The sequence below is a fragment of the Sarcophilus harrisii genome, chromosome 1 (genome assembly GCF_902635505.1).
Source record: "Sarcophilus harrisii chromosome 1, mSarHar1.11, whole genome shotgun sequence".
Classification (NCBI taxonomy): domain Eukaryota; kingdom Metazoa; phylum Chordata; class Mammalia; order Dasyuromorphia; family Dasyuridae; genus Sarcophilus; species Sarcophilus harrisii.
Window position 1 is genome coordinate 313,028,276 of NC_045426.1, and position 72,089 is coordinate 313,100,364.

The window sequence follows — 72,089 nt, forward strand, 5'->3', positions numbered from 1 at the left end:
AACCATCCTACTGAGGAATAGCTAAATAAAATTATGGAATATCAAAGTAATAGAACATTGCTGTGCATTAAGAAATAACAAAATAAGACAATTTTAGAGCTAATTGGAAAATTATTAAGAGAAAAACCTATAGAGAAAAACATTTTAGAGAAAAATTTTCTAAGAGTTTCAAACTCTGATATTAATGCAACAAGAAACCAAGAGCCCAGAAAATTGAAATAGTTATACATAATTTTAGGGCATGGCCAATGTGGCAATTTGTACTGCTGGACTATATATGTTTAAGAGTTTTATTTTTCTAAATTTGGGTTTATTTTGAGCTTGTTCAATTAATTTTGGGGAGGGTTAGAGTTGGAGAGGAGAAGATAAAAAATATTTTGTAATGCTGGAGAAACTGAGCAAGATAGAGATTAGAGAACAATTTAATAATTTATTTAATGGAGAGATTTACTGGGATCAAATGGATCCAAGGTTTGGTCCCAGGGCTGAATGAGACTATCATCTGAAAGAACACAGCAGTGAATGTTAGATACAAGATTCTTTAAAGGGTAACAAGACCTATGACATAATGGGGGAGGTATCTGGATGGGGATGACTCAATGGGGGAGAGGAACCTAGGATGGCATAATGGAGGGAGGTACTGAAGAGACTCCTGATATTCTAATGATGTCTAAAATGGATAAAGACATTTATCCCATCAAACATTAAGAGGGAATGGTTATAACCTGAGGTAGAGTAACTGAATAGGACAATTAGGGAAACTGGGTCAGGACATTAAAAGAGAACCGTGGCACAACAATTTAACGGACAATCACCATAATAAGTTTGCCAAAAATTACTATCAAGTATTAGAAAAGTCTCTGATGCCATAGATAACATAAAAATTCCCTTTCCTTAGAATTCTTAAAATTATTTACAGTAGGTAAATGGGGAAAAATTATTTTCCAAACAAAATATTACAAAACTAAAATTTATTAGTACTTCAAGTTTAACTTATCAACTAGATTGTCCATTTCAGTGCAAATGTGGAATCAAGAAAAATATTAACCAAATTATACAACTTTTAAAAACCCAGTATTTAATGAAACATTCAAAGTCAGCATACTCCCCAGAACCAAAAGTAAACTTCTGAATAAGCAAATTAAAATGAAACAACCTTAATTTTTTGGGTAGAAGTTATCAGGTGGAAAAATACTTGATTTGCTTCAAAATGATGACAGTTAGTTTCCTTTTGAATCACAATCCCAGAAGTATTGAAGGCATTCAAACATGTCCACGAATCCATTTGATTTCCTGTTGGTCTAAGTCACATGGAGCTATACACAAACACACTTCCATTTTTCTGTCCAGCTAGTAGACAAGAATCTGTACCTGACCATTTAACAAAAGACCAATTTCCATCAGAATTGGGCAAAAGCAGAGCTCTACAATGTCCTAGAAACAAGTCCCAAACAGCTATTGTTCCAGAAGTTAATACAGCTGCTGCTAAATTATCCTTCACGTCCCCATCCAGAAACCTAAAACCAAGTACAGAAAACAAAATATAACTTCTGCATTTAAATTATATCAACACAATTCAAAGATTATTTGACTCAATACTGATCTAGCATATTTTATCTATCTATTTCTAGATAAGTCTCCACTGAAAGATTAATGCAATGAAAGATGACAATTAGCCAAGACACTTGGACATATTCACACATTTGTATTACAATGTAGTTATCTTCTGATAATTTGCAAAGTGTGTTACCACCCCACTGGCTTTTAGTGGCCTCAATTTAACTAGAAGATCTCTAAGGAACACACCAAAGTAAGAAAAAGGCTGAATATGTAGTCAGAGAATCTTTCTGATAAAAATCTAAGATCTTTAAGACCTTGCATATGTCACTTTCATTAGATTGCAAGTTCCTTGAGGGCAGGGATTATCTTTTGTTACTTTTTGAATCTCTAGTGAAATAGCATAGTGACTGGCACATAATATAGGCTATAAATAAATATTTATCGATCAACTGATTTCAGTCCTCCTGGTCTCAGTGTCCATATCTGTAAAATAAAAGGATTGGATTGGATTTTCTCCAAGCTCCATTTGGGCTCTCAATCTATGATCTTAAAGTTTCTTCAATTTTTTCTCTAATTAAGATAATGCATAGGACAGAGAAATCTAGAACACATATATGTACTGAGTATTACAAGAAGAAATTTGACATAAAAGGGATTATATGTGATAAATAAGATTTAATATATTAATAAAGATAAGATGACTGCATTGCTTAATTTTCAGCTGTGGTTGTTAGAGAACTTTCATTCCAAAAAAGCTTTCAAAGAAGATCTAATTACCATAACAATAAAAAGTGACACATCACAAATAAGTGCTATCCAGTATTCCTCATATCAATGGTATGGTGTTAGTAGTTAAATATTTCCTAAAATAATTCCTAAAAAAATCTCAAGCTTCATCAGGAGAAAATGAACTGAGATTGAACCTAGAGCAATGATTTCAAAGCAAAGGTATCTATATAAACTATTACAAAAACTAAAAAACCTTTTAACAAAATTTCCTTAAATGGAGAGCTTTATTGCTGCTAAATAAAACACAAATATTTAGCTTTTGGTAGGAATATATATAAACTTCCAAGTAGGTAAAATTATAGTGGTGTTTTTTAAGTTTTCTTTATGGAAATATACAAAGTAGGAAGTAAAGAGATATGCATTAGCTCAAATGACAAATGATGAAGTTGACTTACATATAAAAAACAAATTGAACTTATATGAAATCCACCAAAAATACATGTGAATGGCATCAAAACACAGGAATCTTAAGAGCTTAATTTATAAACTTGCCATATTTCTACCTATTATTTTTATAACACTCTCATTGTGGACTGTGTTTAAAAAGAATTAAGATCAGTAATACAGATATCAGCCAGACTAGTGATTTAAAAAATTACTTGCCTTTTGACTGCTAGATGATAAGGTAAATAATAATTATGTGATAAAAAATATAAGTAATATAGCTATCAAATTAGAGGATAAAAAAACCTACTTGTTTTTTGACAACTCCTCATTTGTCAAATAAGGATAAAAATAGCATCTACCTTCTTGGGTTATTTTTGTGGAACAAAAAATCATTTTTAAACCATTCTGAAAACTTTAAAGAACTTATAAGAACTTATATAAAGAACTTATTATATATAAAGTTAGATAATATTATTATTGTTTTACCATTGCTTCTTCACATGTAGGAACTTAATGGTTACCATACCTCTTCCTCTGCTCCTAAACCTTTTGGAGATAATTTCTAAGAAATATGATACTTTATATTGTATCTCCTGTACACTTGCCTTCCAGTATGGCCTTGGGGAAGTGAGTAGGGCCTTACATCAACACTTAGAGCCGTTTTAGGATTAATCACAATCAACCGAAATATAGGATTTCCCATTGATTCAATTTCTTTGCCATGAGGATGACTTAAAACAACAAACAGGAGCCCCTAATTTAGAAGGAAAAATAGATTGTCAATGAAACCATCAAGAAATTTTTTATTTTTAAAAATAATTTGGTGGCAATGAAGTAAAATTAATGCTGAGTTGTTGCATAAAATGTTAATGATGAGAATATAGATACTAGTATCTAAGATTTAACTACTGATCTAGCATTTTTCAAGTAGTAATAGATAAATCCACTTTCAATCTGAACTAGTTGATAGTTGAGCTCAGGGTTTTCCTACATTTTTCAGTCAAAGATACAACATGGGAGAGAGGTATTGTCCCTCCCACTTGGTTATCCACTAAAACGTCCATACCAATCATCTGCTTTATACCATAGCAATCATTTCTCATCCCTTAGTTTAGCATGTTTACTGCTATTTTCACATTCCATTTTTTTTCATTAAAAATTGGCCAAGGGGAATAAATAAATTCAAGATGCTGAGACATGTTGATGAACATAATCTCCAACTCATAAGATTTCAAAAGTTTATTTTTAAATAAACTATTGGGAACTTAGAATGCATTTCTCATAAATACAACAGTGTTAATAGTAACTGGGTTCCCAGATCAGCTAACAAAAGTCATATTTTATCCATGAAGTAGCTGAACAACCTGGAACAAATGGTACTATATAAAATCTAACAAGAACTCCAAAGAGTGTTTTTTTTTTTTTTTTAATGTGATTATATTTCAACTATGGGTATCAGGAACACATCTACCTATAGCGTGGCAGTGGTAATATCCTATGGCTACTGAACCTGCAAGGAATGGCACTACTAATGACAGTGGCCTTAAAGAGCTTTTCATGTTGATGGGCCACTTGTAAATCAAGGATAGCTAACACATCAGATATAAAACATTCTTCTCTCTCATCTATATTAGAACTTTTCTATATGGGAAAAAAAACCCCAAACTTCAAAGAACTTTTTAAAAAAAAAAAAAAGAGTGGAGATATGTAAGAATTTGTAAGTAGTTACTCATATTTGTAAAAAAAAAATTCTTATCAGAATTGCACATGTTTAACATATATTGTATTACTTAATGTCTAAGAGAGGGAGTGAAAGGGAGGGAGAAAAAATTTTGGAACACAAAAAAATTTTGAATTTGTTAAGGGCGAATGTTGAAAACTATGCATATATTTTGAAAATAAAAAGCTTTTTAAAAAAATTAAAGAAAAATTCTCATCTAAAAAATACTCATTGTAAACTGGCACTTTTATTAGAGCAAATAAGATAATTTTAGTAGCCAACTAGGGAGCTAGTGATAATGTTATTGAGAATACTTTTCAGCATTATTTGTCACTCTTGCTAAGCCTATTAGCCCTTAAATACTCATAGTCATTGAATTTGTAGCTATAAAAATGTTATATACTCCAAAATTTCTTTTCATCCATGACATTTATGACATCAGAATAAGTTTACTTACCCTCCTTTGTAAAAATAAAGAAAATGGGAGAATGAACTTCTACTCCTATACAAATAAGACACTAAACTTTAAGAAAGATACATACCATATCAGAATAGGCTTTGTGACAGATTGAAGCTTGGTAGGCATTACCAATTTGCATCTTTTTCAGAAGTTGACCAGTTTTTAAGTTCCTAAATACCAATGAAATAAGAATTTTTATAACCCTTAAATAGGCAATTTAATATTAAAGAAAAAATGCCATTACTTTCATTTTAGGAAACTGAATTTCACATTATGCATTCTCTCACAAAATCCCCATGAAATAAATTATTGAAAAACTAAGGGACAGAGTCTTATTTATAGCCATAGAGTAAGTCAATTACAGGTCTACACATTAGCTCTCTAACTAGGCTAAACTGTCACACTAAAACTGGGATGGTACTTGCTATGTCATGGGATACCTACGTGACTCAGTGGATAGAATGCTGGGCCTGGAGTCAGGAAGATCTGAGTTCAATGCAGCCTTAGACACGTACTAGCTGTAGGACTCTTGGGCAAGTCACTTTGCTCTATTTGTCTCAGTTTCCTCATCTATAAAATGAGCTGGAAAAGGAAATGGTAAATCACTCTGGTATCTTTGCCAAGAAAATCCCAAATAGGGTCCCAAAGAATCAGACAAAACAAAAAAACTACTAAAGATTTGCTATGACATCAGGAACTGAAAGGAAAAACCTCATTAACAGGGATCTTTTCATGTTTCATTCTATTGGGTTCAGCAGATTAACACACAAGCAAGTTGTTAAAATTTTTCAGCTTTTTTGAGTATATAAAATATCCTGTGATCTCTAAATTTTCTAAAACATATACGATGGTCTGGGAAGTTCCCATAATAATGAATTTGAGGAAAAATCAAAAGGATTCATCTGGTGGGGAGGTGAGAGACTTTAGTAGGCCTTCAAAAGATACCTGTTAAGATAATAAGAATAACAATAAACTAACATTTAAATATCACTTTAAGGTTTGCATAATGCTTTACAAATATAATCTCATTTGATGCTCACAAAAACCCTGGTAAATGGGTGTTATTATTATTTCCATTTTACAGATGAGGAAACTGAAGCAGATAGGTCAAGTGACTTGCTCTTTGCCAGACAGTTGGTAAGTGTCTGAAACTGAATTTGAACTCAGGGCTTCCTGACAAAGTCCAGCATTCTATTTACGGCACCAGCTAGAAGAATGATATGGGGATAAAGAAAAGGGGAAGAAAAAAACCAATATAAAATGAGAAAGCAGAGAAAAAAAGAGAAAGTAAAAGTATAATAGAACCTCTACTTAACTTTAATGAGAGTTATGAAAACTAATATTGAATTTGATCACTTAGAGCAGAAACCAATTTGCCTAGGAATTCTCAGGGTTTCTTCAGAATGGTTCCACTGTTATTCTCTCTTACACTTCACAGAAAAAAAGTAAGCTCATTGAGGGCAGGGATTACTGTTTTATTTTTATATCTCAAGATATTATATCCCATATAATAAAATACCTTGTACATAGTAAGTGCTTTACAAAATGATTATTGAATTAAATTCTTTTGAAGGCTTCATTTTATAGAAATAGGGCATGAATAATTACAACACTAATTTCTCTATATTCAACTTTCAACTTCCTAGAAGGTAGGAACCTAAACTCTTTAGGCAAGAAAAGAAGCAGAGCTGTTATTCAACTGTGGCAAAATGAATTATCATCCAAATGAAAACACTAGCTCAGTGATTATCTCCTTTTACAGATATAACCAACCATAAGCTCTATACTAGTGCCTCCCAAATTTATTTTTATTTCTCCTCTCTTTTGAATAGCTTTTCTCAATTGCACAATGATTATTTCTACTAGATGTTTTTCTATCACCTCAGACTAAACATGGGAAATGTTTTCCCCTTCCTACCTCTAAACTAGCTCTTTCTCTTGAATTTCCTATTTCTTTCATTCTCTCAATTATTAATGGCCTAAATCAAAGTCATCTCTGATTTCTACCTAATATCTAACTAGTGGGACAACTCACATAGATTCTTCCTTAATATTCATTCATTGTCTCCCTTCCTACTCCCACTATAATCATCATAATGCAGATTTTTATAATCTTATTCTCAATCTATTGCATGAGCTTCCTAATTGTTCCTAACAAAACAGCTTTTCCTGCTGCCTACTAGTCTCTTCTCTACCCAATACATCCTACACACTGTTGCCAGATTTAGCCATCTAAAAGTTATGTTTTCCTTATGTCACTTCCCCTGTCTTCAGTGGTTCCTCATTTTTTCAAAGATATTGTCTAAATTCTTTAGGCTGGCATTAAACAACCTCTTTAATATAGGTCTAAATCTAATGATTTCAACTTCATATTCTCAGAGTCTAACACAGTACCTTGTAAACATGAGGCACTTAATAAATACTTTTGATATTAATGTAGATTCTTAAATTTAACAATCCTTCTACTCCCACGAAAGCACCTCTGCTTCTACTTTTGTTCACATATTCTGCCAACTTAGAATGCCATGTGTTCCTTCCTACCCAGTCTCTCTTCTGCTTATGTACATTTTATCCTTACTTTTACGCCTAATTCAAGTCTTCCACAGAGTTCCCTGACCATTAACCATAACAGCAACCTCTCCCTCTGGGTATCAATAACACTTTTTATTTGTACATACATACACATTCACTTATATATTTATACATATATACACATAATTATTCTTAGTATAAATAATAGGTACTAATAGGAGGGTGTGCATATATAAAATACAAGTAACAAAATAATAAGTACTAGATGTTGAAAAGGTAATCCAGTGGTACATGAACAGATACAGAAATAGTAATTTTCCTGGTATATTCTGAAGCAAGAAGGAAAGTTCAAATAAGAAAAATTCAAGGGGAAAGTATTTGATGATAAGGTTAGAGATGCAAGTCATGGCTAGATTGAGGGGAACTATGAATACCTAGCTGAGAGATGTCCATTTTATCTTCTTGACAACCTAGAACCATTGAAAACATTATTGCTAAATTTCAAAAAACTCAGACCAAAAAGAAAGTTTTGCAAGAAACAAGGAAAAATCAATTCAATTATATTGGAGCTACAATTAGAATTGTAGACTTATCAACAGCTACAATAAAAGACTTGGAATCATATGTACTGAGAATCAAAGGAACTAGGCTTGTGGCTAAAAAAAAAAATCATATTCAGCAAAATTATCCATAATATTGAATGAACAAAAAAATGGATATTCAAGGAACTTGAGATTTTCAGGACTTTATCTCAACCAAACCCAAACCTAATAAAAAAAAAAAAAAATAAGAGCCCATATCAAAGATTAATAATTTCAAGGAACTTAATATGGACAAATTGTTCATGTTATTTACATGGAAATTTAAGATTGATGCCAGTAATTGGGTAGCTCAAAAGAAAGATTGGGACAGAGTTGAGTATCAATATAACTCTAAGAAGCAAAACTGCCTAGGAAAAGGTAAAAATAGTAATTATATTCTACAAATGAGGTACAGAGGAAGAACATGTAAAGGCATTACAGTGGAAAGGAAGGTTCATAGTTCTGAAAACCTACTCACATTGGGAATGGGTTATAGGCAATACTACATATATACCATAAAGGGTATAGCACTCTTCAAAATCTATAAAGAAAGATGGGAGGAAGGAAGGAAGAATGTGTATGGGATGGGTGCTAGGCCCCCTTTCCCAAATTAACTAATCAGAGTCATCTTCAGGTACAAAGAGAAAGTATTAATTTAGGCCTTGCAGGGAGAGGCCCAGATATATACTGGGAGTCATCCCAAGCTCCCACCATGTGCTCATGGAACCTGACCAGCTTCCGGCTTGTCAGGGTTTAAATAGCAAAAGATCCAAGACTTTTCACTGGATAAACTAAAAGGACATAACCATCTTTGATCAATGGTCACCAATGTTATCTGTTCACTGTCACTTGTCACTTCCCGTAATGTCCTGAGGATCCTACCTCTAGAGGACATATGACTGCCTGCAACCCAAGGTCCAAGACCTGATCTTCTGGCTCTGGGAATAGGGATCATATGACAGTCTCAAACTGAGAAAACGTCATCCAATCAGCCCCATTCAAATGGAAAAGGATAAAATAGGGTATAGAAGGATGTATATACTTTCTATACAGTATATAGAGTGGGACAAGGTAGCAGTAGCAGTGGGACAAGGTGTGTAGATTAATGGGAAAGGGATAAAGGGAGATTTGGAGAGCATAAAATAGATATGGTAAAGATAAAGAAGGGTGTTTAGATTAATCAGAGTGGGATAAGGTGTGTAGACTAATGGGAATGGGATAAAAAGAGAAGGAAAGGGTGAGGGGAAAAGATAAGGGAGGGATCCATAGGTAGGGGGAGGTTAATAGAAAAGTAAATTAAGGAGTGGAATTAAAGTATATAGAAATACTACAACAAGGATCAGGAGTAAAATTTACTAGAATAAAAAAGTAGGGCTATTGATCTTGGGACAAAATCAAATTTAAAGATTCAATCAAGAGAGACATTTACATTATGTTAGCCACATTATTATTATTTTAAATGCATGTTTACATATGGATAAATGCACATGCAAATCTATGTCAGAGTATGCATGTGGGTCTATGTATGTGTGTATATAGATATATGTGTATGTATGTGTGTATGTGAATATGAATTGTGTATTTACATATATGCGTGCATGCCTATATATATAAAAATAAAGATATTTGTGCTTAAGCACATAATTTCATCTCATCTTCTCAAAAACTTAAAAAACCTTAATTCTTGCTACTATACATACTTGAAAAGAATGAAATTGTATTTCCTCACAAATATTTTATTGTAATGATTACGTTTGGCCTCAGAAAAAGTTTTTAAACATCAATTTCCTTCTTTCATTCCAAAAATAACTACAGGTATGAAATATTGCATCATCCTAGTTTATGTGTTGCTTGAATTTGCTGAATTTCTTTTTTTCATTCTATCCTTTTAAATCTTTGTTATAAGGGATGACTCAGTGTGGTGGAGAGCTATATTAAAAAATAAATAAAATGTAGCATAAAGAAAAAGCATGAATTAAAACAAAGGAAAAAATATGGCTGTTAGATTATTTTTCTTCTGAATTGGAAATAAAAAGCAATCTATTTATACATATATACTTTATAATTCAGAATGACCTTTTCCATTCTAGGCAGGAATTAATGATGTTTTATTGCACAGTAACTTCAAAATTTACTACAAAAGGAAAACTTACCAGATAACAATATTGCTCATCAGGGTGGTGCCAAGCAAAGCATCTTGCATTCCTTGAACTTCAGCAAAAGCCAAGATGGTTTCTTCTGGAGACATCAAAGTTTGTTTTTCTTTACTTCTGGATTTTAATGAATATTAAGAATTGGAACCTCATAATGAAGATTTTTCTAGGCAGGACGCATTATTAAACTCTACCCCGAAACTAATCTAGTAGCCAGAAAGAGGTTGCATCATAAAATTTCATAACAAAAAAACACAAATAAAAAAGTTCTTATTGCCATATTTTTAAAAGTATAAGCAACTTAAAAAAAAGAACATAGTCTTTCTATATACCAAATGTGGCACAGACACTTAGTATTCATTATTTCAAAGATTATTTGACAAAAAAACAGAAATTTAATTCTATTCTTTTCTAAGCAGAATATTTCTATTTCTTTTCTTGCTTATTTCTTTTTAGCCAAATCAGATAAAACAGAAAATAGAAAACTGAATAAAGGTAACTCTTCAATACCATTCAAGAAAAAATAAGGACAACCATAATTTCCTAATTCCTAAGCAAATTTTTTTCCCTTGTTGCCCTACTAGAAGGATATGTGTTCTGCTAACAGAACTACCTTGTGCCAGAGTTCTTGCTCTAGCTATCTCTCTCTATGTTTCTATTCTACTATTTTTATCTGTTATGGCTCCTTCTCCTAATGTATCTGAATTGTTTCTGGAAAAATTCCCCAAAACGTTCACCTGGTCCTTTGCTCATTCCAGTTATGCCCATAAGACAGGGAAACCACCCCTTTTGTCACCCAATTTGTACTTTAAGACTGTGACCAAATTAGCTCCTTATCTTAAAAAATAAAAAGGATGTATTTGTGTAACTAATGCTTCTTTTACCTTCCAGATCCTGAAAAGGTCATGAGGTCTACTTGGTGATCATGAAGGGTCCCATTGCTACAGACTAGTCTTTTGTGTCTAAGTCCAAGCACTGCTTTTATATTTCCAGATTTTACAAGTGACTGCTTTAAGCATTCATCCTCAGCAGAAGAAAATAATAATCTAAACAAAATCAGAATGGAAGAAAACATAGGGAATAAAATGGGGCATAGATTAAAATACAGAAAGGAATTTTTTTTTGAGGTATAGAAATGGTACATCTTTACAATGTCATACTTTAAAAAGAAATCATTTTTGATTTAGCCTTATATGGTATTTTAAGACTTAGAAAACACCATTCTCATAAGAAACATTATTAATCTCCCCCATTTTCCCATTTTCTGGACAAAGAAACTAAGCTTCAGAAAAATCAAAGTCAAATAGCTAATATGAATCAGAGGTGAAATATAAATATAGACCTCCTTTGACTACACATTCATTACTCTTTCCACTAAAGCAGGATGCATTCAAGAATGCCATTTTACTACCTATGAGTTTGTAGATCTTACTCTTTTAATATAAATCAAAATTCTTTCAAAATCCTTATCCTGTGAATAAGTAGGTATTTAAAGATTAGTACAGAATAGTAGGCACTCAATGTGCTGGTTTACTGTTTCAATAATAAAGAAAAAAAAACATAGCTTTAAATTTACAGACCTGATTTCTCTAATTTCTAGATGTCCCAAAGCAACACACACAAGATTACAAGCATCCCAAAGTGGAATAATTTGTAGTACTGGAATCTAAAACAACAAAAGAACCATTTCTTGACTTTATTTTCTTTATTTCATTTTAAATAGCAAACTAACACACTGCTTCCAAACCCTCCCCCAAAACTATATATCTACAAATATATCTTAGTATATGAATAACATTCTGGGAAAGGGATCAGTATTAATAAAAACTTGGTAAAGAGCAAAAAGTTTTTGTTGATCCAATAATAAAAATTAATATAACCGTCAGAAAGTAGAATCATGTTTTGGAAAGCAGAAGTAAAAGCAAATAGAGTAAGTCAAATTAGAAATCTGACAAAATTCTAGGGCTTGTATAAAACTAGAGATATAGATAAGATTCTTTCGTGCTTTCCAATATTTGCTTTGTGAATAAGTAGTACCTCTTAATCCTTATACCTATGCTTATGGTCAATTCCACTTACAAATATCTCTGAGTCCTACCTCTGTGAAGTGCCATGTGTGAACTTTTCTCCACTGCCAGTTATCCAGAAATTTCCAGAGAGAAACTGTAAATTCACAGGCAGTTATGATACATGATTCCTTACAGCCAGTTACTTCCCACCACACAGTACTCACATCCACAGAACAGGAATTTGAAGGATTCTGTCACAAAGGAGGAAAAGTTAATGTGAAGAAATAATAACAAGACTGCATACTTCAATCATTCTTTAACGTTTATGAAGTATTATCTTTATAGCAATCCTTCGATTGTATAAGTATTATAATCTCCATTTTATAGGTCATAAAAATGAATTGAAGTGACTTCAAAAGGTCACATAAAATTAAATATCTAAGTTTTGACTCACAGTCAAGTCTCTAGATTCCAAAAGTAATGGCTCCCTGTAATATCAAATTTGCTTTATATACATTTTACTAATTACTTATCAAGAAAGGCATCCAAGCTAAGGCTGGATGATCAACTGTCTGGGATGTCTGTATGAATGGAGGTCTTAGGGGAGGGATAAACAGATGACCTAAGAGAACCTGAGATGTAAATAACTCTACCATGGCACCCTAAATAAAGTAGAGGGTTAAAGTTCTATTACAGCCAAAGGAAAATTAAGATTCATGGGTCTTGTCAACAGAAGAACAAATGCCTCAAGTGCTGAATATGATTTGGTCCTAATTATTTTTGTACCCACTGAGCACCCAATAGTGTAGATGCTCCAAATTTACTGACTTGAACACAAACATTTAAGTCCTAGTTTCCCCTACAAAATTGACACCCATTTTTATGCTACAAATGACTTCAAAAAAATACTCATTTTAGATTTGAAGTACATGAAATATAGAAAGACACTTGCATTGTGTATCTGCATTGTATCTGCAAAGATTTACCTACTTTAACTATTGTTTTCATGTCTACAAGGATAATAAACTTGAGGTTAAGTATTAGCAGGCAAAAATACATTGTTCTGTATACTAATCAAGAGTACAATGAAATCTTATGCAGTAAAGGAGTAAAGGTACATTGTATAAAGTAAATCACTTTGGATTTGGAGCCTTGGGACCTGGATTGCAACTTCAGCTCTTCCACATAAGACTGAATCTACAACCTAAGACAAGTCACTTAATTCCTCTCGTTCTCAGTTATAATTCAGCTATTAAAATAAAGCAGCTGGACTCTAAACTGAAATTAAGAGTTTACCTAATAGTATATTCCTGGATTATTCCCTTTTTCCAATCATTATTCTTGGCCAATGGCATCCTGATAAAGATAATTATTTTATTTTATTTTAAAAGCTTACACCTATAAATTGGGGAGTCTTAATCACATTTAAAAAAAAACTACCAGATTGATGACAGCCTCATCTGGCTTACTGTATCAGAGATACCCCAGCTAGGTCTTCACGTTTCCCATTCCCTGTAAACAACAAGCTACTCCTTCAGTTCTGAAAGAAGCCACTCTACAAAGCCAGTAATTTTCAAGTCTAAGGTGGTCCCTCTAAGCCACCACTCTTTTCACTATTGTCTTTCCTAACTAAAATATTAACTCCTTGGGGGCAAGAACTATCTTTGCTTTTGCATTTGTATCAGCAGCACAAAGCAGAGTGTTTCCCACAAGATAAGTGCATAATATGATTTTTTTATTCATTTAATTCATCCTTAAACCTCCTTTCTAAAACTTCTTAAAAGGAAGTTGGTAGTAAATCCTTTTATAAAAAGATCTTTTAATAATGTAAATAACACTCCCTAATTTATAGGTGTGGACTTTAAAAAAAAAAACCAATTTACCTTAATCAGAGCACATCAAAAATACCATTACATAGCATGAAGATAAGGGGAAGAGGGAGGGAAAGATAGAGAGAAAAAGGAGAGTTTGAAAAAAGGAGGGCTTCATTGTTGGTGGAGTTGTGAACGAATCCAACCATTTTGGAGAGTAGTTTGGAACTACGCTCAAAAAGTTATCAAACTGTGCATACCCTTTGATCCAGCAGTGTTACTACTGGGATTATATCCCAAAGAGATTATAAAGAAGGGAAAGGGACCAGTATGTGCACGAATGTTTGTGGCAGCCCTTTTTGAAGTAGCTAGAAACTGGAAACTGAATGGATGTCCATCAGTTGGAGAATGGCTGAATAAATTGTGATATATGAATATTATGGAATATTACTGTTCTGTAAGAAATGACCAACAGGATGATTTCAGAAAGGGCTGGAGAGACTTACACGAACTGATGCTGAGTGAAATGAGCAGGACCAGGAGATCATTATATACTTCAACAACAATACTATATGATGACCAGTTCTGATGGACCTGGCCATCCTCAGCAATGAGATCAACCAAATCATTTCCAATGGAGCAGTAATGAACTGAACCAGCTATGCCCAGAGAAAGAACTCTGGGAGATGACTAAAAACCATTACATTGAATTCCCAATCCCTATATTTATGCCCACCTGCATTTTTGATTTCCTTCACAAGCTAATTGTACAATATTTCAGAGTCTGATTCTTTTTGTACAGCAAAATAACGTTTTGGTCATGTATACTTATTGTGTATCTAATTTATATTTTAATGTACTTAACATCTACTGGTCATTCTGCCATCTGGGGGAGGGGGTGGGGGCTAAGAGGTGAAAAATTGGAACAAGAGGTTTGGCTTGTTAATGCTGTAAAGTTACCCATGCATATATCCTGTAAATAAAAGGCTATTAAATAAAAAAAAAAAAGACAAAGAAAAAAAAAAAAGAAAAAAGGAGGGCTTCTTTAGGAATTAGCTACCATGTAAATCCTAATTTGTTTTCAGGTATCAGAATTTATAGCTACACTTTCTTTGTTCAATTAAACCCTGTAACCCAATGACATTAAACATTAGCTGCTTTGCCATATGAAATTGTAGTAAAAATCCAGCCTAGGAAAGTATAAAGTACACTGTTTAAAACACTACCTTGTTTATAGTTTCTCCTCTTTATAAGAAAGTTTAAAGAGTAATTTCCCTTCACTCAGATACAAAACCTGTTCAATTTAAAATATTTATACAAGCTACTCTTGGAATCTCCATAAAAAGATTTAAAATATCCATATTCCTTACAAGAAAATCTTTTTAACAGAAAAAAAAGGGGGAGGGTTGACTGACTGAACTGATTTTACTTCAGTTTCAATTGTAATTTGAATTAAAAAAAATATTTATATACTTTCTTAAATGGAAGGCAGTAGCATATCAATTTTTTTTTGTTTTCATAATTCATCTAATTTATCAGAAATTATGGAGACAATGATGTACAAAAGATAGTGTTCTGACCTTTAACTTTGATACCAGCTGTAGGTTGCCCAGTTCCAAAGTATCATGCCAAATTTCAACAGGATCTCCTCTTACCTTAGTCTGTAGGAAGAGAAAACAGCATATTAACTTAAAATTTTTTACTGATATCTACATTAATGTTCTATATATTTTTTTCTAAAATAAGCAATAAGCCCCAGTAATATTTTCATTAGAAAAGCAAGACCTTTTTATATAACTTTCCAATTTTTAAGGATAAATTATATTAGTCATATCAAAAGAACACATTAAAAACATTTTCTAAATGGTTTCATCGAAATTTAGGGTCAATTTGAGGAGAAATTATTACTTAATAGATATTACTTAATAGATTCATTCCTACAAAGTATGTTTGACAAGTGGGCAATATATAGAGCTAAATAAAATTCATTTGCTATAAACAAAAGATTTAGAATATCAAAGTGATGGGAACTCTAAACCAGCTTGTGAATTCTAAACCAGTTTGTTCTCAGGAACTGCTAAAATAAGCCCATCCCATTCCTATAATTAATCATATAATCAGGTCAATTTTCCTAGACTATTCTGTTTGCATAGAATGTGAAACAGTAAAGGATTGTTCATCCATCTATCCATCTTGTCTTTAATCTTAGAAATTGTCTAGATCAATTTATCTTCAGATAATCAAACGCTTCTTGTTTTTCCTCCTTTATTCCCTAGATCCTCCTACCCTCCCTATCTCCCTTTCCCCAGAGACTTTGTTTGTCCCCACCAAAAACAAGTTACTTAATCACCTTTGTCTTCCTTAGTCTTGACTGAACTATTGTGGGTAAATAAGTAGCAAATCTTTGTAACCTGTGAAGGATGTCTATATCATGGTTGTTCCATGCTGCTAACCATTATACTCCCCCAAATCTATTTCACATGATCATTTCTGATACCTTTAGTTTCATTTCATATGGTACTTTTATACTCATATGGCATCTCTCAGAAACAAAGAAAATCACCCTAATATTTCTTGGGTCTACTTCTTGACTTGTAGCTGAGGTCCCCAAAATCCCAGTTTCAGAAAATACTCATGATCCCTTTGTGCACTGGATAGCGAGTGATTGGACCTGGTTGAGGGACACTCTAACCGAGAAATCTATTTCATATGATCTCTTGGGGTGCTTTTTATTTTCATTTCAAAGAGAAGTAATGAAAAGTAGGAATGAAGGAATAGCCATTTACAGACTTGAGATTATATTATAAAGCAGTAATCATCATTTGGTACTGGTTAAAACATAGAAAAAAAATCAGTGAAACAGGATAAGCAAGATTTAGAAACAATCAAACGCAGTAATTCAATATTAGACAAATTTAAGAATATAAACTTTGGAAAGAATTACCTATTTGACAAGAACTAAGTTTAGACCCACATCTCATACCAAGGAGGGTATGAATTTATACTGGGGCTCATGATTTAACTAGACTCCTGTTTTGGACCCCTTTCACAAGTCTGAGTAAGGTTCATGACTTTAAAAGGCTTAAGAACCCAAATGACACAGATATATATGTACATATGCATATTTCAATAGTCAAGTACTTTTCACAACTATAGCAAAGGAGAGAATTCCTAATGAAAAGAGACCTAGAGACCGGAAAAAATAAGATAACTTTCTTAACATGGAATTGAAAATTTTTTCCTCAAACAAAGATAATGCACTAAGAGATGAAGTTGATTAGAAAAGAATGTTTCCTTTTCTTATCTCAGATATCCAAGAATTAAGAGTCATTACCTAATGAATAAGTGATTAAAGGACATGAACAAATAATTTTTCAAAGACAAATTACAAACTATTAGCAACATGAATGCTTAAAATCATTGATAATAGGAAATCCAAATCAAAATAATTCTTGAGAGTTCAACCCAAGCTCAGAAAAATGACAGAGATGATGAAAGATGGAAAAGCATTTTGGAAAGCAATTGGCAATTGTTATGAAGGTGGCTAAAATGTCCACATCTTTTAATCCAGAGATCCCAGTTCTAGAGATATATGCTAAAGAGATATAAGCCCAAAAGTTAAACAAAAATAGCAATACTTTTGGAAACAAAATACTCATCAACTGGGAAATGATTATATACAATGTGGTACATGAATATGGCAAAATATTTCTGTGCCATAAAAAATTACAAGAATTAAAGAAATCAATCAATAAACATTTATTAAGCACCTATTATATGCCAAAGAGAGCCCATAGAGGAATCAATGCAAAGTAAATAGAAGCATGAAAACAACATATATAATGACAATGGAAATGGAAAGAACATTAAAACTGAGCACTGTGTAATTTATATGACCAAGCTTGAACCTGAAGAAAGTTAGGAAAATGTCTGTCACTCTCTTCACTGTAGAAGTGAGTGTGGAATATGACACAGATAGACATACCATTGCTCAGTTTTGTTAAGCCACCTTTTTTCCTTTCTTTTTTGATGTTAGTTATTTGATATAAGAGACAGCATATACTTAAAAATAAACATAACAATGAAAGGCATCAATCCTTTTTTTTTTTTCCATTTAAGAAGTGAAATCATACCTGGAAAGTGCTTCCCAATAATAGTCTTTCTTTGAAAGTGATTGAATCAACAGATGGAAGAGTTTCTTGAGAACCACAGTCACTATCAAATTTCTTTTCACAAGATACTATTTGGTCAGGCTGTTTTTTTATTTCCCTATCTAATGCATGTATGTTAGCATCCAATTTCAACGTATTAGGTGAATTATTACACTGATTATCTCCTGTAAGACTGTCTGGTTCTTTCAAGTAAATATGTTTAGATGTACAAAAAGTAGGTGCAGTAATTTCTGTAGCCATACTTCCACTGTGAACTTGGGAGCCAAAGACTGGAGTAGGACCTAGGATAGGGAAAACAGGAGAACACATATCTGCTTCAAGCTGGTTATTTGTGGCAGGCAGGTTAGTACTAGAAGGTGTGAAAAGTAACATATTTGGAGGAATACTCTTTGGTTTTTTTGGATGTGAGTTTCTTGTTACAGTAATATCATTCGCTAAATTCTCCTTTTCTGTAACTTGTTTTTTAGGCACCAGTGGCTCCAAAGAAATACAGTTTTCTTCATTACACTTTTTTCCATCTCCTGATTCAAAGGGTTCCACTTCTTTTGCTGAGTAAGACTTTAATTTCTCAAGTTTAAGAAAACCAAACTCCTCATCAGGCAAATCAAAGTCAGTGATGCTGTTGCTTCCTGCGGACAACTTCTCAAAACTAAGTATCTCATTCTTAAGATGAAATGAAAGATCAAAACTGGTATCATCCAAAATCAAGGAGTCATTACCAATAGAAGAATGAAGATTCTTATTTTGAATATAATCTAGTTTCCCTAACAAAAAAAAAAAAAAAAAAAAAGAAAAAGAAAAAAGAAAAAATTAAAATCTGAGAGGAAAAACAGGTTTTTGATTGGCTTTCATAGCAATTTAAATAACCAATGCTTTGGAATAAGATTCAAATAAGTCATTAGAGCATTTTTTTAACAATACTTGTAATGTTATAATACTGAAAATAAGGTTTCTGCCTTAAAAAAAAAAACTATTAAAAAGCAGGGACACCGTCTAGCTACTAATCAACTTTTACTTCAACTTCAACAGGATACTTTCTGTTGTTAATTCCCTGAATCTATATTACTTTTAACATGCATTGTATTACTCTTAAAGCTGCATTAAGGAATTCAACATACCTTGAGACAAAAGTATCCCTTGATCTAGAATTTGACTGGAAATATTAATGGGACCATGGAAGGGAAAGAAGAGTATAAAAACATGAGGACTCTTCTGTGCATGTGTTTGGGTCCCAGGAGAATACAGTCAGTTGCCCAAACCACTTTTTTTGCACCAGTCTTAATGAATCTGATTTCCTATACTAACAGAAATGAAAGCTTATTACTTTGTGATGGGAGGCAGAACAATACAAGAAAGAACATTAAATTTAGAAGTCAGAAGATTAATGTCCTACTTCTGATACTATGTAACCTCAGTTGACTCACAAGCTCTTTGGATCTCAGTTTTCTCATCCATAAAACTGAAATACTTACATTACTTATCTCATGAGATTGCTGTAAAGAAAAACTTTGTAAATCTAAAAATGCTTTAGAGACATACTTATTAAACACTGCCCCTGTTCCTAATTTTTATGTCTAGAAAAATCACTTTTGGCAAAGCACTTTATTCAGAGGCAGCTACATAAGTTCAGAGGTTTTTCTTTACTGTATAACTACTCTTAATAATCATAGTTAGCATTGATGTATCATTTAAAATTTTACAAAATTTTCTACATGTTTTCTCAATTGATCCTCACAACAATGCTAAGAGGTAGGTGTTATTGTTAACCCCATTTTACAAATTAGAAAACTCAAGCACAAAATAGTTAAGTGGCCCAGTTTGACATAACTAGTATGTATCTGAGACAGGATCTGAAACTAGGAATTCCTGCCTGACTCTGAGCCATGAAGTTGGGCTGAAGGCTGAAATTCTGAGATTTGGTTCTCAAAGAGAAACGGTATGGTTTGGTTCCTAACTCATTTCTACCATGAGTTACAGCTTCCTCCCAGTGAATTAGATAACATTTGGATGGACTTTAACATGCAATGCGTTTTGTGGTACAGAACACACATCTGATTTAGGAATAAAGAACTGAACATGTAATACCTTTTGTTGTTGATGTAGGTGCTTTTCTGTCAACATTAACAAGGGTACACCTTGATTTTCCTGTGACTTTTTTTTGATCCTGAGCATGTTCTTTTTTCTTTGGAATCTCTTTGCACAAAGCAACATCTTTCTTGGGAGTTTTAATACTCAGCTTATCAGCAACTTGCAGTTCAGAGTCTGGATCATCTACTTTTTTGTAAAAGAATCTTTTCCCTCTCTGTCTTCTACTTGATCGTCTTTTACAAGTGTTCAGAGCAAAATCATTGTCTTTATTAGGCAAAGCACTAGGGCTGCCTTCAGGAGTTGATGAGAAAGACTTTTGTAAAGGACTACTTGAACTCCCTTGGTCAGATAATGGAAATTCACTTTGCTCTTGGGAGGACAGATCCAAGTTTTTCATAACCGGTTTACGTTTATGCTTAAATCCTTTTCTTTTTACACCTAATTGATTCTGAATTACAGCTTCCAGGTTTATCGTCCTCTGACAATTTGACATTTGTCGTGTTGTCCTAACATAATATTCCACAGGAAAAGGAAGACCATCAAACACTGTACAAGAATTTAAAGGATTTTCTGAAGGACCAGGAGAGATCATTTCTATGGAAGGACTCACATTCTCACTGAGGACCTCTTTCTTTTGAAGATTTTCATCTCTATTATTAAGTAAGTTACTGAAAGATTCAAAAGGCTTCAAGCTATGATTCTGTTCATCGATATGTGTGTTTTTACATAATGAATAATTAAGCTCATCTGCAGAAAATGACTTGTCATCCGATGGCAAGATGAGAATGTTTGACATCTTATCCACATTGATATCATCATTTACCATTTGGTCACCTGGAGAGATAACATATTCTTGTCTTCCTTCCTCTAATTTTTTAGGTGAAATATGAGTAAGGTTCATTGAACACTGAGTAGCCAGTTTATAGTTATCACAGATTTTTTCAGAAGAAACACACCCAAGCTGCTGAATGTTACTGTCATCCAAAGGATTATGTAAAGAAAGAGCAGCTATCCGAGGAAGATCTTTCAAAATTCCACTGGCATCATTTTCAAGTTCAGTAGCTGGAGCAACAAGACATTCACTGATTTCTGTGGTTGATCTTGGAGAATTCTGCATTTCATTTTCACCACATGAAAACTGATTTCTTATGTGAAACACAGGCAACTCAGGATTTTCTATAGCAAATCTTTGTTTTTGCTGTCTTTGTCCAGAATTTATAAGTGAATTAGAGACAAAGAAAGATTCACTTCCTTTTGATACCAGTATCTTTTTTCGGTTCTTCATTCTATTCAGTGGTTGTTTATTTTGCTTTTTCTCATTATCTGGTTCAGTGATGTTATTAAAAAAATTCTTCTGGCAGTTATCACCTACATGTTCAGGACATACTCCTGATGAGTCATTACCAGTGCTCAATAACTCAGACTCAAAGTCAAGTGTGACTGCTGTTTTCTCCTTGATTTCTGCATCAAGACAGGCATCGATTTGTAGTGTATCTGTTTCTAATTTATCATCAGGAGAGAATTTATCTTCTGGCTCTGGGGAGACAAAAATAGTTTATGACTAGGATGTTAGGCACTAAACTATAATTTGTCTGAAAATGAAACATTTCATAAAGGAGATATTCCATTAATGTGAGGAAAAAAATCAGTAGGCCAAGAAAAAAAGAGATCTGAATTTAAGTCCTGTTTGCTTTACTTACCAACTGAATAGCCATGAACAAATAAGAATTCTTAGAGGTATAATTTTCTATCTATAAAACTGGGCCAATAATACCTGTCCTACTTACCTCAAAAGAAGTTGTAGGAATTTTTTAAAAAAATAGTATATAATAAAAAAAATGCAAAATACTATATGAATATAAATTGTTACACTTCACTAAAAGTTGTTACTCTTCTAGTACTAAGTTCTGAATGTTTAGTGCATTGTGATGGGTTGTAGGAAGAAACAAAAATAAAATAAGATACATTTCCCAAACTTAAAGAGAGGTTACGATACTGCACTATATTAAAACTGTGAACAGCTTGCTAGTTACCATAATCTTAAAGCTAATTTACATACAGAATTAATTTCATTGAGAAAAGGATGTTTCCCGCTATATGTATATGATCCAGAATTACCTACTTCTCCAAATTCTTTTCCTTTGTTTCCTAATTTTTTTTTCACCCCATCTTAACCAAGATTTATATTTAAAGGCTGAGAGATAAAAAGACTAAGCAAAAAAAAAGTAAATATAAAAAAAATTCTTTCTGATTTGTAAGATAATATTCAAATTAGTTCAACAGGTATAAATGAACAAAATGAATTGGCTGATTTTTTACCTGAGTTTGCTTGTTTTGAGGTTTCCTGTTTAAGCATACAACTCTGTTCAATCTTTGAAGAATTTTTTGCCTTCTCAGCTCTTTGAGCCCGCTATACAAAACAAAAAGTCCGGGAGCAATTTCAATAAAATTAAGTTTCCTCAAAGCTTTTTCCACTAAAGTGATAATAATCAGTATGATAATAATACTGTCATTTGTGAAGGGAACATTTGCTTTTCAGGGAAAAAAATGTCCTACCTGCAATCGAGCCAATGTCTTGCTGTACTCTCTTTTTAAGAATGCCAGCTTTTCCTTCAACTGGGGAGAGAAAGGCAGCAATCTAGAATTACTCATTTCCAAAAGAAACACCAAAGGGATAGCGGTCCGCCTACCTAGACTTAGATAAGGGGCTGGCGCAGATGGGAAGTGTCAGCGCTTTTGCACGGAGCACAGGGGAAGCATGCAATTTGATTTTTGAGTTTCTGAATTTCTCTGAAAACATTCCCTGGATTTTTTTTCTTTCCTAACCTCGTTTGGTTTCTCTCCTCTTTCAGAGGGACCAGGAGAGAGAACCGATACTTCAGTGCAACAAGAACGGTGGTTATTTGGGGCTTGTCATCACCAGCGCTTAGCATCCCGTGAACAATAGGTGCTCAATAAATGCTTATTGAATTGAAGAGTAAGTACTGGGCGCGTGCTGAACACTTAAAAAACCACACAGTGCTAGATCTCCAGGGGCTTACATTCCGCGGGGGAGGGGGAAGGGGGGGGGGGCAGAATTGGGGCACGGAGCGCTCAGATTTTCAATCAGGAAAACCTGAGTTCGAACGCAGCGTCGGACAGGAAGTAGCAACGCTGCGTGACCCCCCCCCCATCCCCACCCCCCTCTGCGCCGCTTCTCTCATCCGTAAAACGAGGGGAGCTTCTTCCGGGGTCCAGAGATAGCAGGTGTAAAGCCTTCCGCAAACTTTAAAGCGCTAAGGAAATGTGGTGGTTGTCGGAAGTAAACACGAGGTCGGGGGCGGGAGAGGGAGAAGGGGAGATCTTCCAAAGATTCACTTTCCGCAGCGGGGAAACTGAGCAAAGCCCTCCCCGACCTGGCCCCTTACCCTCCCCCCTCTCCCGAGACGCCCCGAGGCCCCGTCCCACCCGCACGCTCCGGAGGGGCACCTTCTCTTTCTCCTCACAGCTGAGCACTTTCGCCACCGAGTCCTCCATGGCTGCAGCCGCCGAAGGAGGAGGGGAGGCAGCCCTTGCTACCCGCTCCGGCCCCGCCGAGGCCGCCAAGTGCCCCCAGCTCAGCTGCGAGCGCCAGCCCCTTCCATCTCCCGCCAGCTCAACTCCAGGCGTCGGGAGTCGCGGCCCGAAATGCCGATCGGATCCAGATAGAGGAAGACAGACCAATCGACCGAGGGGGCGGAGCGAACGGAGATAAGGAAGGGGGGAGGGGGGGGAGAGAGATGGGCGTTTCCCCTTTCTATACAGGAAATGACGATAGAGACCGGAAACAGAGGAAGGGAGACTTGAGCTGGGGAGCCGGAGATTGCAGAGATGGAGCTGAGCGAGCTACTCTACAATAAGTCCGAGTACATCGAGACGGTGCGCTGGGCGACGCCGGGCCCCGGGGAGGGGGGCGGAGGCTAGAGGGGGCTGATGGTCCTGGAAAACTCCCCGCTGCTGGCTGGGCCGCCGCGCCCATTCCCGGGAAGCCCCAGCCGCTCCCTCGCGTCCTGCCTCCCCAGCACTCCTAGGCCACCTGTCACCCGCTGGGGCGCAGGCCCCGGGCCTCCCGCCACCTTCTTACTTGCTCTGTTCTCACTGCCTGCTCTTTGCCTTCTTCCCTCTGAAAGAGAAATCATCCCGGGCCCTCAAAACCGGAGGGAGTCCTTGTACAGATGAGGAAACTGAGGCCCAGAGAGGGAGCATGATTTCCAAACGCAGACCACGCCGAGAAAGCAGAGAGTTCAAAAGAGAAGCCAAACTCCCTGATGTCTTGAGACGCTTTCTGTACTTATTTGGTTTGGTGCCTCCTGGATCCAAATCGTGTGCTGCTAACATTTTACGCATACATCCGACTTGCATAGGCTTTGCATGGAAAGGTCTACCGCAGGAACCCCTTTTCCGTGCCCTCTACATGGCATTGACCATGCACCTCATTCAGGTCCCCTCGTGGTCCAGGGTCTGCATTAAGTGATGGCATTTATGGAGAGAGTAAACATCTTAGAAGCTACCGAACAATTACCTTCTATAGCTGCAATATTCTAATTCCTATCCTCTCTTTCCTCCCCAAACTTACTCAGCTGTCATTTATTTTTTTTTATTAAATAACTTTTTATTGACAGAACCCATGCCAGGGTAATTTTTTACAACATTATCCCTTGCACTCACTTCTGTTCCAATTTTTCCCCTCCCTCCCTCCACCCTCTCCTCAAGATGGCAAGCAGTCCTATACATGTTAAATAGATTACAGTAGATCTTGGATACAATGTATGTGTGCAGAACCGAACAGTTTTCTTATTGCTCAGGGAGAATTGGATTCAGAAGGTATAAATAACCTGGGAAGAAGAACAAAAATGCAGCTGTCATTTAAAATCCAAAATGCAAATGGCTAAAAGGACCTGAACCTAATTTTCCTCCAAAATGTAGTCTAATTTACCTTTAAGGAACTGTCTTATAGAAACCCATGATTAGCACTTAAGTGCTACAAAGGAAAAGGGAAGAGTGGTAGAGAGAGAAAGGAGCTGGGAAGGAAATCTTGTACTCCCAGTCTTATTTTGTAACTTGGTATGAAAAGTTTTAGAAAATCTCATAAGTACTATATTTCATCTTATTCAAGATGATTATATGGACAAATTGTTCATGTTATTTACATGGAAATTTAAGATTGATGCCAGTAAGTGGGTAGCTCAAAAGAAAGATTGGGACAGAGTTGAGTATGAATATAACTCTAAGAAGCAAAACTGCCTAGGAAAAGGTAGTTTCAAGATCTTATTCATCTCATTCATCTTATTCATCTTATTACCTCAACATTGGACTAAAGAAATGATCATTGAAAGCAACAGATCTATTAGGATCTTTAAAATAAAACATAAAGGGACTTTAAAATATCAGTGTTGAATAGACTACTTAATTTTTCCTTTTCCTTTTGAAAATGGTGCACTTGTTGAAAAACTGGTTTTTAAATAAAATATCAGCACTGTTTTAGAGTGGAGTTAGTGTAATTCTAAATCTTTTTGTGTGATGCATACTTTTCGAAGTCTGGTGCATTTTACCTATCTTTGTAATGGAAGGAAATGCTGAATTTCAGTTATAGATTAGTTTTACTATTCAAGTTCATTGCCTCCCCCGCCTCAAATCCATACATGATCAGTCTGTGGAGAACCCCTTTGTGTAACAGAAGGAACACTGAATCAGGAATCAGAATACCATATTTAGTTCAAATGACAACCTGTCATTTGTATAAACTTTGGCAAATTACTTCACCTCCATCAGTTTGTTTTGACTTTGAACTAACGTTTCTTTAAGTTCAAACATGCTGTGATTCTTTGAAGCTAGAAGGCCTTTGTGTAGGGTTCACAGAAATAAAGAAGACCTGAAAGTTTACTGAAAATTTCCTTGAAATTTACTTAGCTGGTAGACTCCAGAATTCTAATCATTCTGTTCCTCATTCCTGGGCTCTTATCTTTCTGAAGCTCACATCCAGGATACCACCTTCAGTTTTAAGTTGAGTGAATCCCATTTCCTACTTGGGAAGGTGAAGTGAGGACATTTTCACATAGGAGACAAGTAAACTGTGTTCTCCGTGAGACCTAAAGCTGTTCTTTATTTTTCTATGTATCCCAGTTCTTAGCTAGTACTTAATAAAGATTAATTGATTAAGAGTGTTGTGAGCCTCAATCCCTGTGTTGGAATTCTGAATACTTTCCTCATAGAAATAATGTTGAGTGTGTTGGTTAGGTTTTGTAATACTAGAGTAGCATGAAACTGGTACTAATATTTTAGGTTAAATGGGCTTTTCAAGATTGCCCAAGAACCTAATCACCACTTATTTCTATGAGAAAATACATCTCAGTTTCTGAGCTCTTGATTGCCATTGCCAATATGCATTGTGTGTTCATTAGAGCATTTTTGGACTAATTCACTTTTGTTCTGAACCTCAGCCCTTTATTTCCTGGTCTTGATCAAATTCTTCCTCCAATACAACCCCTCTCTCAGTAAAAGTTTAGTTCACAGAACCCAATGATCTCACCTAAATTCTCTGTTGCTTTTCCTCAGGCATCTGGAAACAAAGTTAGTCGCCAATCAGTTTTGTGTGGAAGCCAAAATATTGTCCTAAATGGAAAGGTAAGGAACAAGATCCAACTGCATTCCTTTTCAGAGCAACTAAATAGTATGTTTTCAGCAGATGCTACCCTTTCATTAAGATGACTATCCACGTGTACTATTTCTCTCTCCATATTTTCCAGTTTTTAAGAATCCTTTTGTTTCAGAACTTTGGTTTAATAGTTCTGGTTTCCTGTACTTTTATGTTTCCTGATGGGTATATGGGTTTTTTTAATTGTTTTATTTTTTTTTTCTGGTTATATATGTATATTAAATTTTTTTAAATATACATTTTTTAATGAATCATGTTGGGAGAGAAAAATCAAAACAAAAGGAAAAAACCATGAGAAAAAAAAAAAGAAGTGAACATAGTATGTGTTGATTTACATTCAAACAACATAGTTCTTTTTCTGGAGCCAGATGGCATTTTCTTCTGTTTCTCCCCCACCCCTAGACAATTGGGGTTAAGTGACTTGCCCAGGATCACACAGCCAGGAGGTGTTAAGTATCTGAGGTCAGATTTGAACTCAGGTCCTCCTGACTTCAGGGTTGGTGCTTTATCCACTGTACTACCTAGCTGCCCCACAGATGGCATTTTCTATCCAAAGTTTATTGAGATTGCCTTGGATCACTGAAGCACTGAGAAGAACCCAAGTCTTTCATAGTGGATCATCTCACAATCTTGCTGTTGCTGTGTACAATGTATTCCTGGTTCTGCTTGTTTCACTCAGCATCAGTTCATGTAAATCTTTCCAGGCCTTTTTAAAATCAGCTTGTTCATCATTTTTTTATAGAACAATAATATTTCATTACTTTCATATACCATACCTTCTTCAGTCATTCCCCAATTGATGGGCATCTACTCATTTTCCAATTCTTTGCTACCGCAAAAAGTGCTGCTATAAATATTCTTGCACATGTGGGTCCTTTTCCTGATTGGTATATAAGTAATAGTAAGGTAGTCTTAATATTATTTTCTCTTTTATGCATAGTTTTTTCCCCAAATTCATTCCCAGTTTTAATATACTACTAATTATCTTGGTTCTGTTACTCACTGTGCTGTGTGTTACCATTCTGTAAGATTAGCTATTAGTGTTTCAGTCACTGTGTATGTTTTTAATTTCTTATAGTTTGTCTATCTCTTATCAAGTTTTTATATTTTCTTACTTTTGAGGATGTGATCTAGTTATCAAATGAAGAACTTGTGTTTTTCTTCAATACATTGAAACTCTTGATAGTTTAATTCAGAAAAAAAGAAAAGTTTTTTTTTTTTTAAAGTTACAAGAAGGGATTTTAAAGGTATAGTCAGTCACTGGTTGTACTTATGACCACAGTTTGTTTTTTTAGGCTATTGAAAGTGGGTACCCCATAAAGCTTGTAGGACAGAGTTTTAGAAAATTGCAAGGAGTTACATTATTATTTTACAATTGAAAATAAATATATGGGGGCCTCTAGGTGGCACAGTGGATGGAGCACCAGCCCTGAAGTCAGGAGGATCTGAGTACACAATTGTGATCTCAGACACTTAACATTTCCTAGCTGTGTGACTCTGGGCAAGTCACTTAACCCCAATTGCCACAACAAAAATAAATAAATGAATGAATGAATGAATATATGGAATTTCTTGCCCCTACAGATCAAATGAACCAAAAATATATTTTAAGAAAAGATATATTTAATATCAAGGGAATAAATGGAAAAAAGCTGGAAAGGAAGATGGCCTAGATACATCAGCCTTAAAATTATATTATAAAGCAGCAGTCATCAAAATCATTTGGTATTGACTAAGAATTGGAATGGTGGATCACAGCAGTGCTACTACTGGGCTTATATTCCAAAGAGATACTAAAGAATATGTGCCAAAATGTTTGTTACAGCCCTGTTTGTAGTGGCCAGAAACCGGAAAATAAATGGATGCCCATCAATTGGAGAATGGTTGGGTAAATTATGGTATATGAATGTTATGGAATGTTATTGTTCTGTAAGAAATGACCAGCAGGATGAATACAGAGAGGCTTGGAGAGATTTACATGAACTAATGCTAAATGAAATGAGCAGAACCAGGAGATCATTATATACTTCAACAAAGATATTGTATGAGGATGTATTCTGATGGAAGTGGATTTCTTCGACAAAAGAGACTCAGTTTCAATTGATCAATGATGGACAGAAGCAGCTACACCCAAAGAAAGAACACTGAGAAATGAATGAAAACTGTTTGCATTTTTGTTTTTCTTCCCAGGTTATTTTTTACCTTCTGAATCCATTTCTTCCTATGCAACAAGAGAACTGTTCGGTTCTGTACACATATATTGTATCTAGGATATACTGTGACATATTTAACATGTATAGCTCTGCTTGCCATCTGGGGGAGGGGGTGGAAGGAGGGAAGGGGAAAAATCAGAACAGAAGTAAGTGCAAGGGATAATGTTGTAAAAAATTACCCAGGCATGGGTTCTGTCAATAAAAAGTTATAATTATTAAAAAAAAAAAAAAAAAAAGAAAAAAAGAATGGTAGATCAGTGGATTAGGTACACAAGATACAGTAGTCAATGACTATAGCAATTACTGTTTGATAAACCCAAAGACTCTAGCATCTGGGATAAGAACACACTAATTTACAAAAATTACTGGAAAAATTAGAAAATAGTGTGGCAGAAATTAATTATAGACCAACATCTCACACCACAAACTAAGGTAAGATCAAAATGGGTACCTAATTTAGATATGAAAGCTGATACTATGAACAAATTAGGAGAGCAAGGAATAATTTACCCATCAGATCTTTGAAAAAGGAAGGAATTTATGACCAAACAAGAACTAGAGAACATTGTGAAATGGAAAATGAATAATTTTGATTACATTAAATTAAAAGGGTTTTGCCCAAACAAAATTAGTACAGCCAAAATTAGAGGAGAAGCAGAAAAGTTGGAAACGTTTTTTACAGCAGTATTTCTGATAAAAGCCTCATTTCTAAAATGTGTAGAGAATGGAGTTCAATTTATAAGACTTCAACATTCCCCATTTGATAAATGGTCAAAGGATATGAATAGACAATTTTCAGATGAAGAAATTGAAGCCTTCTATTGTCATATGATTGGCCAAGATAACAAGAAAAGATAATGATAAATGTTAGAGGGGATGTGGGGAAATTGGGATATTAAAGTTTGTTGGTGGAGTTATGAACTGATCTAGCCATTCTGGAAAGCAGTTTTGGAACTGTGCCCAAAGGGCTATAAAACGCATTGATCTAACAATGTCAGTATTGGAACTATAACCTAAAGAGATCATAAAAAAGGGAAAAGGACCTCTTGTGCAAAAATGTTTATAGCAGCTCTTTTTGTGGTGGCAAGGAATTAGAATTGGAATGCATGCCCAATAGTTGGAGAATAGCTAAAGTTATGGTGTATGAAAGTAATGGAATATTATTATTCAATAATTCAGTTATCAATTATCAACAGGCTGATTTCAGAAAAGCCTGGAAAGACTTACATGAACTGATGCTGAATAAAGTGAGCAGAACCAGAACATTGTACACATTAATAGCAAGATTATATGATAATTAACAATGATAGACTTAGCTTTTCTCAGCCACACAGTTCTCAGCCAAGACAGTTCCAATAGATTTGCAATAGAAAATGTCATCCACTCCAAAGAGAGAACCATGGAGATTGAATGCAGATTGAAACATACTATTTGCGCCTTTTTTTGGTTTACTTTTTCTTTTTCATGTTTTTTTCCCTTTTGGTCTGATTTTTCTTACACGGCATGACAAATATGGAAATATGTACTGTACATTTATACATTAACAATAGTATTGTAAAGATAGTCAGCTATGAAAGATTTACTAACACTGATCAACTTAAGGACCCAGTAATACTCCAAAGTATTTATGATGAAAAGTAAACTTCTCGATATAGAATTGATGGGCACAGAGTGCATAATGAACATTTTTTTCTTTTTCTAGTTCCCATCATTCCCTAGAACATGGCAAATGAGAAAATTGCTTTGCTTGACTTTATATTTGTGATAGATTTTGGATTTCTTGTCTTCTCAATGGCTGGGAGGAGGAAGGAATTTGGAACCGAAAATAAAACAAAATTGAATGAAAAAAATATATATTTGTTCAGCACAGGGGCTATGCAATAAGGTAGCAGATGTAATAACATCTGCTAACAGGTCTCAGTATTTAAATTGTTCAATAAACATTTCCTTTTTTTGATAAATATATGCAAAATGGCTATTAAAAGGAAAGTTGAGGTTGTTTTAGATATGTCCTTATAAAGCCTCTTGAAGTTAATGTTATGAAGGCTATTTACTTTGTTGTTTAGAAGCACTTACTATTTCATGAGAATGAATTGTCATTCCCTCTCACAAATAATCTCTTGATGTTACTGTGAAGGAGAGATGGTCAGTCGATATACCATTATTCTCAATGAGTTTAATCAGTTTAGCATTTATTATATTCTTTAATAGCAATTTTCCTAGATTCTTTTTTTTACTAACATATCCCATGGAGATACTCTGAAGGAAGCAGATATCCTGATACTTGTTACTTAAGTGAAATAAGTATTTTTTCTTCTTTCCTAGACAATCATAATGAATGACTGTATTATTCGAGGAGATCTGGCAAATGTAAGGATTGGGCGCCATTGTGTTGTGAAAAGCCGTAGTGTCATAAGGCCACCATTTAAGAAATTCAGCAAAGGGTAGGTATTTCATTACCTCCTCTCTTTTTTCATGAAATTGGGATCAACTCAAAAGACTTAATTCTTGCCACCACTAATGTTTTCATTTAGCTCTCATTCTTGGAATAGATGATTCTGCTAGTATTCAAGCATTTAGATATGACTTAAGAGAACAAAGTGTAATAAGCAGGTCTTGCCATGTTTTAGATTTCAACAAACCTTTAGACAACCTTCAATCTATAGTGCATGATATGCTTTCTGGTTTTCTAAGTTCCAAAGTCAACATGCCATTCCGATTTCAAATGAAATCAGACATCATCTGTCCACTGTTCTTTTTTCCCTAGTATTGCATAAAGGGACCTTAAAGTATTTTTCCAAATAAAAGATGTTGACTTCATTATTGTTTGGAAGCATTTTCCATCTTCTACATGAAATCAATTGATCAACCAAAAAACTTTTTAAAAGTTCCTGGCACTGTACTAAGGACTGAGGATACAATCCTTACCTTTTTTCTCACTTTAGTATAATATCTCCTCAACTCATTTCTTTGAAGTAAAATATGATTTTCAGTTAGGCAAGTAGAGAATGGGAGGAGAAAATGACTGTGTCACCAAGGAACCTTGGCTTTAAATCCTACCTCTGACATCTTATGTTTGTGTCATACTGGACACAAGTACTTTCTCCCCCAAGTCCCTACTTAACCATTTGTCAGTTATTCTTACCTCCAAAGAAAAGAGAAAATAGAAGTTCAATGACTCAACCTATTGTTGCTCTAAGCAACTCTTCATTATCCTGAGTTTCAGAGAAAGTACTGACCTGCACTGATAAAGAGAGTTTCCTTATCTAAGAGTTCTTTATACCAATAAAAATATAGCTCTGTCTTAAAGTGAGCCCTGAAAATACGTATAACTGGCACAGTTCAAAACAAGGAGTATGTCTGTTACTTGTCCCTACTAATGATGAAGAAGAAAGAGAAATACATAGCATATATCTATACCCAAAACCTTATTTCCAGAGGTACCCTAGTGATAGTTAAGTATTAGCATTGGCTGGAGCAGAAAAAAAGGGTAGACTGCCTACATTTATTTCAGGCGGGCTCCAGATGGATTCATATTGCTAATCACCTGAATTTTACCTTGTGAGGAATAGAATTAAAGAGTTCCAGTATTCCATTTTTCCATTTACCTATTGATATTTCTTGTCCTCTTTATCACTTCTGTGTTTGTATGACTTTTTCTATCTTATAATATTTTGGATTGCTTCGCACATAATCACTGAGAATTAACAATGATAGACTTAGCTTTTCTCAGCCACACAGTTCTCAGCCAAGACAGTTCCAATAGATTTGGAATAGAAAATGTCATCCACTCCAAAGAGAGAACCATGGAGATTGAATGCAGATTGAAACATACTGCCCACTACTTCCTGCTACTCAGCAGTTCAATAGAAGGAAGTAGTAAGGGAGCTCATATACTCCTTCATACCTTTAGAGAAAGGGTATATGAAGCATATGGTTCTAGATATTCTACCTCCACCATCCCTTTCCCCAAGAAAATGAAGTGTTAAGCCCCCAAGTTCTGACGAATTTCTTCTAGTATTAAAAAATACAAGAGAGATATTCTATGAAATGGATAGGATCAACAATTGGGCTTGCTATAGACCCTTATCTTGGGAATTGTTAGTCTAGGTGTGGGTGCCCATTTTTATTTCAGATAGGATATTGTCAGGAGCTTTTTTCATGACTTTCTAGTTTTGACTTTATGCTTTGGAGATCTGAGTTAAATGTCCCAAGGATATGTCATTTGTATCTCAGGATGATTTAGAATTTTGTTCAGTCATTTTCAGTCATTCCTGACTCTTTGTGACCTCTGTTTGGGATTTCCATGGCAAAGATACTAGAGTGGTTTGTGATTTCCTTCTCCAACTCATTTGACAGATGAGGAAACTGAGGCAACCAGGGTTAACTGATTTGCTCAAGGTTACTTAATAAGTATTTGAGACCAGCTATGAACTGGAAGTAGTTTGAAGAAGAGTCTTCAAACTACTGGCCTGGCTATCTACTGAGCCATGTAACTAGAGACTTAGAGTAGTGTCTTGGAAAAGAATTGACTTCTTCCAGAAAGATTTTTTGGGGTTCAGTTTTGTACTGCTTTTCCTGTAGGGCAAGTGACATGAAAAATTCCTACTTTTCCTTTAAAACTAGAATCTAGGTAAAATAACCCAACAAGTAACTGGAATAATTTAAAGAAGTCTGTCACTATGATATCAATGAAAACAAAACTTAAAAAAAATACATTGTGATTGCCATTGTAATAAAACTTAAAATCTTTATTGATATGTGAAAAACAACTTTCTGTGCTATTCAGAATTGTTATTTTCACAATTTTGAAATGTATTTTCCTGTTATCTTTCATGAAACACTTCATTTTTCCAAATGTCAAACATTAATATCAAAAAATATGTTCAGTAGAACCAATGGAATCTATTGGAAAATAGTATTTCACTTACCTCTGTATCTCCATACTTGCTGAACTTTTTCCCCGAAGTTTAAGAAGGAAACTGTATGTTCTCCATCATTCCTAAACCTAGAAAGAATTTTTTTTTGGGGGGTTGCTAATAGTAGCTGTCAGTTCTTTTGGGCAGTACTCTCTAGAAAACAGTTTTTGACCTTTACTTCCCATAGCCCTACCTAGTGCAAAAGCATGGAAAAGATTTCATAAAGTATGAAGTCCAAAAGTAGAACTAATACAATCATCCACCACCAGATGTCAGTATAAGCATGAAAATGAGCTCTTTCTGAAGCCTAATTATGTCTTTCTAGTAGCTATGATTAATTTTCCTCTAATTTCTCTCCGTTTCCAAATAAAAATCATTTTTCATATGTTTTTTGTTTTTAACCAATAGCTTTCAGTTATTGATATTTTGCTGCTTAATATCTATAGAGCATCCACTCTGGTTTGAGTATTGATTTTTTTGGATTACTTAAGAAGCCACTTAATATGTGGACAATCAAAACTGAATAGGCTAATTTGGAAAAATATCATTGTGTCTGAAGTTGTAGCCCAGGAAATGCTCAATTTAGAAATGACCTATGCCAGTCACTTCTCTTTGTAATAGTTGTTAACTGAGTTAGTATTCTTGTGAAAACTTTTCCGGTTAATTCTTTCTATAGTTGCTGCCTATAATTACATAAAGGAAGCCTCAGATAAACTTAAGGCATCAATGACTCTTGAGAAGTCATTTAACCTAAATCTTCTTCAGTTTCCTCATCTATAAACTATAATAGGACCTACTTCTTTGGATTGTTGTGAAGATAAAATTAGATAATTGTCAAGTGCTTTGCAAAGCATAAAGTAGTTTGTAAATGTTATTGTTGTTAGACAAAAACCTAAATGATGCAACATAAACTTAGGAAATACAATACAAATGACTAGAAGCTGGGAAGGAGCCAGCAAGGCATCTTAGAACATTGATATTTTTATCATTAGAGTTAATAGCTGATGAATATTTAATAAGTTAAACATTAGATCATTTTATTGAAATTTTTATCGACTTCAGATCACATAGTAAGTGGGTTTTGTTGTTCTCAGATGTAGATTCTAGAACTTGTTGATTTGCTAATGGAATGGAAATCATTCCATTTTCAAAGTTGTATTAGCAATAAAAAGACATATGAAAAAAAGAAATTAGCAAGATATTTTTTCTTCTGAGTCCTGAGCTATTTTAGGTTCCGTGATTAATTTTTTACTCCATTCAGTTCAATAAGTACTAGAATTTGTCCTGATCTTTGAATGTTTGGGTTGGGTGCCTAATCAGTATTCTCATCAAACAATGTTAATTATCCACTTTTGTTAAAGCTATAATGCCAAGCTGTTCTCATTTCCTCCCATCTTTTCTTTCTGCATTGCTTTCTTTTCCTTTTGGTGCCACTCAAATTTTGAAATGCCCAGTGCTTTTAATGCTATTCTGATGTTTTATCAGAAGGAAAATGATAATAAAATAAATATAATTATTTAAATAAAATGACAATATAATAAATGATAAATTAATTCACATTAGTGTTACTGACTAGAGCAAAGCTTTTTAAACTGTGAATTATGTAAATCAATGTGATGGTTGTAAAATTATGATTTATTATCAGTAAGTGCTTGATTTGTATACCTATTTTATATACCATGAATCTAGGGTCAAGTAAAATTTCTTGGGCAAAAAGAGCTCTCAAGTGGAAAAAGTTTAAGAGGCCCTGTTCTAGAGAATTTTGGAGCTGCCTAGGAAAGGACTTAAATCCAAAGAATAAAACTAACAATGAAATTTCACTCACAGTAAGATTTAAATTGTGAGAAGAGGGAATGTTTTTGTTTTTAGCAAAATATCTTCCTGATATTCACAAGTCAAGCCAAGTAGGCAGTCACTTACATGTTCCCTAAACCTGTTCTTCCTTCCAACTTCCCTATTTATGTTTAATTTTACCATCTTCTCATTCCCCCAAGATAAACATCTACAAGTTATTATCTTTGACATTTTGCTCACCTTGCACTTCATTCAGTCAAGTTCTGTCAAATCTGCTTCTATGAGCCTTAGAAGCTGCTCCTTTGTCTCAGTTTCTACTTTTTTTTTCACTATAGTCTAAGCCCACATTTACTCTCTTCTCCAATTTCTTCTTTCTCTCCTAACTTCTAAGTAAAATTCTGATCTTATCTTTTATCAAATACAGCTTTAATTCTGTAACCTGGCATTTAAGACTCTCAACCTTCCCAGACTTATTTACTACTGCTTCTCTTTATACATTTTATGCTTCAGCCAAATCTGCTGTTCCCAAACAAATCCTGCTCTTTCTATATCCTTACCTTAATTCTAGCAGTTTCTTTTATCCAGAGAGCCCTTCCTCTTTGCCTCTACCTATTAGTCCTACTTGTACCTCAAATACTACTTCCCTATGAAGCTTTCCTTCATCACCCTTTAGAAGAAAAGTCTCTTTTAACTCCTTTAGCATTTGGGTTTTGTACTTCTCTATGGCACTTAACATATTCTACCTTATATCATAGTTATTTATTTATTTATTACAATTTATTTTATCAATAGCTTTTCATTTACAAGTTATATGCATGGGTAATTTTACAGCATTGACAATTGTCAAATCTTTTGTTGCAATTTTTCCCCTCCTTCCCCCCACCCCCTCCCCTAGATGGCAGGATGACCAATACATGTTAAATATATCATAGTTATTTATGCATCAGTCTTTTAGGTCTTTGAGAGCAGAGACCTTTTATCTATCTTTCTGTCCTAGCATAGTGCTTTATATGTAGCAAGTATTCAATAACAGTTTAATGAACGAATGAAGACAATAGTACTGGTCTCTACTATACAGAGTATAGCATCTTTTTGGAGCTCAGCATGCTTATTCACTATGGGCTATCTGGAAACTACTTAGTTTTCTTCTTTCACCAACCTCAAAGCCCTCACCTTTACTTATTGCCATTGTAGTTCTGGCCATTATATCATGTTCTTAACATAGCTCTCTGTGATCAACACTTGGGGAGTTTTCCCTTTGCCATGTAGACTCCTTTCCTCCATGAAACCTTGCTTATATTTTTCTTTGGGTCATTTATCATCCCTTTTAACCTGGAAGTATAAAAATATTCCCTAAGTCCCTTTATCTTCCCTCGTAGGAGAGAAATCAGCCTACACTTTGACCATAGGTAACAGTCACAGCTAAATTTTTAATGTCACTATCTTGATAGAAATACTCAGCCTTGTTTTTCAGATCCTTGTGAATGCTTACTCCTCACTTCCTAAGCACTTCTTTAAGACTTTCACAACTTTTCATCACCTTTTAACAGCTTGTTATTTGCATCCAACTTTCTTTTCTTTCCCTCTACAATTTACCTGGCAGTCAAACTGCATTTCCTTTCCCTTTTCTTCCTAATCTTTTATTTGTTGAACCAGCTTGTTTTACTTATCACTTTATTTTATGCACCTTATTGTAGCAATTATCTTTTCTTACCCTTTCTCCTTGAATTCTTCTTTTCTAGTTCTTTCTTTTCAATTCCTTTTCTCCTTGAGATTGAATCTCAATTGAATATTTTCAAAATCAATGTCCTAACTCATTCTAGAATTTTGCCAAAAATATATATTAGATTCACTGGTTGAAAGCTTAGAGAATTTACTTTATTTTTCTTTTCAAAAAGGGTGAAAATACTTGCCAGCTATGTGATACTAATAATTTCTCAAAGGCCTCTAACAATTCAGCTATTGCATCTGTACTTTTTCCTTGCCTTGGGATGTTTGAGGTGGCAGTGACATATAAGTGGATATGTCCTTCAATTAGAAATTTGGAATTAAATCTTGGAAATGAAATCATATATAACATTTTCTTCAGCCATTCTCCAATTGATAAACACCCATTTTGTTTCTGTTGGTTTGCTACAACAGAAAGTGCTGTTATAAATGTCTTTGTACATTTGAGTTCCCTATATCTTTGACCTCTTTAGTAGATATGCTGATTAATTGGTATCATTGAATCAGAGAATACATATAGATAAATGATGTTTTTAGGTATAGTTCCAAAATGTTTTCCAGAATGATTATATCACTTCACAGCTTTACCAACAGAACATTCACGTGCTGACATTCCACAGTCCTTCCAACAATCATCATTTTTTTTTCTCATCTTTGCCAGTCCTATGTGTGTAAAGCAAAACCTCAAACTTTTTTTCATTTGTATTTCTATCATTAGTAACGTGAAATTTTTTTGTTATGATTGGTATTGCCTTAGATTTCTTCTTTTAAAAACAGAAGATTCATATCTTTTGGTCATTTATTATTTGGGGGAATGGCTCTTGTTCGTATGTATTTGTATCAGTTCTCCACATGTCTTGGATATCAGACATTTATCGGAGAAAATGCATTTTTTTCCTTCAAATAACTGTTTTTAGGAGGGAGTTTCCATTCTGGGAGTTCCTCCAACCAATGAAATGACATGGTAGACCTCTAAAAAATATTAACAGACTTCCTGGGGACTCAGCTGAAACTAGCCAGTTAGACAACAAAGCTCTTTTTTCTCCCCCTATCACTTCCCCTTCCCTTCCCTGTGTTTTGTTAAATCTGTTTTATTATTACAAAGATCTCAAAATAAAAGGAGTCTTTTCCTGGGCTTTGCTGTCAACTTTAAGGTTCTGATCACAGAATTCTTTTTTTGTCAGAAATAGTCATTTTGTTTATTTGTCCTCTATTCTCAAAAAGGACCCTGACATCCTGAAAGTGATGTATGACTTGGAACAAATTGGATTTAAGTGAGGGAGGTCGGTGCAAAGTCATTGGCCTCATTCTTTCCTTTAGAGCCATCTGGGTCCAGTGGCAAGATATAGATCAGGATGCCTGGAGATGGCCCTTTGCAATGGAAGACCTTGGTGTTTTTAAGATAAGACCTGTCCCAGATCTCAGTTTGACTGAGGCAATGCCCATTCACTGGTTAAGGTGAAATAAGAAATGAAGCAGAGAATGGCCTCTTTCCCTACCCCGGGGGAAAAATCAATCTGGAAGGGGAAGATCCTCTGGGTTTCTGGCCAAAACAGAAACAATTGATATTTACGCTTAGTCTGAGCCATCAGAAATAACCTTTAGCTAAAGTGGTGAAGTGGAGTAAATGATCTGTGGTTATGTAAACTTAGATTCAAAGTACAATAAATTAAAGTTTGTTTTCTCATCTTTCTTTTCATTTTCCAGAGTTGCATTTTTTCCTCTACACATTGGTGACCATGTCTTTATTGAAGAGGATTGTGTGGTCAATGCAGCCCAGATTGGTTCCTATGTCCACATAGGCAAGAACTGTGTAATTGTAAGCATTGTGACATTAGATTGCCTAAATATTCATTCTTCTGTGCCCTCAACTTCCAATTTTCCAGTCTCCTTTTTTCTTTTTTATTTCTTCTTTTATTTTTAATTTTTAGTATCCCAATTACCTAACATTTAAGCTAGTTTTGTTACTAGGGATTTAGTTATAGGATCTCCGGAGTATAAATTCTCACTTGAATTAGATTACTCAAAGGCTTCACAGATTAGGACCTTCATTCATATTGGGATTTGCAGTCTTCTTAACGGCAAATGAGAACTACATTAACATTTAATGGGAAGATTCTCCAGTTCTAAACTTCTCCCTTATTCTAGAGGATTAATTCTTAATTTAGGGTTTGTGGTTGCTGAAAGGGTCTTAAATTGGATGGGGGAAATATTACATCTTTATTTTTACTTACTTCTAACTAAAACATAGCATTTCCCATAACTATTTAAAAATAATATTTTCATATGGAGATATGTTTCAAAGAATTGCACATATTTAACCTATTTCAGATTGCTTACTGTCTTGGGAAAAGGGGAGGTAAGGGAGGGAGGGAGAAAAATTTGGAACGCAAAGTCTCAGAAAAACGAATGTCGAAAACTAATTTTACATATATTTGGACTACTTGCCATCTAGGGGAGGGCATGGGGGAAAGGAGGGAAAATTGGAACACAAGATTTTGCAAGGGCTAATGTTGAAGAATTGTCCATGCATATGTTTTGAAAAATAAAAAGCTTTAATTAAAAAAATAAAGCAATAACATGCATTGGAATATAAAATACCATTGAAAATTTAAAAACATATATTGTTTTGAGAAAGGGTGTTTGGATTTCACCAGACTGCCAAAAAAGTTTGTGGCTTGTAAATAAAAAGCTATAATAAAAATAAAAAATTTAAAAAAAAAAAAAAGAAGTTTGTGGCAACAAAAAATTTAAAAACCTGAAGTAATAAAAACTTCAAGACTCCTATAACTGTTCTTTCCAGGGCTACCCAGTAAATTCAAAAGCATAGTTTGTTCTGTTGACTTTTATTTGTGTGACTTTTAGTACCATCATTTGAATAAACAAATGTGAGGCAGTCATTGATAATCATTGCCATTGATTACTTGCTAAGTATTTCAAAATTCTCAGATGACCTCTGCAGTAAGATTTTCCTGATTCCTGGTATTTTGCTTAAGAACCTAGAGAGAATTCAGCATATTTAAGGTCTGTGCCCATTAAGTTGGAGGCAAGTGGAAATGGTATGTTTTAGAAAATTCATTTGGCAACTTTTTCATGTTAAATATAGGATTCTTCCATATAAAAGAAAGAAAACAGCAGATCCAATCTGGAGCAGAATGTTTAGAATGTTCTTTAGGAAACATATTAGGTCCAAATAACTCAGCATTAGACTGAGTAATAAATACAACACATTTTCATCTGAGGACTATTTTTTTTTTCTTAAATCAAAATGTGTAACCAGAGCAGAGATGAATTGATAACAGTGTGGGAAAATGTAAGACTTGTATTTCTCCTGTAAGTACAAAATGGTACAGCTTTAAATACTAGATAAGAACCTCTTTCTTCCATAATCCATGAAACAAATATGTCTCATTCACCTCATATTTGCCCCACCAAATTATACAAGTCAGGACATAACTAACAAAGTAATCACATATAAAACAGCATGAATCAAAAATGCTATGATTTCTCAAGAAAGGAGTTAATCTTTTAAAAAAACTACTCTAAGTGAAAAATGCTATCTGTTTCCAGAGAAAGAACTGATGGTATCGGAATACAAAAGAAGTATTGTTTTACTAGAGTGAATGTGTATAATTCATATGACCTCTAAGTGATTTCTGGAAGAAGTATAGAAAAGTGGCTAAAAGTTTAAAATCATGAGTTGCTACTTGAATCTATTTCTGTATTTTTATTTGAGTTTTCTTCTATAAAATGACTAATATGGAAATATTTCTTACATGATTGCATATGTATAACCTGTATCAGATTACCATCTCAGGAAAGGGAGCAGGGAGGAAAAGGATAGAATTTGGAAATTCAAAAATTCAATTTGAAAATTCAAAACTTAAAAAAACCCAAATGTTAACAATTGTTCTTACATGTAATTGGACATAAAATATTATTTATTTATTTAAAAATATAAATGAAAACAAACACTATCCCCAAGCCTGAGAACCTTCAGTTATTTGTATACCTAGAGTAGTAGAGTCTTGTATAAACAAATCATAAATTCATCATTTGCTGGTATAAACCCATATACCAGCTGAGTTGGTTGTAAGCTTTAAGTAACCTATAACTTTTCTTGGGAATTGCTCATTATGATCAGTGGGAAAGAAATGGAGACTAACCACCCAAGAAGTAGATGAGAAAACATTCCCTACTTTCTTTATTTCCTGATATATTTTCTGGTAACAAGATTTTTGCTTTTAGGGTCGACGCTGTGTATTGAAAGACTGTTGCAAAATTCTAGACAATACAGTATTACCTCCTGAAACTGTAGTTCCACCATTTACCGTCTTCTCAGGCTGTCCAGGTAACACTAGGTTTTGATTGTATTTGGCCTAATCTTTCTCATGTTACTTTGAATCCCTTCACTCCTAATTTTGAATATTAGCAGGCCAGAAAAACAAACATACTCTTTGATCTTTCATTCAAAATAAATATTCATGTAGAGATAAGCATTATGTAATCATTGATTTTTTTTTTTTTAATCTAGAAAAAACTCTATAGAGCATCTTAGAATCATAGAATTTGTAGATGTGAAAGGGTTCCTAGAGTTCATCTAGTCCTTGCCCTAAATTTATTGATCAGGAAACTATCAATTGGCCAAGTTCACACAGCATTTCACACAGAGTAGAACTAGAACTCATCTATACTGATTCCCATCCCTTTATACAATCCTGCCTTACTGTTACCTCTGTCATGAATAGTAGAATGTCAACATGATATTTTTGGTGGGCTGGGCATATTCTATATCTGCTCTCACTAAGAATAAGAATTTCTGACACAGAGCATGAACTAAAATGCGACATAGATGACCCAAAAAGAATCTAACCTTTTATAAAACTTTTCATTAGGACTATTTGTTAAGATGTCACATCTTTCCTTCTCTTGCATAGTTTCAGTGAACTGGCTCTTCAGTCAGATTTTGTAAGGAAATGTAGTCTTGTTTTACCAGAGTGAATGTGTTTAATTCATATGACCTCCAAGTGATTTCTGGAAGAAGTGCAGGGAAGTGGCCAGACGTTTAAAATGATAAATTGCTATTTGAATATACTTCAGTATATCTCTGTCTCTACTTGTTATGTAATACATTTATATATGTGTGTGTGTGTAAAATATATACTTTTTTAAAAAAATTTTTATTGGGGCAGCTAGGTGGCGCAATGGATAGAGCACCAGCCCTGAAGTCAGGAGGACCTGAATTCAAATTTTACCTCAAACACTTAACACATCCTAGCTGTATGACTCAGGGCAAGTCACTTAACCCCAATTGCCTCAGCCAAAAAAAAAAAAAAAAGAAAGAAAAGAAATTCACCAAGGAAAAAGAGAAACTCTGTCCCAAATTACTACTTTAATTTTAATTTTATTTTTAAAAAATATTTCTATTTTAAAGTGAATTTCTTTTATTTTTTTTTCCTGAATATATATGCAATATGTAAAACTTTTGAGTGTCTCAGATCTATCAAGGTAGACTTGTTCTCTATATTTTTTTCGCAATTCATTTCTGATTTTTTTGATGCTTCTTTCCATTTACAGTGTATATATTGTTTTCTTAAATCTCTTTATCTCATTTACTCTGCATGAATTAATGTAAATTTTTCCATGCTTTTCTGTATTCATTATCATTTCTTTTAGCACAGTAATATTCCATTCAATTATTGTACCCCAATTTGTTTAACCATTTCCAATTGATGTTTATTTACTTTGTTTCTAATTCTTTGCGATCACAAAAACTCTATTGTAAATATGTTGGTGTGAATATATAAACTTTATTTATATCAGTGCCCTTTTTTTTCCCTTGCAAAGCAGTTGAGGTTAGGTGACTTGGCCCAGAGTCACACAGCTAGTAAGTGTTAAGTGTCCGAGACTAGATTTGAACTCATGTCTTCCTGACTTCAAGGCTGGTGCTCTGTCCACAGAACCATCTAGCTGCCCCAGTCAATGGAGCATTAAGCCTAGAAATAGAATACTTGGATCAAAATATATGTTAATTTATTTACATAATTCCAAATTGCTTTCCAAAGTGGTCTACTGAGTCATAGCTCTATCAACATTGTACTATTGTACCTATTTTTCCACAACCTCTCCAACAACATTCCCATCTTTATCATCTTTGCCAATTTTGCAGAGTGTGAGGTGAAACCCCAAGAGTTGTTTTGATTTGTATTTATCATCATTAATTATTTGGAGCATTTTTTGGCAGATGGAAAGGTATACATTTAGATCCTGATAATGAAAGAAAATTGCCTGAAATAATATTAAAAATCATAAGTTCTAGGCCCTTCTTTTACCTTCTCTGTTTTCTTTCTTTAGGACTCTTCTCTGGGGAGCTCCCAGAATGTACCCAGGAGCTGATGATTGATGTCACCAAGAGCTACTACCAGAAGTTTTTGCCACTAACACAGGTCTAGTACCCATGTCCCATGCTTCAGATGATTAGAATTCTGGGAAGAACTTTGGAAAGGAACTTTAGGGGCCTCCATGACTAGGATCTTATGCAATCTGCTCCTCGGTCGTTTGGTTTTCTTTTTTCCTCAGTCTTTCCAACTTTCATTTTCTCCAGTTCATAAACGCAAAACTTTTGGAGGAATTATCTAGTGTTATATTGAAATTAGATCTATTTATAGTCACTTTATTCCAAGTTGTTTTTGAACTACAGAATTATTTTTGTTTCCATAATTCCTCCATCCTACGGATGAATGGGTCCTGCTGAACCACACCAGGAAAAAAATTCTTTTTGAAAGACTTTCTAAAGAAAAAAATTACTTTGATGTTAAAGGCGAAAAAAAAAGTTTCTTTGCTGTTACATTGTATACAACCACAAAGGCAGTCTACCACCTACATGGACACATGGCTTTCATATTACTCAATAAATGCAGTCAACTGCTGCGTTTGTTCTTAGAGTCTGAAAAATTGATAGATATGAATCTTCAAAATTCAGACATTCAATTGTTTGTGATCATTATAAAGTTAAAATTGGGATATGATGGTTCCTTTTCTCCCAAATTACATGGAGTTATATTCAGAATTTGTGGCAAATATATGGATAATTAGAAGGTTAGAGGTTCCCTGACTGCTCAATTTGAGTCCTTTTCACTTGATGTGAGAGGTAAGCTAAAAGCTTAGACCATAAGGCTATTTTCTAGTCATAGTGTGGGTGACTTCAGTATTCTGGATTCTAAATCCTTAACACACCTTACTCTAAATCCTTTGCCCTACCCAAAGCTCTGTTGAGTGGAGATGAACTAGGCCAGTGGTAATTTTTTGTTTCACAAAATATCCTTTTTGTATTCGGGCAGGAGCCCGTGTCCTGTTTCATTAATGTTTAACATGTGTAAATTTCGTTATTCAACTTGGGAGGGGTAACATGTAATTGATACTCCCCATCCCAGGTGGTCTAGAAAGTTGGGCTATCACTCTTATTTGATCCAAACTTTACATTTAAAAAATGTATTTCTGCAGTTCGGCTTTCTCCCAAACATTTATACCAAGTTGGATATAACCACTTGCAAAAGGACTACATGTCATTATTGATAGAGTTTATTCATGGCATCTAATATCATTCACACCCCCTTAGTTTTATCCTTACTTTTGGGACTAGCAGAACATAACTGGACCTGAGGCCAGGGAAAATGGTTAGGTCAAAACTCTCATGCTAAGGTCTTATGTCCCCTTTTCAAAGTTAGTAACTTTGAAATTAGTAGCAAAAAGGGCCTGTTTAATATATCATCTGGGGCCCAGACACTTATTAGCTAGTTGTGAATTATATAAACACTGCATTGTGTACTAATAACCATTTAATGTAAAGCTTCTAGCTGGCTTGTTTGTACTTTTGTGTATTTAAATTAAAAATCTTTTAAATGGATCAGGCATTTTGAAGGTGTTGACTCTCTAGATACAGCTTTGTGGATGCTTGAAAAACATCTTGCTCCTACTTCTAATTAGGCAAACATACTTCTAATTAGTAATTAGTCTACTAATTCAGAATTTTCCTTCTTTTTGATCTTTTTGAAGAATGGTAAGAGATTTCCCTTTAGAAAGATTGAAACCTATAACTGCCACCAATTCCTTCAACCATCACTTAGAGAAATGAAATCATAAAAATAAAATCTTAAGAGTTTGGAGGAGACCTTAAAAATCACATAGTCAAGCATCCCAATACAGTATTGGGTTCCTACAGCAAATTAGTGACTCAGCTTTTTTTCCCAAGTGACAGGAAAACTCATTGTTTTATTAGGTAGCCTATTCCATTTTTTAGCTCTAATTTGATCTGACAGATCAAAATAGATTTGTTTCCTTTTCAGATTACAATCTTTCAAATATTCCCCTGTGTATTGTACTTTAAGTAGTGTCCTACTTTGTCTTTAGTTCCTTCTCTGAAGTTATCCTTTTCTCTAAGATTTCGCAAGGTTGACCAATCCTGGTTTTCTCAAAAGAAGTTTTCTCTTACTAACCTTGTTATCCTCTGAAAGAGGTCCAGTTTATCAACAGAACTGAACACAGTGCTCCAGATGTGGTTTGGAGCTTTAGTTTCATTGACAAGAGACAACGAAACTATTACTTCCTTGGATATAATACAGCCAAGATATTCCTTAAAAAAAAAAAAAGTTATTTGATACTATTGACTTTCATAGAGCTTGCAGTCAACTGAAACCAACTGGCATGTGAACTGTTTACCAACCAGATTTCCTCCAACTTATCCTTCCTTGCATAATTGATTTTTTTCAAACCTAGATCAATAGCTTTACATTTATCTCTATTAAATTTCACTTCAATTAAAGTCCATAGTTTATTTTCCCAAACTAACTCTGAGCTTAAACTGTTTTGTTAGAATTCAGAAATGCTGGCCTGGGGTGCAAAGGGGGAAATAAAATACTACAGGAATTAGAGAATCATAGATTACAAACTGGAAACAGACTTTAGAGGCTGTTTAAGACAACCTCTTCATTGGACAGCTGAGGAAACAAGTCAGAAATCTTAAGTGATTTAGGTCACACCAGTAGTAAATACATGTAAGATTTGGCTTCAGATTTTCTGACTCCATAGCTATTGTTTTTTCCACTATACCATGTTAACCTATCTTTACCTTGGGCTTCAGCTCTAGCCTGTGAAATCTCATTACCCTTGCTCTAATAGGATCATGGAATTTGGGAAGAATCTAAACAATATAGAGGAAATTAAACCTTTTTCACGTAGAAAAATTCCTTATCAGAGCATTTTTGATGCATATATAATTTCATTTTTATACTTTTAAAGGGAATATGTCTCTAGCATTTATTTGCATTTTCATATGGAATAATGCCATCCATGAAACGGTAAGAGTTCTACAGAAAACACTTTGGGAAATATTTGACCAGACCTTTTTCAGTTTTGATTTCATTTTTGTATTAATTATTTCTCAGGTACCTTGGAGCCTGTTGTTTTGTAATTCTGAAGGGAATGAGCAAAAATGTATCTGACTAAATTCAAGCCAAAAATGGTAGCATATTAAATTCAAAGTTCTGTTCTCTAATATTAATAATGGATACTTCATAATCCAAAGAGCTGGAAGAGAAAATAGACTTATCCCCCTTGTGGTTCTCACTCTCTGTAGTAGGTTTATCCAGAGTGCTCTCAGTATAGAAACAAATTAGCAAAACAGAAATGAAAGATATCCACAGAATTAAATACAAAAATGATACATTTCTTTGAAAGTAAACATTTTTATTCCTCTTACTTAAAGGAAAAAAGCTTTTGAATTTTAACACTTCTGACAGCATAGATTTTACTGAGCTAGTACAGTGGGTAGTAGCTAGAAAGGGACAAGAAAGTTCACTTGAAATTGTTTCTGCCTTCTTGGAGAAAGCTACAAATAAAGAGGAAAAAGCAAACTTTGCAATAATAACAGGTTAAACAGTCATCTGTTTCCCAAGTTATTTCAATTCTAACAGGTAAAATTTGTAGTGACCTCAAAATGTGTATATAATGTTTTGTTCATCAAGCTTTTGTTGAGCTGAAATTATGTCTAGCATTCTGCAAGATCTGGTGGTTACAAAAATATACTTTCTTCCCAGAGGGAAGTTATAGTTGGGGAGAGAAGACCCACTTTTTTTTTTTTTTTTTTTTTTTTTTGCTGAGGCAATTGGGGTTAAATGACTTGCCCAGGGAAGTTTTAAGTGTCTGAGATCATATTTAAACTCAGGTCCTCCTGATTTCAGGGCTGGTACTCTATTCACTACGCTATCTAGCTGTCCCATAGGCAGTAAGTATTAAAAAATATTCATGAGAGAGAGATAATTGACTTGGATAATATTTGAAGCAGAGAAATAGAGGGAAAGGATGAGCAAAGAAATAGGTGAGAATAAGTTGGACCTATTAATGTCAAGGAGGAGATGAGTTTAACTAGAGTAGATAGTTCAGTATGGAAAGTAGTAAAAGTTAAAGTTGGGACCAGATTGTAGAGGATTTTGACTATTGAACTAGAGTTAAGACTTTGCCCTTGGGATAATTAGGTGGTGAAGTGGATAGAGCACCAGCTCTGAAGTCAGAATAGCCCGAGTACAAATCTGGCCTCAGACACTTAATACATCCTAGCTGCGTGACCCTGGGCAAATCATTTAACCCCAACTACCTGGGAGGTGGGGGTGGGGTGGGGAGAGGAGGGGGTTGTCCTTTAAGGATTATGGTCACCAGAGCCTTTTTGAACATGACACATTTTTAAAGCAGTATAACCATTTGGAAATGTCCAATAAAAAATGTTCTCTCCTTTTTTAGCGCTGTTTTTCTAACAAGGAAGTGCAAAATGAAATTTCATTGTTGTTCTGTAACTATCAGGGTCACCTGGTAAAAATAAGATCAAAGCTAAAAGCCCTAGAGTTCAGATAGTAGATAAGTTTCCAGCATTTTAGCCTTTTGTGGGTTTTTCCACATTGATACCATTAAGAAATCTTCCTGCCTTCAAGTTGAAAAGCAATTTGGCTCAACAAATGACTGTAGGCCAGGGTCTTACTTGTTTCCGGAGCAGAGTGATGAGAAGGAGGGGCTGGGTGCCCTGTTTAGGTCTTAAACAACTGGGCTCTGGATTGTTGCCTAGAAACATGAAATAGGCCATCAATGATTCTTGACTGTCCTTCCATGAGGTGCTGAGGCTCAGAGTAGTTACAAGGCTTGCTTAAAGTCACACAAGTAGTACAAGGCAGAGCTGGGATTCAAACTTAAGCCTTCTCACACCATATTTAATGCTTTTTCCATTATACCATTGCTTCCTCCATTTTTCTTAGGAACTTGTTTATTTCTATAATAGTTTCTGTTCTACCTAGTGACTGACTAATGGATTCGAAATACCTCCCCAGAAAATAGTTACCCTATATTTGAATTGCCCTTCCTTCTCATATGAATTCCTGTCATATATCAAATTAGTTGCACTGTCATTCTGTTAAATCACACCTCAAGTATTATTACTTAAGTGAGACATTTCTTTCTTTTTTTTAAAAGTAGGATAGAGTTTATTTTGCATACCAGCATTATGGTTTCTTCTTTATATTTGCTTTGTGTCATTTTTTCTTTTTTTTTTTAATAGTATTTTATTTTTCCAAATACATATAAAGATAGTTTTCAGCATTCATTTTTGTAAAACTTTGTGTTCCATATTTCTCTCTTATTCTCCTTACCCCCTCCCCAAGACAGCAAGCCATCTAATATAAGTTTAACATGTGCAATTCTTTTAAGCGTATTTCCATATTTGTCATGTTGTACAAGAAAAATGATATTGAGGGAAAAAACTACGTGAAAGAAAAAAACAAGCAAACAACAATATTTTTATTTAAAAAAAAAAGGTGAAAATACTGTGCTTTGATTCACATTAAGTCTCCATAGTTCTCTCTCTGGATGCGAATGACATCTTTCATCCTAAGTCTGTTTGGAATTTAAGCAACACATTTCCTTATACACACACACACACACACACACACACACACAGACATACACAGTATTTACTTGTTCCATCAATACATCAGGATTGTAAATTCCTTAAGGACAGGGACTGTTTTATTTTTCTAACCCTAATACCTAGCACAGACCCGTGAACAAAATAACCAGTTAATATTTGTTGGATTGGATTGAATTGAGAATACACACAACAACCCGAAGAGAAGACCAGGCTTCCATCCATTGTTCTGAAACCTAGGTAATAGTCTCTATCCCTTCTGATGCCCAATATGACTTTGATCAGAGTAGAAATTAGGCATATTCCCCAACATTGGGGAATATTGCTAAGAAATAATTTCTATAATTTTAGTCCAAAACTATGGGTTTTCAAGGTTTTTCTAGTATTAGGGAGTAAGTGGAGCTAGATGTTTAGAAACAACAAATTCACAAATTATTAATCTTTCATTTAGATAGATTTTTTATTGAGAAGGTTGCCACACTTAAGTATTAAGTCCCAGGGTTTATATTGTCCTTTTTCATATTCTTATTTTCCCATGATTAGATTTCTCTTATGTCTCAGATTCTGAACCCATATTTATTGACAAGTCTACACTAATCCCTTCATAGAAATATTTTCTGACTGCTGCTGCCCCAGGGAAATTTAGTTATATCCTTAAGACCTTTTTTGGACCTGATTAGTAACTGGAAGATCCTAAAGAGATTCTAATAAGAAAGTAAAATTAGATTGGTTTGTATAGGAAACTCTGCTCTCAGTTTAAAAATAATGACTCATTCCTGCATCGTATTCCCTGTGTGTATTGCTCTGCAGCCGATGAAATGGTGGAAAAGCTTCAGTAAATGACCAGGTTAATTCATCACTTTCAAGCTCGGTCACTTCAGTATATATGTAAGTGCCCTGTTCAGATGCTCCATTTCAAGCAGCCAATCACACAATCAAATCTCTACTTATAAGATAGGAATGCTGGAAGATTTTGATTATGTGAACTATTAAGGAAAATGACTTGCATGAGAGAAAATGGTTGTAATTTGGGGTTTGGGGGGTAAAAGATGGTAACTAATTCAAGAATCAAAAAAATAGGTCAGATTGTACATACCTGTATGTTCCTGGAGATCAGGAACCTGAGGCTCGATGAAGAACTTGATCTTCTTTCCTTTCCCTTCAAATTTCACAATCTTTCTTTGAATAATTCAACCTTCCAAGACTTAAATTAAATTTTTTTTTTTTTGTCTTTTATTAAGGTGGCCCCAGACAGGGTATAAAAACAAGTCACCAATGAAGACATCAAAAAGCAACCTTCTTTAAATTAAATTTATATTAGCCATTCTAACCTCTAAGTACCAGCCTACCTGGTTCTCTTGAAAGTTTCTGACTCCACAGTTTTCATCACTTGCCCAGATTGAGAGATTAAAGAATTGTCAACATTGCCTATTGGGGGTTGTAGTTGGGAATTATAGTTTGGAGGGTACCAGGGAGGAGGTATTTTGTCTGCTTGCTGCTGCTCCAGAAATATTGGGATTGACATAACTTAATCTCTAAAGCTATCTTGGAGTTGGTAAGGTTCTTGGTGAAACACTACTGGGGAAAAATTGCAATTAGGTTGGTCTGTGTAGGAAACTAATTTTCCATTTTGAAAATAATAAATCATCACTCTATTGTACCCTCTATGTGTGTTATTACCTTCCAGATGCATTATGGAAATTGGTCCCTTAGAAGAAATTGTAGTCACAATTCTATAATTTGCCTCCCTCTTCCCTACTCCTCACACCTTATGGGGGAAAAAAAGAAAGTAACAAAAAGAAAGAACTCTTGCAACAAATATGGCTAGCTAGCAAAATAGACTCTTACATTGATCATGTCTCAAACTATTGCACTGAACATCACAAAGTCTTCAAGGTTGTTTTTCCTTATAGTATTATTAATGTATAATTTGTTCTCTATCATTTTCCTCTACATTGCTTCATATATCTTCCTAAATTTCTCTGAAACTGACCCTTTTGTTATTTCTTACAGCCAATAATAATATCCCATTGCAATCATATATTCCAACACTTTCAGCTATTCTCCAACTTATGAGTAGACACCCCCTGAGTTTCCAATTCTTTGGTATTAAAAAAAAAAAAACTGCTATATACATATTGTATGCATGGATCCATTTCCTCTGTCATTAATTTTTTTTTTTTGTAATATCAATATGTCAGTATTCCTTTCATACTGTCTTTTTTCAGTTTTTTTCTAATTTCCTTCCACTGACACAGATGATGATTCCTTTCTATCTCTTTAGATCTTTATTTTTTTTAACACAAACTTTTTTTTCCCTCTAATGGGAATTATCTCTCTGATAAACTGGCTAGGAGGGAGATTTGTTTGTATCTTGGGCATATATGAAAATTATTTGGCTATGGTAGGTAAAGAAAATCAAGCACCAAATCTTTGCTCTCCATACTTTCTGGAATCAAAATTCTCATTCCTTTGTCCATCTTACAAACAGCCCTTATAACCAACTTCCCTGTAGAACTGTTGTGGCAATGTACTTCATTAATACTTTCAGCACCCAATTTCTTGATTTTTTTTTTGGTATCCATGTTCCTAATAAAGCTTTAATCTTTCTCCTACACTTTTAAGTGTTCTCCTCCAACTAAAGTCCTTTTTCTCATCAAATCCTTTCCCCTCTTCCAACAATTTCATCTTTGGCTTTCATATTTCCAAAACATCCTCCAAATCTCCTTCCTAATTCTTTTTCTTTCAGTTTGAGTCATAATAGATTTAGAGCTGGAAGAGATCTTGAGATGTAATTAAGTAAACTTCTTCATTTCACACTTGGGAAGCTCAGCCCTAGAGTTGCTCAATGGCTTATCCAAGGTAGAAAATGATCAAGCTTGGACCCAGGTTATTTGACTAAAAATCTAATTTCATTATACTATATTGCTTTCAACATTCACTCTATCTTACTTTCCCCTCTCACCTTAGAAGCAGAAGAGATTATTTGCATGTGAAGATTTCCCTAGGAAGAATGAGCAGATGAGAACAATTTGTTCCATTTGCTATAACGGTTAAAGGAGGCACTGTGGATGCTTAGAACTTAATTGGACATCAAAGACAGAAAGTTTATCTGCTGCATCCTGGGCTATCACCAGTCTTAACTTTTGTCCTCCTACTGGAATTGGATGACTCTAGAAGAGACTGTTGATTTTGTGCAACTTTGCCCATCCGTCCACATGCAAGTCAAGACATTGTCACTGGTGATGTCATTGGTCTTTTTCAAAAAATGAAGTATGAAGACCAACACAATTGGAAAAATTTTCATTCTAAAAGAACTTTGACATCTATGAGAAGCCAAATTTTGATAGGTAGAAAACAATTCTAAGTTTTCAGGTAAATATGAATTTAAATTCATAGGGGCTAAAGTAGATCAGACTGTAAAAAGAGACTGAGGATAGAAAAGAAATCCAATTGATGGTTTTGAAGAAGCACTCAGAAATTCGACCAGAATATATAGAGAAATGGAAATTACTAACACCCTAAACAACAAGATTTGGAAACAGGAGAATAAAACTCCTGAATTCAAAATGGTCCAGGTCTCATCCATACCCCCTCATTCTTTGTGGTTCTTGTCTATATTCTTGCACCAGACCTTCATAAGTAGATCCACCCAATGTGCCAAAAGTCCTTCAAATCACTTGACGGTGGATAAACGGCAGCAGAATGCACAGATTATCCAGTGGTTAAGAGATTTGTGTCTTTGTATCTGTGTGTCTGCACTTATGCGCATATAGGCATGTGTTTCTCTTCATTTGACCAGCCCACATCCTTTTCCAATCACACATTTCTCTGATAATATCTTTTATACAACTTTTCCTGTGCAATTTTTCTTTCATAATGTGCTGCAATTTTCTCATGCCCTCCATGCCTCTTCATTGTCCTTTGGGTTACCTGCAACTTTTACTCTACAGAGATAATAGTATTTCATGCTTTGCAGCTTCATCACATAATCAGAAAGGAAGAATAGTATTAAAAACTTAGGCTTTTGTTTCAGAGGGGACTTTATGCTTTTTAAAAACACTGTGCTACATTCCAAATGTAATCCAGTATGCCGTTATCCTAATCGATTTTAAACCCCAGTTATCCTCCTGTCTAAAATATATGCACTTATAGACCAGGTTTATGGATTATGCGTGTTTCTCCCAAATCGGGATTAGTACTGGAACAAAGTCTCTTCCCTTTGGAAATAGGGCCATATTGCACATAATTTAGAACTGGTGGCAAAGTTAACAGAAGAAAAATGGGAGTGAAAATAATTCAAGTAAGATAATGGTTAAGTTATGGTTAACAAGAATTGCACTCGTTTTCACTCCTATCCATGCTGTGCTGGGGGGAACAAGTTGAAATAAAGGTCTATTTCCATGCAGTGCTGGGGGGAGAGGGGAGAAGGAGGGAAGGGAAATGGAAAGAAAGAAAAAAGCATATCCAAATATCAAAACTGCCTTCAACTTTCAGAACCTGGAAAATGCTCTAATGCCTCTGGACTCCCAGATTCCAAAGATTCAGACTATATTGTTACTCTCACTTGCTCTCAACCACCGTTAATAAGGTAGAGTCAAATCACTCCATGTTATGGAAGATTTTTGGTTTTCCTGTCATTTGGCTTGATAGTGGTGGATTTATTGACTACAGCAAACGTTTCCTGAATGCACACTGTAGTGATAAATGTCAAGGAAGACAAAAGTTTAAGTCATTCCCTTCCTTCATAATTCTAGTCCCAAAGACCACTGATATTGGTAAATATCAATGTCCCCCTTCTGTGGGAAGAGCAGGGTAAAGTTGAAGCAAGCAGGTTAGATGAGAGCTAATCAGTTCTCTTCAAGCTTTCTCACTTCTGAGGTATCTTTGAGTTCTCTTCAGGCTTTGATTGCTTCAAGTCTCAAGCATCCTGGCTTCTCATATTTACCATGCTGGCCTGTCTAGCTGCATCACCTCACCTGGAATCCTGGCCCCAAGGTTACTATGGCTCAAATTCCTAGTCAGGTCAAGATGACCTCTGCCTCTGAAACTGAGGAAACACAAAGCAGAAACAAAACCCCCAGATCCATTTCTCAGAGCTGGAATAAAAGAAAAGTAAGCAAGGAAAGACAAGTCTCCCTCCCTCTTCATGGTTCAGTTCATGACATCCATGTTGGACACAGCAGAGGGAAATCCCCAAAAATGCAGCCAAAAAGATGGAAAGAGAAAGAGCTATTTTAACTAACCAATGGAGGCCATTCCACTTAGGTGGTTGAAGTCTCAGGCTCAAACTAGGAATGATCAATAACCCAGTTACACAAACTAGTGGAGGAATTAAGTGTTAGATCCTTATGGTGTGTATGTATACCAAAGAACCTCAATATTCTGTGAGATTAGCAGCACACTTCAGCCTTTCATCAGCACCAAGGTATCCTCAGGCAAAAGTGGTATGTTTTCCTCCCAACCAAGTGGGCTTTTCAAAGCTCATTTTCCACATGAGTCTATCTCCTCAAGTTAATTAATTTATTTATTTATTGTACTTTGTCTTTTATTATCAGTTTCATTCTTCTCAATTTCAGGACAACTCCACTAACAATCAGTTAACACATTTCATCCAATTCCCAAGATATTTAATTTTTTTCATTCTATACTGTTTGGAAATTTATGAACATTTGGTATAATAATACAAATATAGATACATATATTTTTAATTTTATGGATTGATGGAATGTTGCAGACATTTGTGAACAATATTTTGGTCTTCCATAGTACTCTGATTTCAATCTAGCCTAATTACTGAATTTCCAATTTTATTTTTGATTCTCTATTAACAATGTTTTATAATCTGTTACTTAATGAAGGACAGCAAGCTTCCAGGGTATATTTCTAAGGACTTATTGATTTCTTAGAAGCATTCAATATGTATTATATGTTGTTTAATTGGAAGTTATGTGTTGTAAATAGTTCCTACCATTCCCTCCCATAACCTATATCAATCAATATGTTGGTCTCATTAGGGATAAGTTTTGCTATTTCTGGTGGCAAAGACTTCATCCAGAATCATTATCATATATCCTACCTTCTTTTTTTTTAATATTATGTATTTTTATTATTATTATAGCTTTTTATTTACAAAACATACGCATGGGTAATTTTTCCACATTGACCCTTGCAAAACCTTCTGTTCCAACTTTTCCCCTCCTCCCTACCCCCTCCTCTAGATGGCAGATATAAAATACATGTTAAATACAATATATTATACATATTTATACAGTTATCAAGCTGCACAACAAAAATCGGATCTAGAAAGAAAGTAAAAAAAAACCTGAGAAGGAAAACAAAAATGCAAGCAAACAATAACAGAGAGAGTAGAAATACTATGTTGTAGTCCATACTCAATTCCCATAGTTCTCTCTCTGGGTATAGATGGCTCTCTTCATTACTGAACAATTGGAACTGGTTTTTGAATCATCTCATTGTTGAAGAGAGCCACATCCATCAGAGTTGATCATCGTATAATCTTGTTGCCATGTATAATGATCTCCTGGTTCTGTTCATTTCACTTAGCATCAGTTCATGTAAGTATCTTCAGTCTTTCTGAAATTATCCTGTTGGTCATTTCTTACAGAACAATAATATTCCATAACATTCATATACCACAATTTATTCAGCCAATCTCCAATTGATGGGCATCCACTCAGTTTCCAGTTTCTAGCTACTACAAAAAGGGCTGCCACAAACATTTTTGCACATGTGGGTCCCTTTCCCAGTAGAGACACTGCTGGGTCAAAGGGTATGCACAGTTTGATAATTTTTTGTTCATAGTTCCAAATTGCTTCCAGAATGGTTAGATCCATCCACAGTTCTACCAATAATGTATCAGTGTCCCAGTTTTCCCATATTCCTCTCCAACATTCATCATTATCCTTTCCTGTCATCTTAGTCAGTCTGACAGGTGTGTAGTGGTATCTTGTCTTAATTTGCATTTCTCTGATCAATAATGATTTGGCTAGAAATACTTTCAATTTCTTCATCTGAAAATTGTCTGTTCATATCCTTTGACCATTTATCAATTGGAGAATGGTTTGATTTCTTATAAATTTGAGTCAGTTCTCTATATATTTTGGAAATGAGGCCTTTTATCTCAAGTTTAAAAGGAATACAGTCCAGGCATATGTATACATTTAACATAAGCAATCTGGAAAGGCTTGTTTTATTTTATTTTATTTTTTAAGATAAATTGGTTCTGACTCTTACCCCAGTCTAAACTGTGGAAAACTCAAAAATTTCCCTTTTTCATGAAGGTGGCCTAGCTGTACCTGATCTAAAACTATATTATAAAACAGCAATCATCAAAACCATTTGGTACTGACTAAGAAATAAAGCAGTTGAACAGTGGAATAGTTTAGGTTCACAGGACAAAATAGTCAATAACTATAACAATCTAGTGTTTGACAAACTCAAAGACCCCAGCTTTTAAGATAAGAATTCACTGTGTGACAAAAACTGCTGGGAAAATTGGAAACTAGTTTGGCAGAAACTAGGCATTGACCTACACCTAATACCATATACCAAGATAAGGTCAAAATGGGTTCATGATCCAGAATAAAGAATGATATTATAAATAAATTAGAAGAACATAGGATCATTTACCTCTCAGATTTATGGAGGAGGAAGAAATTTGTGACCAAAGAAGAACTAGAGGTCACAAAATAGATAATTTTGATTAAGTTAAAAAGTTTTTGTACAAACAAAACTAATGCAGACAAGATTAGAAGGGAAGCAGTAAACTGGGAGAACATTTTTTACATTCAAAGATTCTGATAAAGGCTTCATTTCTAAAATATATAGAGAATTGACTCTAATAAGAAATCAAGCCATTCTCCAATTGATAAATGGTCAAAGGATATGAACAGACAATTTTCAGATGACGAAATTGAAACTATTTCTAGCCATATAAAAAGGTGCTCCAAATCATTATCAGAGAAAACTAGGACACTGATACATTGTTAGTGGAACTGTGAATGAATCCAACTATTCTGGCGAACAATTTGGAAATATGGTCAAAAAGATATCAAACTGTGCATATCCTTTGACCCAGCAGTGTTACTACTGGGCTTATATCCCAAAGAGATCTTAAAGAAGGGAAAGGGACCTGTATGTGCAAAAATGTTTGTGGCAGCCCTTTCATAGAGGCAAAGAATTGGAAAATGATTAGATGCCCTTTAATTGGAGAATGGCTGAATAAATTGTGGTATATGAATGTTATGGAATATTATTGTTCTGTAAGAAATGACCAGCAGGATGAATACAGAGAGGCTTGGAGAGACTTACATGAACTGATGCTGAGTGAAATGAGCAGAACCAGGAGATCATTATACATGGCAACAACAAGACTACATGATCAATTCTGACGTACGCGATTCTCTTCAACAATGAGATGATTCAAACCAGTTCCAATTGTTCAGTAATGAAGAGAGCCATCTACACCCAGAGAGAGGACTATGGGAACTGAATGTGGACTACAACATAGCATTTCCACTCTTTCTGTTATTGTTTACTTGCCTTTTTGTTTTCCTTCTCAGGTTTTTTTACTTTTCTTTCTAGATCAGATTTTGTGTATGTGTGTGTGCAGCAAGATAATTGTATAAATATGTATACATATATTGTATTTAACATATACTTTAACATATTTTACATATATTGGACTACCTGCCATCTAGGGGAGAGGGTGGGAGGAAAGAGGGGAGAAGTTGGAACAAAAGGTTTTGCAAGGGTCAATGTTGAAAAATTACCCATGCATATGTTTTGTAAATAAAAAGCTATAATAAAATAAAATTTAAAAATTCCCTTTTTCTTTGGATTTTGGTTCCTCAACCCCATTCCAGACATTCATATGGAAATAAACTCATGGGAAACAGCCTTCCATTTCTCCCTCCAATAACTTCGAACAAGACAGGAATGAAAATAAGGCGTTAAAAAAGTAAACTTCTAAAATACTAGCTACTTTGGCTGTCGAGAAGAGGACAAAAGGCTTTTTTTTTCTATATGTTTCTCCTATCACCAGATTGGAGGAGAAAATTGGAAATGAAGATTAGATAGGTAAATAAAAGTGGCCCACTGCTCTGAAATCCAGAAGGTAGAGTAGGAGTTACAGATCAAACCTAAGCTGTGTCATCACTTCCTGCTTAGAGCCAATGAGCTCTTTTTCCCCTGATCAACATTAATTCAGTTAGCTAACACTTCTCCATTCTCAATCGTGTTCTAATCCTAGCCATCAGACAAGCATTGGCCATAATCATCACTTTCCATGATGAGGGAGTCCAGAATGGAGTCCTGGGTGGTGCTCAATCCTGGCCTTCTCTTCCTTCATCAGCCCTCTCCTGGTACCTCCCAGATGCTGTTTCTAAATCATGACCATTATTTCTCTTCTAAAAGTTTTCAAGGTCAGAAATCATAGGAACTTAGAGGAACTCTGGCTAATACCTGCCCTAATTGCCAATCTCAAGGTTTGGTCTGAGGAAGACAAATAGAATTAGGACATATGTATGTTACATTCCTCTAAAGCAAGCAGACATGCATGTGGATCAACTATTAGAACTGAGTTCTGGAAGGGTTATAAAGACAAAAACCACAAGTCGGGGGTAGGGGTAGGTAATCAGGTTTGGCCATTGGGTTGGGTTATTCTTAGATAATACAAAATCCCCTCTAGGTATAAGGAAGTGAGTCAGAATGGAGGATCCCCAGAAAACCCTTAGTATGTTGGGGATCAGTTCAGTCTGAGCCAGTTCTGTGGTTGCTGGCATAATAGAGTTCTGGGTTCAGCAAGCTATACTGCAAAGGATCTTTCATATATCCAGTTTAAGGGATGCTTGGTTTGACTCATTCTGATTCCCAGGTCAGTTCAGTCTCCTCTGAATAGAAAGGTAGTTCAAGCAAATCAAGGTGGTTAGTAAAATCATTAACTACTTCAATTCCACACAACCAAGTTTCTATGGGAATATCTTTAGCAGAAAAGTAATCTGCACTAGATAGAAGAGAAACATAAATAATATATGATTAGTGCATTAAAGAGGTGCAAATCAAAAGTGATTTGTAAGTTAACCATAGAGAAATGGCAACCTAAAACAAAACAAAACAAAAAGAGAGAGAGAGAGAGAGAGAGAGAGGCAGAGGCAGAGAGGCAAACACTTCCTGGAGGGGAGAGTAAAACACTTTTTTCGAAGCTAAAATTGGCCTTATTTAATGTTTTCATATATTACCTACAAGGGCAGTGAAAATCATCAAATTTATAAATTACTTCCTCTAATTAAGAAGTGTTGATGTCTTTCTTACAAAAAGACAAAATTTGTATCAATATAAGGAAAAACTTCCTGACAAGAGCTGGCCAAAAGTGGAGCACTCTGCTTGGAAGGAGTGAGTTTCCCATTTCTGAAGGTCTTCAAGTGAAAATTAGATTGTCAGAGATCGTTGAGAGAGGATTCTTGCTCATCTGGCCTCAGCAAGACTTTCCCAGTCCTCCTTACTCTTAGTGCCTTCCCTCTGAGATTATCTCCAATTTAGCCAGAGGAAACTGACCCAGAGAAGTGAACTGGCCCAAGGTAACCCAGTGGTAAGTAACAAAGTCAAGTTTCCAACTCAGGTCTTGGGATTCCAAATCCAGCTTTCCATGACATCAGACACATCTCCTGCTACACTGTGCTGCCATAGCCACAAAGGCTAATAAAACTCTGGGATTTATTAAGAAATAGGTTTGGGGGACAGCTAGGTGAATTCAAATGAGGCATGAGACACTGGGCAAGCCATTTAATCCTGATCATCTCAAAAAAAAAGGAGGGGGAGTAGCAGTGGAATTGTACATGGTAACAGCAATGTTGTAATGATGATCAACTGGCTGTGAAAGACTTAGCCATTCAGATCAAGGCAATGATTCACAAATAATTCCAAAGAACCCATTATGGAAACTGCTATCCATCTCCAGAGAGAAAGCTGATGATCTCTGACTGTAGAATGAAGTATTGTTTATTTTTTTTACTTTAGTTTTCTTTTGTGTGTTTTTTGTAATATGGTTGATATGGAAATATGTTTTGTATGACTAGATATGTATGTCAAAATCATATTGCTTGCCTTCACAAGGAGAGGCAAAAAGGAGGGAGAAATTTGGAACTTGGAATTTTAAAAAATGAATGTTAAATATTTAAAAATGTAATTTGGAGATAGTCAACAGAATAAACATATAATATATTTTATGTAATATACTTTAAAAATAGATTAGAAACAAAACAGGAAATATTCTTCTCTACTTGAATAACATACTAAGAACATCATATGTGATTCTAATCATGCCTGAGGATTGGTGAAAAAACTCTAAATTGCTTTTCTCCACACCTACTCCTTAACATTCCCTACTTATACAATTAGGTTCAAAAGAATAACCTTGAAGGGGAAAGGAATAAATTTGTATGAAAGGGAAAAAGGAAATTGCACCTTGCCACCAACATCAGAGCCATCTCAACCTCTCACAGTCACTAATTACAAAACCTGGGGCAAACAGTGACTTGGGGGTAATCACCACAACTCAACCCAGAGTGGACTCCAATTATACATCAATCACATGTTACAGTAATAGAAGTATCATGTCTGGTAGCAGGGAGGTGACAGTAGCTTTGCTATACTCTACCCTGGTAAGACATCATTTACAGTATTGGGATTAATTCTAGGCTCTTCATTTTAGGAGGTGCATTGATAAATCTGTATATCTCTAAGGAGGTTTAGCTTGGAGAACAGAAAATTAATGGGGCCATGATAACTGTCTTCAAATATTTGAATAACCATCAGGCAGAAGAGAGATTAAATATTCTGTGAGGCTCTAAAGGCAGAACAACTACCAGTGTTTGGGAGTTAAAGGGAAGCAGATTTTGGCTTAATATAAAAAGGAAGCTTCAGAATTGTCAATAAAAAGAATGGACTTTCTTTTTGGTTGTTGTTTAGTCATTTTCAACTCTTCATGACTCCTTGTGGGATTTTCCTGGAAAGATATTACAGTGGTTTTCCATTTTCTTGTCAGATGAGAAAATAAGGCAAATACGGTTAAGCAACTTGCTCAGGGTCACAAAACTAGTAAGAGTTTGAGGTCAGATTTTTTTTTCAATAGTACTTTATTTTTCCAAGTACATATAAAGAGAATTTTCATTTTTGTAAAACTTTGTGTTCCAAATTTTTTTCTCCTTTCTCCCTTGCCTCCCTGCTTCTCAAGATATTAAGTCCTCTGATATCAGTTAAATATGTGCAATCCCTTTAAACGTATTTCCACATATGTCATGTGCAAGACAAATCAGACCAAAAGGGAGGGGAAAAACATGAGAAAGAAAAACAAATAAAAAGGTGAAAATACTAGGGAGGTGGCATTTTCTATCTCAAGTCTAATGGAGTCACCTTGAATCACTGCATTGTTGAAAAAAGCCACTTGATCATCTCATAATCTTCTTGTTATTGTGTACAATGATCTCCTGGTTGCTTCCCTCAGCATCAGTTCATGTAGATCTTTCCAGGCTTTTCTGAAATCAGCCTGCTCATCATATCTTACAGAACAATAACATTTCATTACATTCGTGTGCCATAGCTTATTCAGCCATCCCCCAACTGATGGGCAACTACTCAATTTCCTGTTCTTGCTATTACAAAAAGAGCTGCTTACAAACATTTTTGCACATATGGATCCTTTTTTTCCTTTCCCTTTTTTTTTTTTTTTTTTTAAATCTCTTTGGGATACAGACTCATTAGTGAAACTGCTGGATTAAAAGTTATGTACATAACTTTGGGCATAGTTCCAAATTGCTCTCCAGAATTGTTGGATTATTTCACAACTCCACTGACAATGTGTCAGTGTCCCAGTTTCCCCATATCCTATCCAACATTTATCATATTTTCCTGTCATTTCAGCCAATCTGAAAGTTGTGAGCTGGTATGAGATCAGAGTTGAACTCAAGATTAATCTTTCAGATTTCAGGCCTGGCGTTCTAGCTAGCTACCTTGACACCTAGATGAAGCTCACTGATAAAAAAAAAAACTTGAGTATATGAAGTAAGAGTCTCCATCTTGAAACAACTTTCACAATTCACTTCATTCATGCATGCTTAAGGAGTTAATTACTACTAATTTATTTATTAATTAATACTAATGTGCCAGACTTACAAGGTCTTAGAAATGAAAAGGGACTAATTTCTGAATAGATGTTGTTTGACCTTTGTTCTCAAAAAGAACCAAGACATCAGGAAAGTGATGTTATGACATGAAGTGAATTGGATTTAAGTGAGGGTGGGTGGTGCAAAATCATCAGCCTCACTTTCTCCCTTGGAGCCATCTGGGTCTAGCAGTAAGATAAAGATCAGAATGACTGACCATGGCCCTGGATGCAGTGGGAGATGTTGGCCTTTTTAAGCTAAGACCTTTCCCAGGTCTCAATTTGACTGAGGCAAAAACCTAATCAGTGATTAAGACTGGGTAGGATATAAAGTAGAGAATAGCCTCTTTCACCAAGTCAAAAAAAAAAAAAAATCAATCTGGGAGAACATTCTCAGGGTTTGTGGACAAAACAGAAACAATTAATATTTACACTCAGTCCCAGCCAATCAGGACCCAAACAATGACTAAATTAGGTTTGGCCCAGGAGGTGTTGCTCAATCAATGAGACCCAGAGTTATTTAGGTTTAAGGCTTGGTCCTACCCCATAAGCCCAAGCTATCTTTAGAACTTTCAATTATCAAAATTTACATTCTTTGGATAGAACATCCACAGATAAGGGTATGAAACCCTATGGGGAAAGAGAGAAAGGAAAGAAAAGGAAGGAGTTGTATTGCAAAATTGGCCAGTTTCAATTGGGTCCCCAGTGGGCCAATTCCTTTTCTACTCCCAAAGATTATTGTTTGCCCTTCATTCTCTAAGAGGATCATGAATTTAGGGAATTGATGCCATGACATGCAAGTGAGTTGAATTGAAGTGAGGGAGGGCTGAGCAAGGTTACCTGCCTCACTTTCTCTTCCAGAGCCATCTGGGGTCCAATAGCCAGGTATAGACCAAGACAATTGGAGATGGCCTGAATGCAGTGGGAAACCTTGGTCTTTTTAAACTAAGTTTTTTTTTCTTTTTAACAGGTTTTAATTTGATTGAGACACCACCCAATCAATGATTAAGGTTAAGTAAAAAATGAGGTGGTCTCTAGGTAAAGGAGCTAAAAGAAAAAAAAATTAATCTGGGAGAGAAAGACCTTCGTGGTTTCTGTTCAAAACAAAATCACTCAGTCGATCAGGCCCCAAACAAGGATCACATGGAGCTTGGCCTGGAACTTATTGTTGGTCAATCAATGTAAGCCAGAATGATCCTGAAGGTGGAGTTACATTACTATGGAAAACTCTCAAGATTGAGGGGCAGCCTGGTGTACTGAATAGAAAGCTGACTCCCTAGCCAGGAAAATTTCGTTACAAGTCTCCCCTCTGACATATTTACTGTGACTTTTGGCAAGTTTCTTAACATTACCCCAAGTCACTCTCTAAAATTATTAAGCTGGTAGAATGAGTTTTCCTTCCCTCCCAGAGCAACCTGCACTGTTGAAATCTAAGTAAATAAATATATGGATGAATGAATGGATAAATATATGAATAAATTATGTCATTTGCCCCCCAAAGAAAGGCTCCCTCACACCAGTCATCATTCTATTTCTATTAAGTAACTTTATCCAAGATATCAAGAGTAGAATGATTTGACCTTGGAATGAGCTTTTCTCTGCTTTCTCTTTTCTAATAGCATTCTTCCCCAATAGTGCCCACTCCAATCTGTGTCCATTCAGGTGCATAGCTATTTTTACTACAGTGAAAAAGAATCTAGTGTACAAACTATATGCAGTTCAAATATGTGATAAGAACAGTCTGGCACAAGTTTAAAGCCCTCAACAATCGCCTTTATCTCCTCCTTTCCTACTGAGTCCTTTATTTAACTTCTCTGGATGTAAGCTACCCTATTCTCCAATCTGAATTCATCTGGTCATCAGGGAAGGATGCAGTGACCCAAATGGTTTTCAGAAGTCCATTAAGTCAGAGGAGTCCCAGTTGCACTTGCTAGGACTATTTTTGCCTTTTGGTAACTAATAAGCCATGTTAAATAAGCTGGGCTGACTGGATAGCTTTGTCTTTTTTTAAGGAGGATGAAAGGAAGAGGAACCTGGGCCTACTCCATACTGTGAGTTGGAGGAAAGAAGCTTAGTCAGGCAAACGCTGGTAAACAGGCCTATCATAAGTACAAAGTGTGAAGCAACTTCTACTCAAAAGGAGTTTCCAGTCTAATGGAACTCATTAGGAACTCATTATTTCACAACTCCACCGACAATGTGTCAGTGTCCCAGTTATTTTATAAAGGAAGAATCAGGAAGAACTACATGCAGAAGATGTTGCTTCAGTTACTTAAAGAGAGGAAATATATTCTAACATGTGGAATGCTCAATATAAAGGCATGAAAAATTAAAGATGGAGAGTGTTGTGAGTAAGGAATAGAAAGAAGGCCAGTTTGGAAAATTTAACTCAACGATCTTGATCCATCATATGCCAGCATTATTTTTTGTTTTGTTTTTGCTTTCAATAAATTTGCATTGACATATTTTTTAACTGTCTTCAGTTTATTCCAGCATTTCTCCTTTCCCATCCCAGAGAGCCATCCTGATGAGTTTGAGGTCTGGCATCAGATGATGGGGTTGGGTTGCAATTCACATGTGAAGAGTTCACAGTGATTTGTCCTTCGTTCTCAGAAATGACCATGATCAGGGAGGTGATGCCATGACATGCAAGTGAATTGGATTCAAGTGAGGGAGGGCTATTGCCAAAAGGTATTTTCATTTATCAGGAGAAATTACAGACAAAATGAAGAGATAAAATAGACACCAAGGATGATAAATATTTATGAAAAAAAGGTTACAAGAACACCTAGGTGGTGCAGTGGATAGAGCACCAGCCCTGAAGTCAGGAGGACCTGAGTTCAAATTTGTTCTCAGACACTTAACACTTTCTAGCTATGTGACCCTGGGCAAATTATTTAATCCCAATTGCCTCAGCAAGAAAAAAAAAAAAGGTTATAGGCAAAATGAAGAAGTAAAATAGACACCTAGATGGTAAATATGAAATAGATTTGGGAGAGCATATAAGTTAGCAAAAAAAGGGGTTTTAATAATTAACAGTAGGAAAGACAAGTTCCCCAGCAGACTAACAGGCCATTGGCAGATTTTACAGTCCCATTTATGTTGTTTTTTTGGCTCTGCTTATTTCTCTCTGCTTAAGTTCATGTAGATATTTCAAAGCTTTTCTGTAGTCATTGCATTTGTCATTCTTACAAAAACAGTGATTTTCCATTACATTCATGTACCATGATTGGTTTAGCCATTCCCCATCCATGGATATTTATTTTGTTTTCCATTCTTTATCATTTCAAAAAGTGTTGTTACAAATATTTTAGTCTATGTGGGGACCTTTGTTATTATCAATGGCCTTTTTAGAGGTACAAAAACAAATAAGGGAATCTCTGGGTCAAAGAATTTGTTCATTTTTGTCATTTTATTTGCATAATTCCAAATTGCTTTCCAAAATGGTTCTACCAGAGGCAGCTAGGTGGCACAGTGGATAGAGCACCAGCCCTGAAGTCAGGAGGACCTGAGTTCAAATGTGGCTTCAGACACTTACCATTTCCTGGCTGTGTGACCCTGGGCAAATCACTTAACCCCAAATTGCCTCAGCAAAAAAATAAAAATAAAAAATAAACTAAAATGGTTCTACTGAATCTCAACATTAACAATATACTAATATAGCTATAGCTCCCCAACTCATTTCCATCTTTTGTCATCTTTGCAATTTATAGAGTGTGAGGTAAAAACCTCAGAGCTATTTTGAATTTTGCTTCTCTTATCATTAGTTATTTAGAGCATTCTTTTGGGTGTTAATAATTAACAATTTTTCTTTTAAGAATTGTTTGTTCATGTCCTTTGACCCTTTATCTATTGAAGGATGGCTATTAATCTTATATACATCTCTTCATTGTTTATATATTTTGGATAACAACTCTTTATCAGAGAAAATTTACACAAGGAGTTTTTTTTTTCCTTTTTGACCACTTCCCTTCTTATCCCAGGCACATTAACTTGGGCATCAGCTTTTCAGTTTCACATAATCAAAGTTGTCATTTTAAAACTTTTTTCAATATTACATTATTTCTCATTATTACAATGTTTGCATGAGACATAGCAAATCCACATTTGAACTTATTATAAATTCGTCCCTGGCTTCTAATAATCTGAACAAATCCTGGAATCTATCCACCATTACTTCTGAAGAACCTGGGATTTCTATACCTGTGAATCCCAGAGTTGGAGAATGAATAGCATGATCAAAGTCCCCAAAACAGTAAAAAACATAAAATAACTTACAAGTATGGCTCTCCTGGCCTAAATGGAGTATAGTAACAAATAGAATAATGGATTTCATAAAACGCCATTTTGCCTCTTAATTTTACAAATGAGGAAACTGAGGCACAGAGAAGTTAGCTGGCTTATCCAGGGTCACATAAACCAGTTATCTGAGGTAGGATTTGCTTGAATATGTAAGATGGAGTCATACAGAGAACTTTGAAACCAATTATAGGGAGTTTAGGCTTCATTGGGACAGCTAGGTGGTACAGTGGATAGAGTGCTGGGCTTGAAGACAGAAGACTCATCTTTGTGAGTTCAGATCTGGCCACAGACACTATGTAACCCACCCTGGGCAAGACATTTAACCCTGTTTGCTTCAGTTTCCTCATCTGTCAAATGTGCTGGATAAGATACTACTCTTTGCCAAGAAAACCCCAAATGGGGGTCACAGAAAATCATGTTTATGTGCACATGATTAAACAACAACTGCATGATCAGGCTTTGTTAAGTAGATATCAAAGAGCTGTTTAAAGTTTTTATATAGTGACCCATAAGATCAGTGCTGATTGATGTTCCAGGTAATAAATAGGTCCAAAGGTTGGATTCATTTGTCACCGGCATTTAATGGCCTCCTGGGACTGAGACAATAATCCCCACTTTGTATCGGACAACCATACTGATCACATAAGTGTCTGCTTCCTCTGATATGAGTTTGATATTCATGATTTAATCTTCTCTTCCAGTAGTCATTTTAGTTCTAGGCTAGGTTACCTAGTCATATAGCAACAATAATAACTAACATTTGTATAATACTTCAAGGTTTACAATTTTCAGAACATATATTATCTCATTTGATCTACAGTATAACTCTGTGAGGTAGATGCTAGTATAATCCCCAATTTCAGATAAGGAAACTGAGGCTGAGAAGGATTGAGTGACTTATTCAGGGTTACACAACTAAGGAAATGCCTGAGGTGGGATCTGAATCGAGATATTCCTCTCTACATATCCACTGTTCTATCTACTGCATGAATCAGCTGCCTCATTAAATATCACAAAAAACCTAATTTAATTCTAGTATGCTCCATGCATTTAATCTTCCACCAACTCATGTGCTATGGTTTAATAAATATTTGTTGATTGACTGATTTGTTGATTGGTTGATTCTCCCTGATGACCTTGAAAATAAAGGGTTATTTGTTGCTGTTCAGTCATATCTGATTCTTCACAATCCCATTTGAGGTTTTCTTGACAAAAATGCTGGAGAAGTTTGCCATTTCCTTCTCCAGCTCATTTGATTGAGAGGAAATTGAAGTGGACAGGTTAAAGTGATTTGGCCAGGTTAGTATCGAGTTAGTGTCTAAGGACAGATGAGTCTTGCTGATTCTATCCACTACACTGCCTAGCTACCCATCTATTCCAAGTGGGAAGAAACTAGCCTGCAGTTTAAGCATAGTCTTTTGTCATTACAAAACACAAAAACTATGCAAATCACTTAAAATAGATTCTATTGATTTAACATATGCTTTAACATATTTAACATATATTGGACTGTCTGCCATCTAGGGGAGGGGATGGGGGGAAGGAGGGGAAAAGTTGGAACAGAAGGTTTTGCAAGGGTCAATGTTGGAAAATTACCCATGTATATGTTTTGTAAATCCAAAGCTATAATAATAATAATAAATAGATCCTACTGTAGACCATGAAATTCAAGCAGTAGAGTCATACCTTTGAGCCAAATCTTTTAAAAAACAAATTCCTATGGGAGTAAGAACACATAGAGCTCTCTAGTTTGCTCCAAAGCCTTCTGTCTCAAGGCTGGGTGAGCCCAAAACAATGGCACAGACCTTGCACTGATAGATAGGCCAGCCTACACGTGTCCAACTCTCACATGGCTGGAGAGGAGCTAAGCGTCCACGTGACCAGAATTATCTTACCCTAAACATGTGCACTACATACAGTAGAAGTCCGGTCCAATTCCCAGAAGACCTAATGACTGGCCTAAGCTCAGCTGGAGAGTTGGGGGTAGGTTGGCTCTGTTTTCTTTTAGCTGTTGTTGACATAGAAAATTACTGTTGCTGACTGATCAGCCTAGATATTTTTAGAATCTTTATTCATAGATCTTTCAGAGAAAGTAAAAAATAAATGTTTGTCTTTTCCTAAGAACAGTGAACATGACTTTTTACTTCAATAAAAACCTCTCTAAGTGCAGATACTTACACACACACACACACAAATCCGGACTGCACTCAAAGTGGGGATCTCATCTCTCCATCCACAGTGTACACATTACACACCCAAAGTCATACACAATTGTTGAGTCACAGATATCTACACACTGTCTTTTCTTGGGGCACAGCCTTAACACACTGGCACAGAGATAGTCTATTGCTTGTAGAGAGCAGAGCTCTGGGATGAGGCTGTTTTCAATTCAAAAACATTTAAAGAGAGACATCTTGGGAGCCTCAAAGACTTGGGTCAAGTCTTGCCTCTGACATATAAGGTGTATAACCCCAGCAAATCACTCAATCTCTCAGTTACTGACAAGTTATTTCTTTTTCTTTTTATGTACTTAGTAGTTTTTTTTATTTTTCCAGTTAAATGTAAAGATAATTTTCAACATTCATTTTTGTAAGATTTTGAATCCCAAAATTTTCTTCCTTTCTCTTTTATCTCCCTTCTCCCCAAGACAGCAAGTAATCTGAAATTGGTTATACACGTACAATTATTTTAAACATATTTCCATATTAGTCATGTTGTGAAAGAAAAATCAGAACAAAAGGGAAAAACCACAAGAAAGAAAAAAGCAGAAAACAAAAAAATGAATATAGCATACTTCCATCTGTATTCAGACTACATAGTTCTTTCTCCGGATATGGATAACACTTTCCATCATGACTCTTTCAGAGTTATCTTGGAATATTGTGTTGTTGAGAAGAGCTAAGTTTATCAAAGTTGATCCAATGTTGCTCTCAGGCAACTTTCTAAGACTAAATTGCCAAGATGGTACTGTTCTGTATTGATTGAAGTCCCTTTTAAGGGACTTCTTTGCATCAGTGAAATTGTAGGTCCATTCTTTATCTCTCTGTGCAAAACATTGTTGGGTCCTAAGATGAAAAGCAAAAAAGCCTCCATTGTCTGTAAGACATGGGTTTGATATACTTTAACATATTTAACATGGATTGGTCAATCTGCCATCTGGGGGAGTGGGTAGGGGGTAGGAGGGGAAAAATTGGAACAAAAGGTTTTGCAATTATCAATGCTAAAAAATTACCCATTCATATATCTTGTAAATAAAAAGCTATAAAAAAAAAGGCATGCGTTTGGATGGGCAGAAATATGACTGCATATGATATCATATAAGGTAAAATATGAGAAAGGATAAGGAAATATGCAAAATTCTAGAAAACTTTTAGGATTGAGAGATCACTTCAGCCATAAAGCATCATAGAAGAAGTAGAATCTAAGGTGGGCCTTGAAAATAAAGATTTCAATAGGTAAAGTTGAGAAGGAAGTGCTTTTAGGTTTCAAAGAAAGGAATAACCTGTGTGAATTCATGGAGGTGGGGAAAGAACAGGACAGAACGGGGAACATGATTGGGATTGATTGGAACATAAAGGATAGTAATGTGAAGTATGGATGTTTAAAGCCTTCCACAATGCCTGGTTATAGAGATTGCATTTCATTCTATAGGCAACAGGGAATTACTGAAAGTTTTAGAAGGGAGGAGTTCTAGGTGAATTGGGAGGAGAACCACAAATTGGAATAATAGAGTAGGAGGCCCTAGGCTGCTGCAATTAGAATGAGGGAAATCTAAGGTCAAAGAATATCTAAAGTTGAGGAGGAATAAGTGGGGTTTAGATTGAGAGGAGGGCAGCCAAGACATATTCCATATATAGCCTATATCAAATTGCTTATCATTTAAGGGAGGGAAAAATAAGGGAGTGAGGGAGACAATTTGAAAATCGAAAAATTGTTTTTTGAATTTTCTTCTCCAGCTCATTTTTTTTTAATTAAAAAAAAATTTCAGGTTATAGACGTTATGTTCTTTTTTTCTTTTTTCTTTATAATGAGTCATGTCAGAAAAGAAAAATCAGAACAAAAAGGAAAAATCATGAGAAAGTAAAAAAAACACAAGGAAAAAAAGGTGAAAATGATGTAATATTTTGTGGTCCCCTGATTTTAGGGGAGACTTCTGGCAATCTGATTCCAAAGTCCTGGTTTTGCCCTTACCACACCCAATTTAAGAATGCTATTGTTCTGACAATCTGCCTGATTCCGGAGACCTCTCCTTAATTCATTCCTGACTGGTAATCTTGTCAGTAGTAATCTGTTCAACTGAGAACCACTCCTTCCGGAGACCACTCCTTTCTACCGAAGAGCTATAGAATTAACATATCTATGATTGAAAGCTGGATTAATGTATGTCCTTGCTTCTGTTTTTCTGCTGAATTCCCTTACAATTCAACCAGCTTTATAATGGCATTATTATTGCAATAAAGCTTTGCCCCTTGGCTAAGGAAATGGGTCCAAGCCTGTAAATTTTTTTTTTTTTTTTATTAAAGCTTTTTATTCACAAAGCATGTGCATGGGTAATTTTTCCAATATTGACCTTTGCATAACCCCTTGCTGCAAATTTTCCCCTTCTTCCCCACCCTCTGAAGCCTGCAAATTCTTTTGAGACACTTAGAGACACTGGTCTGTGACCCTAAAATTTTGGGATCCTCCTTTCCCAACCTCAACATTTGGTGGCCTGTATGAGCATTTTGAGGTATGCTTACTGAGAAGCAAAGATTAACTTTATTGGTAGTAATATATCCCAGTCTAAATATGAATATGAAGAGAAATATATTAGTATCCTTGGAGTAAGGGAGACCACAAGAGATGGGAGCGTCAGGTTTTGCTTCTAATGCTCATCAGGACAAATTATCATTGATCAATAGATGCCTTGAAATCGATTCTCTTAGGAATGAAGGAAACAGGTCCAGAAGAGGAAGAGGTACTTTTCCTCTATACCATTGGCTCCAAGCTAACATTTCTATGGCGCCTGAAGGGGACTCCTATTCAATTTGCTTTCTCATTAAAATACTGT

The 72,089-nt window shown here is 35.1% G+C and overlaps 2 protein-coding genes across 7 annotated transcripts; one reads left to right on the forward strand and one right to left on the reverse strand.

The window, feature by feature from the left end:
* Positions 1-954: 954 nt before the first annotated feature.
* On the reverse strand, positions 955-23,969 carry PALB2 (partner and localizer of BRCA2). 5 transcript variants are annotated; one of them, XM_031945302.1, is made up of 13 exons: positions 23,731-23,969; positions 22,819-22,878; positions 22,582-22,672; positions 20,260-21,798; positions 18,136-18,455; positions 15,583-15,663; positions 12,281-12,442; positions 11,763-11,848; positions 11,067-11,228; positions 10,183-10,299; positions 4,999-5,086; positions 3,342-3,490; positions 955-1,517 (listed from the first exon to the last, which is right to left on the reverse strand). In XM_031945302.1, the coding sequence occupies exons 1-13, from the start codon at positions 23,776-23,778 to the stop codon at positions 1,307-1,309; spliced, it is 3,114 nt and encodes a 1,037-aa protein (XP_031801162.1). In that variant the 5' UTR covers positions 23,779-23,969; the 3' UTR covers positions 955-1,306. The 5 variants fall into 5 exon arrangements, 4 of the variants coding, with proteins under 4 accessions (XP_031801162.1, XP_031801158.1, XP_023353382.2 ...); XM_031945298.1 differs by having other exon boundaries at positions 10,183-10,296; positions 18,136-18,938; XM_023497614.2 differs by having other exon boundaries at positions 18,136-18,938.
* A 68-nt stretch (positions 23,970-24,037) lies between these two features.
* DCTN5 (dynactin subunit 5) lies at positions 24,038-51,412 on the forward strand. Of its 2 annotated transcripts, XM_031945308.1 has the most exons (8): positions 24,038-24,159; positions 26,836-26,904; positions 31,474-31,592; positions 39,297-39,408; positions 41,838-41,940; positions 43,944-44,035; positions 50,365-50,442; positions 50,796-51,412. In XM_031945308.1, exons 1-7 carry the CDS (start codon positions 24,112-24,114, stop codon positions 50,395-50,397), a joined length of 576 nt encoding a protein of 191 aa, XP_031801168.1. In that variant the 5' UTR covers positions 24,038-24,111; the 3' UTR covers positions 50,398-50,442; positions 50,796-51,412. The 2 variants fall into 2 exon arrangements, with proteins under 2 accessions (XP_031801168.1, XP_031801172.1); XM_031945312.1 differs by lacking the exon at positions 50,365-50,442 and having other exon boundaries at positions 50,796-51,238.
* The last annotated feature ends 20,677 nt before the right edge of the window (positions 51,413-72,089 follow it).

Bases quoted from the DNA above. Each gene is read 5' to 3' on its own strand.
- PALB2 (XM_023497614.2), bottom strand. From the start codon at position 23,778: ATGGAGGACTCGGTGGCGAAAGTGCTCAGCTGTGAGGAGAAAGAGAAG. The intron at 12,443-15,582 runs GTCAGAACACTA...CCTTTGTGACAG, and splicing joins AGCTGGTATCAAAGTTAAAG to AATCCTTCAAATTCCTGTTC. The intron at 1,518-3,341 runs GCAAGTGTACAG...ACTTGGTTTTAG, and splicing joins CCCCAAGGCCATACTGGAAG to GTTTCTGGATGGGGACGTGA.
- DCTN5 (XM_031945308.1), top strand. From the start codon at position 24,112: ATGGAGCTGAGCGAGCTACTCTACAATAAGTCCGAGTACATCGAGACG. The intron at 24,160-26,835 runs GTGCGCTGGGCG...GCTTTTCCTCAG, and splicing joins AGTCCGAGTACATCGAGACG to GCATCTGGAAACAAAGTTAG. The intron at 31,593-39,296 runs GTAGGTATTTCA...TTCATTTTCCAG, and splicing joins TTTAAGAAATTCAGCAAAGG to AGTTGCATTTTTTCCTCTAC.